The 68,576-nt window shown below is 41.8% G+C and overlaps 3 protein-coding genes across 3 annotated transcripts; all 3 read right to left on the minus strand.

Annotated features, from left to right (window-relative positions):
* Positions 1 to 2,308: 2,308 nt before the first annotated feature.
* On the minus strand, positions 2,309 to 12,516 carry LOC306790637 (mortality factor 4-like protein 1). The gene is made up of 12 exons (XM_079287067.1): positions 12,379 to 12,516; positions 11,881 to 11,927; positions 11,696 to 11,763; positions 11,483 to 11,569; positions 11,173 to 11,253; positions 10,953 to 10,978; positions 10,594 to 10,682; positions 9,605 to 9,706; positions 6,342 to 6,430; positions 5,428 to 5,600; positions 3,821 to 3,905; positions 2,309 to 2,760 (listed from the first exon to the last, which is right to left on the minus strand). The coding sequence occupies exons 1-12, from the start codon at positions 12,416 to 12,418 to the stop codon at positions 2,676 to 2,678; spliced, it is 972 nt and encodes a 323-aa protein (XP_079143193.1). The 5' UTR covers positions 12,419 to 12,516; the 3' UTR covers positions 2,309 to 2,675.
* A 4,724-nt stretch (positions 12,517 to 17,240) lies between these two features.
* rxfp3.3a1 (relaxin family peptide receptor 3.3a1) lies at positions 17,241 to 18,227 on the minus strand (the record flags this gene model as incomplete). The annotated part of the gene is made up of 1 exon (XM_079285671.1): positions 17,241 to 18,227. One exon carries the CDS (start codon positions 18,225 to 18,227, stop codon positions 17,241 to 17,243), a length of 987 nt encoding a protein of 328 aa, XP_079141797.1.
* A 4,208-nt stretch (positions 18,228 to 22,435) lies between these two features.
* On the minus strand, positions 22,436 to 45,904 carry LOC306788090 (E3 SUMO-protein ligase PIAS1-like; the record flags this gene model as incomplete). Its single annotated transcript, XM_079283431.1, has 13 exons — positions 22,436 to 23,313; positions 23,881 to 23,921; positions 24,379 to 24,518; positions 25,653 to 25,878; positions 26,927 to 26,947; positions 27,271 to 27,404; positions 28,654 to 28,814; positions 29,109 to 29,182; positions 29,726 to 29,831; positions 31,422 to 31,556; positions 31,739 to 31,877; positions 31,985 to 32,069; positions 45,412 to 45,904. The coding sequence occupies 13 exons, from the start codon at positions 45,902 to 45,904 to the stop codon at positions 22,954 to 22,956; spliced, it is 2,115 nt and encodes a 704-aa protein (XP_079139557.1). The 3' UTR covers positions 22,436 to 22,953.
* Positions 45,905 to 68,576: the final 22,672 nt, after the last annotated feature.

A 68,576-nucleotide genomic window follows, 5' to 3' on the forward strand; every position in this document is an offset into this window, starting at 1 on the left:
ACGGCACTGTGGTTGGCTGGTCCTCATGAACCTTACACTCAATAACTCTATAATGCATTTTAGGAGGAAATATTCAAGAAGTACTCAGACTTCTACTTCATTTTTAAAAATGTTATATTATTCTATTTCATTGTATATGTTGTGCATTTTTATATTTTATATTTTGTAATCAGCTATTTTTATTGTATATATTGTGCATTTTTATATTTGCATTTTTTACATTTAATATGTTTTGCTCTGTTATTTTTTTATTGCTTTACCTGTACCATAAATACTGCTGTAGCGAAAAGAATTCCCCTTGCGGGATTAATAAAGTATCTATCTGTCTATCTATCTGTCTATCCAAAGTAAATGTAGTAATACCACAGTGTATAAATACTTTGTTACAAGTAAAAAGTCCTTTATTCAAATTCTTACTGAAGTAAAAGTACAAAACATTTACAGTTTGTGTCTCAATGATCTGAATCTACAAAGTTGCTAAAGCTGTCAAATAAATGTAGTCGGCTAAAACTTACAATATTGTAGTGAAGAAGAAGGATTACCATAAAATGGAAATACTCAAGTAAAGTACAAGGACATTGAATGATGTGTTCTTACACTGAATTATTAAATCAGTGAATAATCTGAATTGATTTACTGTTGATACTTAGAATAGATAAATGGAATGTGTCAACAACCTCCGAGAATAAATTAACTTTCCACTGCTGCATTTATTACCTAATATAAACAGTCATATCTGTAACTATAAACACCAGTGATTAAACCTACGGTATTTACTTAACTACACTGCACAAACAGTATTTTATCTGTCTTGTAATAATGTGCCTCGTTTGTCTACATTTGCTGCTTTAGATAAACAAATGAAATATCTCAAACGTATCTACTTCCTCGGCCAAACATTGGACTAACTCTTATCCTCAATAAACATAGATAAAAAGTATTCATCTGTGAGAACATGTCCTAAAGTGTAGCGTGGGTAGAGTGAGACTGTAGGTTAGGTTAGAAAAGCTGATGGTATTCAGTATAATATTGATTCGGCTAAAGTTGTGTAAATGCGGAAGAAAATATTCAGTTTCTGTACATGTCCTTGTTCCTTGTTTACATTTGATTAATATTTGTTTTATGCTTTGTTGTTATAAATATATAAGCACAAACTTACCGGTACATACAAATTAACAGGGAAGTGGGCAGGTGTGGAATATAACACTGTTAATCAATGTATTGTAGGAATACTAAAGTACAAATGTGAGGTATTTGTAGCGTACCGGTACTTTACCTACTTACTATTTCCATTGTAAAACTTTGTACTTTTACTTCACTACATCTCAAATGCAAATAATGTACTTTTTACTTTATTTTGTCTGACAGCTTTACTTACTTTTCAGATTAGTTTGTTCAACCCCTTCCTGTCCAGATGTTGAATGATTGTGATAATGATTGAATGATTGTGATAAACTGAAGGATGATTTTACTGTATATTGAGTACTTTTATCATTGGTACATTTCGCTGCTAATACTTACCGGCCTGTACTTTTACTGATGGAAGGTTTTGAATGCAGGCCCTTCGCTTGTAAGACTGGTGGAGTATTTTCACAGTTAGGCCTCCTTCCTCCAACAGGTTTAAACATCAGGTAGACAGCAATTTTTTTTAAATAAATATACAAAAAGGGGGAAACTCTGCCCCCTTGTGATGTCTAATCACACAATACTAGAGCAACGAGTCAATCAATAAATGAATAGATTGATAAGAATATTTCTTTGAGTGAGAACGTCAGGTTTTCATAATTGTGTGCATAGTTCTATTTGTGTGTCTATACAATGGAGGAAACTGCAATGTAGCACTTTTGTAATACTGTAAATATATAAATATTGCAATACTTTAATCAGCGGGCCATAGATGGTGTTACCTCCTTCGGCAGTATTTGCCACTTTAACATGAGTTGGATTACAACAAACTTTAACGCTGGTGATTGAAAAAAAAAAAAACGTTGAACATTTTTGCTGAAATCACCATCAAACGTTTGGGTTCATCAATGAAATGCAGCGGAATGTTGTCTTTTATAATGTCGTGGTCTTCACTTTGAGGAAATATTTAACCGACTAGCGTAAATGCTACCTGCCGTTAAACGCGTCTCTCCGTTGTTTTTCTTCTTGACACATTGCTGCAGGCGATTCTTTCCTCCTTCATTTAACAGTGATGACAACAAATAATTCATATTTATATTATAAGAAGAACAACACAGTAAACCGTATCAATTGTGTAGAAACATTTTTTGTTTTATTTTTTTTACAAATTGATACAAATGAACAAGATACAAAAACATCAACTGCTGAGTGACGACCATGTGGTCCAGCATTAAATTGCACCTCGTGTGGCAGAACGAACGCTAATAAATACATACATGCAACAGTAACAAATATCTAAAAACACCTAAGTGCTGCTTGTGGAAACAGTAACTTGTCAACAGAAAAAAAAAAAAAGAACAAAGAGAGAAAAGTGGAGAGAGACTCAACTAAAAAATACTTTTTTTGTGAGCGACAAGCTCCTGAGACCTTTGTGGAGGGAGCGGATCAGTTCAGGGGAACAATGTCCTCCAAGTCTGCACTCACAGGGGAAGTAAAGGTTATTCTACATGTGGAGTAAAGAGGTCTCTTAACAGGAGCGCCGAGAGCGCTCACACGGCCTTGCGGTGGTACTCTGGGGGCGCGACCTCGTAATCGGTGGCAGTCAAGAGGGTGGATGAATTCTTCACCAGGTACCTGGAGGAAATGTCAAAATGGATCGTCATTGTGGAGTGGGACAGAAAAAGGGCATTGCAAAACAACATTTGTCCCTCAACAGTTGTCGTGTCCAAGACAAGTGTTTAAAATATAGAAAGTACGTTTCAGATAAGATGGTATCTACTGGGGAGTGGACAACGAGAAAACAGACAGAAAATATATAATTTTGTGTTTCTTTCACTTTTGTATGGAACAACAAACCTGTAGAAATGGAAATGACTGTACTGTGGCTATGGGATGAGTGACATTATTATATTATTATGTGTTTGCCTCAATAAATGTAGAATTCTATTGGAAATCTGTTTAATTCAGAAAAAGTCACACAGCTCAAGAGATGACAGCAGGTTTTTTAACAAGATAGCCTTCCTCAATGCTTTATAAATATGAATATATAATATATATATATATATATATATATATATATACATATATATATATATATATATACATATATATATATATATATATATATATATATATATATATATATATACATACACTGTATATATAAACTATGAATGCAGCTATGTCTGTGACTTCTAGCCTGAAGAGCAGACTGAATTAACACGGATCTGTTTGTCTGATGTGGTGCCTCTGGTTTAACAGTGTGAATGATACTGGTCTGAGTAAAGTCATGCTGCCATACATAACAGTGTAATTATTGAAAAAAATGAACGTGTTCACCATCAATCAATTGACTAGTCGGGTGTTTCAGCTTAAAATACAATACGGAGAATTGTATTTACTTCAGACTGTAAATACATGTCTGCAGTGCTGGTCAAACTTTGTTTTTTGATAAATTATGTAAAATCTAAATCAAACAAACATGAAACATCACACAGACCATCATCTGTGAAAGCATTTTAAACAAAAGGAAGCCGAACTTTAGAGCTGCACGGCATTAAATGCATCCAGGGCAAAAAAATCTATTTCATGCTTTGAGCATTTTTAACAACCTGGCTGCACTAATGAGAGCGTGGATGTAACAGGACAATTCCAAACATGACACGGAGTCTCTGTGGGGGCAGTTAAACCTTACTTGAGGAAATCTTGGAGGTAATTGAGCAGCAAAGCCAGACTCTTCTCGTCCAGTGGAGTGTAGGCCAGCATGGCTCCAATACGAACTGTTGGGGGACGCAGAAGGAGACGTGTGAGGAGCAACGCAGAAAGAAACATGAGGAGACATGTGTGAGGAGCAACGCAGAAAGAAACATGAGGAGACATGTGTGAGGAGCAACGCAGAAAGAGACGTGTGTGAGGAGCAACGCAGAAAGAAACATGAGGAGACATGTGTGAGGAGCAACGCAGAAAGAAACATGAGGAGACATGTGTGAGGAGCAACGCAGAAAGAAACATAAGGAGACATGTGTGAGGAGCAACGCAGAAAGAAACATGAGACATGTGTGAGGAGCAACGCAGAAAGAAACATGAGGAGACATGTGTGAGGAGCAACGCAGAAAGAAACGTGTGAGGAGCAACGCAGAAAGAGACTGCGGACTGAAAGAGTCTCAGGAATGTTTTCTTTAAATACTGTGTGAATGTAAAAAGGCTTCATAGAAATTGCATTAAACCAGAAAGCGATCTGCACCAAGTGTGTCTTCAATGAGCACTGTTGTAACGATGGGTTGAATGAATACAACCCATAATTGGCTGACCCACCGTTTAGACTGCAAGTGTATCAGATGTGTTTGCAACAGGTGCGCTCTCATTGTACTCTGTGCAGATGTCTCCACCGGCTCTGTGCGTCTCAGCTCCGTCTCGCGGGCGTAACTGCGGCTTGAAGCGTTTATATTTTGGCTCCAAGTCGACTTATTGACGTTCCGTGCGTAAACGTGAGGTTGATGCCCAATAACAAAAGACACAGAATTAACAGTGTCTTTGGGTGCCGAACAGGCACCCAATCTGATAAACAATCGCATGATTCTCCTGTCGGAGATCATAACTTGTCATACTCATGAGTATATCTGACACAACTGCAGCATCCTGTTAATGTAGATACAATTACAAAGGGTTATTTCGGGTTTTTTTGGCTAATCCATTAAATAGAATACGGTACAAATCAAGCTTCTTATTGACATTTGGGGTACGGATCTTGTATTGATTCCCATCGAGCAGTCATTGATTTACAACGTTACCGGATACAACCAGAGATATCAAAGGGAAAGCTACCTCAGTAGAAATCTCTGCTGGTGGACAAATCTCTCTCTTCACAGGACGTATTGTGAAAGTTGCTCAACCTCAGTCAGTCAGGGCAATTTGACGTCAGCTACTGTGACAGCATTGGTCACTTCATAGAGAGCAGTCATTAGTCATGAGGACAGCCTCTTCCTCATGACCTTCTGATTGTTTGCCAACTCGATTCTAATGTCAAAATAAGAAATACATTTTTAAACCCTGTGTGTGTGCGTGTGTGTGTGTGTGTGTGTGTGTGTGTCACTTTGCCTGTATGAAAAGACACTTCAAAGAATCCAATTCAATGGTTTGAAAGCACTTATAATACAGGTAGGTGCTTGAGTTTCTGCACGATGTTAGAAACAATCCATCACTCACTCATGTCAAAGCGATGGTTGAAATGTGTGTGAGGTGCATGTGTAAAGGTAAATGTGTGTGTGTGTGTGTGTGTGTCAGTGTGTCCACGGTCCGTACCAAATAGACGCAGCAAGTGTGGAGCTCCGTACACCTGCGACATCGGCATGTCTGGGTGTTCGGCCAGGATCTCAGCATACTGCGGCCTCTCAAACTTGTAAAGCAGCTGAGTGCCCAGCATGACGTTGAAGTACTCCCGAATCCCCGACACAACTTCGTTTACTGCGTACTCCCTGAGCGGAGGGGAGGGAAAGAAGTCACAAAAGCGTTCTTGAGATAGGAAATCAATCAACGCTAGCATCATGCTGCTGGTTGAACAGATACGAGTATAACGGCATTAGTGTGTAACACCACCCCCTCCATCAAACTGGATATGCTTTTCATCGCATGCTCTTGCGTTTGAAGCAAGTATCCATCCGTATCAAGTGCATTTTCACAACTTACTGAAATGAATCGAATCAAATTGTAGCCGTTATTTAGGAAAATGGCCAGCAGCATGTATGATTTGCTGTAAATGTGCTAAAACAACTTGAATTATGGTCATTTAAATATTTCCAAATTCAGCAGGGCGTCCAATCATGTTCATAAAGTGGTACCATGCTGGGTAAATTGCACAGGATTGAGTCTAAACTGTTATTCATTTCATAGAAGGAAGTCAAAGCTGACAGCACATGAGGCATATCATCTCAGGCTCCTCTGCCTCCTTTAAGTGCTCCTTGTGGAATTCTGTTGAGCTGTAAAAATGAAACGTTTGTGACAAAGTCGCCATGTTGATAACAGTCGAGCCACAATCTTACTAATTTTACAGCTAAACAGTACACTAAATATATACACTAAAAAGTGACTGCAGCAGTAAAAACATGGGAAAATAGGGTCCAGGTTGACAAATACCAAAGTTAAACTTTAAGTTAAGGACATTGATGGGGAGGATGACATGAAGATCTTTTGAAGAAAGTCAGGGTGTTTATTCTTACTTGTTGTCCGAGTTTCCTTTTGATTTCTTATAGTTTGCATAGTCCTCCAAAACAGTCTCTATATTCTTCTTAGCAGGCAGATGAAATAACTGGAAGCAACAGAAAACCTTGATTGAGACATTGAAAAAATATCAGTGTTCCTCACTTTCAAGCATGTTTTGACTCCACTTATCATTTTCAGTTTAATTGTGACATTTCCTGTCAGTGCTACATTGTACAGATCTGATGTGCAGCTTGCCATTCTACCACCTATTGAAGAGTTTTTAATGGCAAATTATGGTCAGTAATGTACATTGTTTGTGTCCAATGTCATCTAAACAACAGATCTGATTCTACACACCAGATGAGATTCCGAGTCAATCTGCTCTCTGAGAGGATTTAAACATTCCTTGACTAAAGAGTTGAGGATTGATTGGTTTTGACACAGTCCAAGATCGTTAAACAGGAATTTCCATCATTTAATTTGTCACAGGTGGATGTCTGTAAGAATGTGTAACACACAGACATCTAAGCTCTCAGCTAATCGTAGCTGAAGTAAATCAAACATGAACTCCTTCAACGACCTTGATGAGAGAGTGCAGTCGCTTTGCTGCTTGCTCTTGCCTCTGCTTGCATTTTCTTGCTTCAATTTGCCAGATATATCACATATATCACTCTTCAACGTTTGAGTGAAGACAAATCCAGAAAGTCGTCGAGCTATTTGGATTGTTGGCTAATGCTAACTAGCAGCTAAGTTAAAGCTAAGGAGCAGCAAGATGCCTCCCTTCTCCACGGATGACTACTACAAACTCCTACAGAAGATTGCAGTCTTGGAAACAAAAATCTACCGACTAGAAGTAAACGCGGAAGTAAATGGACTGTGTGGGAATGATACCACTCTACCATGGACTCAAAACAAGTTTATAGAAAAAGAAAGGTGAGGCTGCGATACAATAGTAAACATGCAAAGTTATCAATCTTAGCATACATTCCTCGTCAGCCTGTCCAAATAAATTGGGCAAAGAAAGCTTTAACCACATTAAACTTAGCTTTATTAAATGTCAAGTCTCTGTCAGGAAAAACATTTTTAATCAATGATTTTATTGTTAGGCACAAACTGGACATTTTGTTTTTAACTGAAACTTGGTTAAATCAAGATAACAGTGCAGCTGTTCTTATTGAATCAACACCTCACAACTTCAGTTTCATGAGCGAAACAAGAGCGCATAAGAAAGGAGGTGGAGTTGCTGTTTTATTTAATGATTCTCTTCAATGCAAGCAGATGTCCTTTGGTCATTTTAGTTCTTTTGAATATGTGGCTCTGAATTCCACTCAAGCTTTATTCCTAAACATTTACAGACCGCCTAAATACTGTGCAACCTTCTTTGATGAGTTTACTGAACTGCTGTCTGTAATCTGTATTGATTTTGACTGTGTTGTTATTGTTGGTGACTTTAATATCCATGTTGATAATCCCCAGGACAGAGAGTCTATAGAACTATGTGGTGTCCTTGATAACTATGATCTGACTCAGCATGTGACAGGACCCACCCACAACAGGGGGCACACTCTGGACTATTTCAAACTGCATGACCACTGATCTTTTACAAATTGTAAACACATCCCTTCTCTCAGGTGTCTTCCCACAAGCCCTAAAAACTGCACTTATTAAACCGCTCCTAAAGAAAGCTAATTTAGATTCCGCAACGATGAAAAATTATAGGCCAATATCAAACCTCCCATTTTTAAGTAAAATAATTGAAAAAGCGGTTTTCCAACAGCTGACCGACTTCTTGACCGTAAATAACTGCTTTGATGTTTTCCAGTCAGGCTTTCGACAGCACCACAGCACTGAAACTGCTCTTGTTAAGGTCTTCAACGACATCCACTTCAACATAGACAATGGCAGAAGTTCAGTCTCTGTGTTACTAGATCTCAGTGCTGCATTCGACACGGTCGACCATGCCATACTCCTAGAAAGACTAAACATCTGGGTGGGACTCTCTGGCACAGCACTTAACTGGTTTGAATCCTACTTGAAGGACCGAGAATACTTTGTGTCTGTAGCTGATTACACATCAGAGCTGACTAAAATGACATGTGGTGTTCCCCAAGGCTCAATACTGGGGCCTCTTCTGTTCAACATCTACATGCTTCCACTAGCTCAGATTATGGAAAACAACAAAGTGTGTTATCATAATTATGCAGACGACACACAAATATACATAACTATGTCACCAGGGGACTATAATCCCATACAAGGGCTGCGTAACTGCATTGAACAAATCAACAACTGGATGTGCCAGAATTTTCTTCAATTAAACAATGATAAAACAGAAGTTATTGTTTTTGGTACCAAGGACGAACAATTGAAAATCACCGCTCAGCTTCAGTCACTGATGTTAAAACCCACAAACCAAGCCAGAAATCTAGGTGTAGTTATGGATTCAGACCTCAACCTGAACAGCCATATCAAGACAATTACAAAATCAGCCAACTATCACCTGAAGAACATATCAAGGATTAGAGGACTTATGTCTCAACAGGATTTGGAAAAACTTGTCCACGCATTTATCTTCAGCAGACTGGACTACTGTAACGGTGTGTTTACAGGTCTCTGTAAAAAGTCCGTCAGAAAGCTGCAGCTGATTCAGAACGCTGCAGCTCGAGTCCTCACTAAGACCAGGAGGGTGGACCACATCACTCCAGTTCTGAGGTCTTTGCACTGGCTTCCTGTCCAACAAAGAATTGACTTTAAAATCCTGCTGTTGGTTTACAAAGCACTGAATGGTTTGGGACCAAAATACATCTCTGATCTGCTACTACCTTATGAACCATCCCGACCCCTCAGGTCGTCTGGGACCGGTCTACTTTCTGTTCCCAGAGTCAGAACTAAACATGGAGAAGCAGCGTTCAGTTTTTCTGCTCCACATATCTGGAACAAAGTCCCAGAAAGCTGCAGGTCTGCTGAGACCCTCAGCTCATTTAAATCAAGATTGAAGACCTTTCAGTTTGCTGCTGCCTTTAATTGAACCACGTTCAATTAATATACTAATCAATTTCCTGCATTTCTGCATTTTACTACTGCATTTTATTTCTTACACTGTTTTTTAATTGTTTTTGAAATCTCATTTTCCTTTGCCTTGTGTTTTGATGCTTTTAATGGTTTTATGTGAAGCACTTTGAATTACCTTGTTGTTGAAATGTGCTATACAAATAAACTTGCCTTGCCTTGCCTTCTGGTTTGTTGGTGTGTCGTCCCCCCCCCACCCCCCCCACCCCACCTGTTTCTGTCGGGTGATGAGGTCCCAGTCGTCCACCAGCCAGGGTTTCATCTCTTCAGGAATCTTCACTTTCACCTCCACGCGGTTGGTGAACATCTCCTCCTGGACACACATGGTTGATTGTTGATTATTATTAAAAATGGGTGTTTGGGAGCAAGAAAGCGTCTCCTCCAAGAACATTTTGCATTTCTCTCTCTCTCTCAAAAAAAAAAAAGCATTTCTTATTTCAAATGCAGGTATTCTTTTTTCACATTCATGTAAATATATTTTCTTTATTATATTTACTTCAACATAACTGAATTATATCAAGATCTTGGGACGATTAAATAATACAGGTGCAAGACATATTAGTGCAAATAAAATTTCTACAATAAGTCGCTGTGTTTTATTTCCATCTATAATATCCCAGAATGCAACACTTCTTTCCTGCTGCCGGCAGGTCTTATAGACAAGAATAACGTCCTTCTGTGAAAAATGTTCTGATCTTTAATGACGTTAAAGACACCCTGGTTGGTATGCAGGTCATGATTACATGTCTGCCAACATTTAACTCTATTTCTTGCTCTCTTTGGGAAACTGAATAATTTATCTCACCAGAAAGAAATCAGCGGTCAAAGAATCCCGACAATCACCTGCTGTGGCCCACAGGGTGCATCGTTCAAACTCACGCACAAACTTCTCAAGCAACTTTGTGAGCCAGACGAAATGAGAAAGAACGGGAACGCTTTATATTTAGAGTCCTTCGTTTGAAATATCTAATCTAAAGGGCATTTTAACCCTAACATCTCAATATTTCATCACTCGGCTCACAGTTGATGGTTTCAATCATTGACTGTTCAGAAGCCTAGTGATCAAAATGACTCCTTAAAACAAAGTTGTTACATTTTCCCAGCTTTGTACATCAACAAAACGCCATTGTTTAAGCTATATATCCGCAGGTATGTCTGTCTTCATGTGTGTCCACAGAGTTAATAACTGATGATACATACACTCTCCACAGTGGGATCAACCCGAGCCCTCTTCTTCCGTGGTCCCAGCGGCGTTTCTCCGCTGCTGGTGCCTTCACCCGGCCCCGGGGCTAAAACCAAACATCAAGTTACAGCACACACAAATTATGAAGAAAACAAAAGGTGTTCATAAAACACGTCTGGCAGGTTGTTGCAAATCCATAACAAGTTCCCAAAATAGGAGAGTGCTTTCAGGCACGACGGATGAGCAGGTCAACATCAAGTCTGTGTGTAGTCAGTCAACCATTTTGATGAGTAACACTAACTGCCCTTCGAGGCAGATTTGTGATTTTTAGATTAACATAAAGAAAGAACACGTGATGCAGAAACTTTACACTCACTCTTCTGCTTTGCCTTTTTCACTTTCCTAGGACGCAGAAAACAGTGAGTCAGTAAATAAGGACGACTTGATATGACACATGTAGAGTGACTACATTCAGTACATACATGCACGCTTTACTTCAGTCCATATATATCGTGAGGCCAACATTATGTCTGCTTACATGATGCGTTTGCAATATGTGGAATTATTGGAGATGGGAAAACCATGTGGATACTTACAGATCAACATTTTTCTGCTGCACAGCAGCAATCTTCTTGCTTGGTGCTAATCCCCTCATCTTTCCCTCAACATAATGGTCCCTGGGGAAGAAGAAAAAGTAGTGAGGATGAGATAAATCCACTTAAAATGTGTATTACTAACATTTGTCCATATGCTACAATGTCAAAATCACTGCGTTTCAACTTGTAAAGGAAATTATGCTACTATTTTGTTAATGTTGAAGCTATTTGGGGGGAAATGACAAAAGATTTAACATCAGGGAGTGTGTCTCACAAGAAAATAACTTCTTCATCGTCTCTTCATACTCACTGATTGGCCTTTTGAAGCTCTTTTTGTTTCGCAAGGTTGCTGTCCACATATTTGAGAACTCTGCTTTCAGGAACCCATTCATCCCAGCTGCAAGAAGAAACATCAGACAGTGAAACTCCATCACAGTGAACATAAAGATAAGTCCACACTGATCATATTCACAGCAGATGATCTGAGAACAAGAAAGCAAAACGAACTGCATGAGATGCTCACTTTTTGTTCCATCCGCTGTAATGAATGAAGTATTTAATCAGTTTATCCTTTATGTTGATCTTTACACACTGTTGAAAAAGAAGAAAACACACACACACACAGGTCTGCGTCAATCGTTGGCTCACATTTGTGTATTTTGCAGTTCAATAATCATCTAATAAAACACGTGTGTATCGAAAACAAACCTTTGCCTCATAGAGCAATGGCCCATGAAAGCACAGGACTCTTTCACCTGCGACGAGAGGAAGACAAAATGAGAAGAAAAACAACAAGAATACCACAATTGAAGGATACGTACTCGTCAGGCTACCATGAGAGTCCTCAGATGTATTTTAAACTGATATAAACTGGACTGACTGTATTTCAGAGACTCTTGTGTGTCAGTGACTGGATAAAGGTTTAGCTCTTAGCATAAATAACAAGCTAGCTAGCCGTTAGCTTAACGTCAACGGCTGTTTTACACCCTAAGCTTCACTTTAGGGTGCTACGCTTTGATAAGTGTCAATGTAGAGTGTGTTTTAAATTAATTCTTCACATCTACGGACGATAATAAAGGCTCTGTGGGCTCTGTCTACCTCCCTGGAGACCACTATTGTCGAGCAGGACCAGCAACATCAACAACAACAAACCCGCCCCCCTCCAGGCATCATCATCATCATCATCTCTCTGTAACGTTTACCGACCTTCTTGAAATTTAGGTTTAGGGTCCTGTTTTGGCGCCATTCACAGACTCAACTGATCGGATCTCTGAACGATCAAATCCATATAGCATTGCCAGAGTCCATTTCCTCCAGGCACAAACACCTCCGACATTGGTGCCCAAAAAAAGCGAAGGAGAAGCTGAGAATAAGCCCGCCTGCCCGCTGGGGTCACGTGACCAACATGGAGACCGGTGGTGCATTCATGGGGCTCGTGCAGAAAGTCGGAAAAAGTAAAAACAATCAGACGACAGATCTTACAGACAAGCTGGTGGTATTTACATGCAAAAATAGAAAAAGTATTTTTATCCCCAATGCAATTAGAATTGTAAGCGTTCATTTTTTTGTTTATTGTTATTTATATTTTATTGAAATTTACTCAATTGTATTTTCATTTGTGGATCACCCCATGGTTCACACAGTATTTCGATCCTTCCAGTAAAAGTACTACAACACTGTAAAATACTCTGTTCCAAGTAAATCAACAAGGCCCGAGACACCAACTGACAAGGACCCGTATCCCACCCCCCATACACACTACACATTACATTGATGTCTTAACATTATACACATTAACGTACATCTTTTTTGGAATATTATCTCTGTACATTGCATATTCTTTCTATTTTGAATACCGAGAAACCTTTGTAGCTTTGGTTTTGATTTGAAATTGTACGTGGGTGTAAGATCACCTTCTTCCAAAGGTTTCCACATTACACGATTACCTTTTAGCCTGAGAAAACTGAGCTAGGTTGTTGAGAAACAGACTGAAATAAAGATGACATTTTTGTGGAGTCACCACACCAGTGTTTCTCAGCCTTTTCTGGCCCGTGGCCTTTTTTTTTCCCAAAAAAAAAAATTCTCATGAACTCTGAATTTAGAGTTTTGTCATTGTCATGTGAATTGGATATTTGACGTACTTCTTAGTTGTATTTTTAATTGGGTTGACAAACCACCAAATGGCTCAAATGATGTTAAGTAGACACCATGTGTAGCCTTGAACTGATGTCTGTGAGTCTCTGCAATATTAAACGGATATATTTGTCACTTTTCCCATGTTTTGCCATTGTAAGACAAATTAAGATAAAACAAGCTCACTGCATCAGCTAGGAGATGTAGGTTTAATCTCATGAGATGGACTGTTGTTGTATTTGTGCAAGATCAATGAAAAACCCAATGAGTACCAGCTCTAACAGACATAATTAATTCCCCCGTCCAAGACCAATAAACATCTTTTCAACAGTTCAAATATTGTGCATTTGTTTGTGGGGAGGGAAAGTCAAGTTAATATACTTTATGAACTTATCTTGTAGAGATTAATCAAGAGGAACTTTGTGAGAAAAGGCAAATAATCATGATACAATGTCAAAAAGACTCGAGGGAGGCAGAACAAATGTCTCTAAAGCATTTTAGGAATTGGTACAACTGTCAAATAAAGTTTAGGAATAAACCCATGACTTACCCCTATTTTGCTCCATACGACCAGAAATTAAATATCCAGATTTTTGCATTGCACAAAGTGCCCCGATATTTCATTGAAAGATTGAAGAATATTCAGAATAATGTCATTAATTTCACAACCCGACTAAATAAACTGTACATCAAGTTTAAAACTAGCTCCATCTTGACCAGATACATCAGTCAGATGCTGTGCACAGACTCATGGATCAGTATTGACAATCTTACAGGCTATTTTTCTGTAGTGTGTTTTGTACATTTTGCTGACAAACCTTCTATTCATGTAGAGATTTAAACGCAGGACTATTGTCTGTAGTGCAGTCTTTTTAGATTGCTATTCAATATCAATCATGGATTTGAAGGGATTTTAAATTGTTGTTTATTATCTGCCAATTAGCTGATAGCACTTGAAAAAAAGCAATGCATTCTTATCTCAAAGATGAAAGAAACAATCAGAAAGGATTTTTCAAAGGATTTCAGCTCTGCTGGCATGACTAGAGGCTGTTTTTTGCCTCTTTCTTTGGTCACGTTTCTTGTCTTGAAATGTTTTCCTGGTTCAGGTTTATTTTATTTTATGAATTACTGCTTTGTTTTTCAGAATTATGAGATCAATTTACTTCTTTTGTGTCTCAAAATGTAACTTAAAGTTGCTAAATTCAGAGCATTTCTATGAATGAGGTAGGTCCTCAACACGGCTCCCAACATGATATTATTCAAAGGGGTCTGGCAGTATCTCAGGTAAACAACTGGTACCTCAGAACTGTACTCAAGTGCAGTACTTTAAATGTCTATACTTTCCATCACAGCCTTCTTCTTTGAGACCAGTGAAGGTAAAAGGAAACATGTTCTTGTGCCGTGTGTGTGTGTGAGAGAGAGAGCGAGATGAGGCTACCCACGATATAATTGCAAAATGACCAATAGCTATAACTATCAGTTCCTAAATACAAGAAAACTGAATAAATGTTCCTCTAAAAGCTTCTTTCAATAAACTGTTCGTAAAATTGGTCGCCTTTCAATTAATTCAGCGCAACATTTTACAGTCAGTTGAATTCAATTCACAGCTACAGCCAATGCCCATGCTGTGAGACAACTATAGAGCTTTCTATCATGAAACTCAATCGACACTCAGCAGTGTGTGCATGTACGCTGCATCTCAGTTCTGCCTTCGTGCACTCGGCTCACGTAGAGATATTGGATGCAGTCAATTTCCCTCCGATGAGGGATAGTGGAGAACTCCCGAGCAGAAAGGCAATTATAAAGTCTATTTTTACTGCACCCTTTGTATGTTGATGGTGTATCCAGGGCCCACAGACTGCTTATGCATGGGGTCCAGGATCGTGTGCGACACCCCTGCGAGGCCTTTTCAGTTATTGAGACTCATAATTTCTCATCATCTGCACATCAAAGGCTGTTACTGTTTTGACTCGTGCACAATCAGATATTATTACAGAGAAAAACTAAGCCATGTGAGTCGACTTGAGTACATTTTTATTATCACACGTTGTGGATACAGTTTTTTTTTTTGGTGTATTTACAACAATCATATTTTACACATTTTATTGTTTGGCATGTTATTTTCAAAAATAAAAAAAATGACCTGTAACTAATCTGATCTCAATCCCAACTCGTCAAAAACCGCCTGGTCAGTGGCCCTCGGTGTCTGATACCGACGCACCGCGGTGCTTTCAACTAACGCCAATGCAAACCCACCTGCCTCGGCATTAGACAGAACGTAGACAAAGCAGTCACAGGACAAACAGGACGTTTGTCCAGGAGACCGCTGTTCGTATCACGGGGCAAAACTAAAAGTAAACATTGACAAGAGTCATTGTTGACGCTAGTCACTTGAGTCTCTGTGAGTCGTTCGCCAGTCAAGTTGACGTCAACAACGCTCTTTTCCTAACCCTAACCAACCAAGAGGTCTGAAAAGTTAAGGCAACGCTGAAGTGCCTTAAACTTGCATTCTTTTAAATGGCCAGCAGGGGGCAAAACATTGTAAACATGAGTTTATGGTCTTTATCGCTATAGTTTCAAGTCTTTTTCAACACAGCATGATGTTCTTTATGGTCCCATTTAGATTAAAATCGATGATAAAGCAGGGTATGCTTTAGGGCGTGGTCATCTTGTGGTTGACAGGTTGCTACCACTTGTTGTCCGGTCTGGGAATTGTCCTAGTCTTCGTCTTACAACTTTACCCCTTTTAAAGTGTGTTTTCAGTTCATGAAAGTAAATTGTTAAATTTCCGGTTGCCTAAAAATATTGTACTCAGCATTTGGTTGGCCTCAACCCTCTCTTTTTCTTTTCTGGTTGCCAAAACCAAGATAGCGACGGCCAAAAACTAAGATGGCAATTGCCCGAGTGCCAAACTTGAGGCTTCAAAACGTCAGTCAACAAACCAATGGGTGACATAGCTGTCGTGAAGTTACCTAATTGGTTTGTGGGCTGCAGTCATGAAGCCTCGAGTTCAGCATTTTGGCCATCGCCATCTTAGATTTTGGCTGTAATTTACGAAATGAACATCACGCTGTGTTGAAGAAGACTTGAAAGTAGCAATTGAGACCATACACTCATCTTTACATTGTTAATAGTGAGATAGGATCATTTTCTGACAGACTTCTGTAAAATCTGTCTACAACTGGAGGAGTCGCCCCCTGCTGGTCAGCAGAAATAATGCAAGTTGAAGTCACTTTCGGATTGGCTTCTCTTTTCAGAACAGGAGGTTGCCGCTTGTGTAAGTGGAAACTGACACCGTCCGTGACACGTGCAAAATTCACGGGAGAGGGGTCCACGAGCTTTAGTGTAAGACTCAGTAGGCTGTATGAGGAGTTGGAAGTGAGAATCGTGAGTATGTGTGTTGGTAAATATCCTCCTTTGGTTCAGAAGAGGTGAAGTTTGCATCCACGATTGCCTTGTAAACACACGTATCGCACACTGGTTGCATTATTTTCAAAGACATTCACAGATGGATGTAGAAAGCGCTGTTTCACCCGTTCGACTTCAATGCAAGCTGTTGTTAATTATAATTTTCAATTACGCAGTCACTTCGACTGACTAGAGACACACCACTCGTAGTGGATATTTAACAAACAATGCCACAGTGGACATCCAAGTGTAATACTTAAACACGACATTTGCACTTCCTATGCGTAAAGCCGGAAACCAGCGATATTAAAAAGGAACATTACGCAGGCTTTTAAAAACGCGGATGAAAGTTACATTATTCCATAAGCAGAATGGAGTAAATACTCACATACAATGTTGCTGGTTCTCATTGTGCTTTCTGACAGCTGATCTTCTCTCGCTCCATGATTTGTTCGCCGTGCGCACTCGTTGCGTCTTGGTTACTGTTTGTCAATTCGTCAAATCATTCACAGAGGTCCAAAACAACCTCATCCTCTGTGTATCAGACTCCTCAGTTTATTCCTGAACTCCTTCCTCATGAGGCAGTAAATAATCGGGTTCAGACAGCTGTTGGTGTGAGCCATACAGACGGTCAGAGGGAACACATACGTGTGGACGATGTAATAAGCTTTGTCCCAGTTTGCGACGTTCAGTTTGACCAGTACACTCCACAAGGTGATGGCCTGGTTCGACATCCAGCACAGGAAGAAGGACAACACGACGATGGTGATAGCTTTTGTAACTTTGGATCTCCGTTTGGGGTTGTCTGTTTTCATACTCCGATTGCTAATGAAACGCAGCAGCATGATGTAGCTGATGGACACGATGGACATTGGCAAAACAAAACCTACAAGTATTTTCTGTATGTGATAAAGTGCCAACCAGTACTGCCCACCTGGAAACCTCAGCAAACAGAGCTTTTCTCCTGTTACGTTGCTGACAGTTGAGAAAATCGTCGTCGGCGCAGTCGCCAGAGTCGCCAGTGTCCAAATTATTGCGCAGGTCAATTTGGCGGAACAGGACTTTCGCGCGGTTCTGTTTTTCAGAGCCGAGACGACTGACCAGTAGCGGGTCACACTCATGGCAGTGAGAAAAAACACGCTGGCGTACATGTTCATCACGGTGACCGAGAGGATGATTTTGCACATGGCGTCTCCAAACGGCCAGCTGAAGTCCAGCACGGTGTCCACGGCCCAGAAGGGCAGAGTGAGCACGAACTGGAGGTCCGTCACCGCCAAGTTGAGCACGAAGAAGTTCACCGTGGACTTCTTCCTCTCTTGTTTGACCCTGATGAAGAAGAGGACCAGCGCGTTGCCCACCAGACCCGCAGCGCAGACAACACAATAAACAAGGCAGATGAGGAACCTCAGAATCGGGGTCCCGTCCGCCGTCACGTCGATGTCCTCCAGGTTGCTTAAGTATTCGACCTCAACCTGTGAACCGTTCAAACAAACGCTCTCATTTTCCTCATTCATGATGTCAGCAGCTCACGGACACTTCTATATTCAAGATAAATCAAATCTATCTGACAAAGTAGAGCTGGATCTTGGAGTGAAACATTAGTACATGATGCCAGCAGAACTCCTCCATCTGTATCCACCCCCACCCTCCTGTGGTGCCCCCTTCTCTCCTCTCTGCTGCCCGCTCCGACAGGAATGGCGGGGTTGAGGTGTCTATTGGCGAACATTAGGTTTTACGCGTCCATCTGTCTTGTGCGTAATAGTCTCCTCGTTGCACGAGGCTTCCCCATCACTTTTAATCAAAAGTTAAACATCTTCATTCATTATTTTACATCTTTATATTGTATATAGCGCGTGTCAGAGCCAGGAAAGCAACGGCTGGAGTCAACAAAGCGTGCGTAATTGGTTTTGTGCCATCGCAGCAAGGGACATGTTGATGAAACTGTATCTCTGCTGCCACCCAGTGTTCACTTCTAGGTGTAACAGGCAGTTTAAAATTGCATTTGACAGAAAACATTTTGCTCCAGAAAGGATCAATCCCATCGTTTCAAAATGAGGGAAAACACAAAGAAATAACAGAATGCATTTTATTACATCTAAAATGTTCTACATAAACAGATAACATTCAATAAGTAAACAATTTCTTCAATGCAGGTAATAAATAATTTTTTTTCACTTGGTATATTTGTACAAACTGACAAGGGTCTACTGTACACCGCCATCTCCTCGCCCTCCTCGAAAAGCCTTTTTATGATTTTTCTCGGATTGGAGCCGTGAAACAGAACCTGTGAATGTTTTAAGGCAGTGAGTGCAGATATCGTCTTAAGTCTGACCTTGAGATCATTTCTGCTGCGTAAGACTCTTTATTAGCCACAGTCCTCTTTCTTAACAATAGAACAGCTGTCATTTCCTAAAAAATATATAAATTAATTTATTCTCTCGCTCTGAATTGACACACAAAAAGCATACAAACGGACATCAAACACCGAACGTTTGCATCGGAACTTTCGGGCTTCCATACAGACACAACATACACACGGTTGACTTTTCCCTTTTATCTACGGCGAGACGTCATGACAACCAAAGAGTTGAGCTGCTCGGCACCGTTTTGAAAACACCTTTCCGAGTAAGCACAAATAATAGTGGCCTTATTCCCAGTGTCCTCACACCAGCAAACACATACGCTGCTGAGAAAAATGCTCCATAGATACTGCGTGAATGTGCACACCTGTGTGACTCGTGTCGGAGGGATTGACATGGCAACAGCCCTGTGCTTATCCATCATTGCCGGCAATCTGATATTTTATAACAACAAAAACAAATCCCCCTGCTCAATAATGACGGTTTCTCCCCCAGATATCCAACAACTGTGCACCACAGGAGGGAGCTGTGCCCACTTGACGTTATGAAACAATTCGGCAATCCCACAGAGACCCCCAGTGTGTGGAGCGCTTCAACAGAAACACAGGCAACACGGTCTGGACTCTCACTGCATGTGCGTATATCTGCTGCACCGCGAGGAAAGTGATCTAATGAACTGTGACCACCTTGTCAGGCGTCCAAATACTGGTGATTATTATTCAAACTACCATGATGGTAGGCTCAACATCTCCAGTGTGAGAAGTGTGCATAACTCTTCATAACAAAAGGTACAAACACACATGCTTAACGAATGCATGAGTCATGATGCATGAATCGACCCAGGGTGTGTTATGAATTATGTGATGAGTTGACGCTTAATGAATATTCCGTCAATGAACTCAAAGTTACTTCATACATTAATTCATATTCCCTGAATTAGCTGGAATCCAGTTACATACAGTGGCATCGCTGGTCTGTGAAAACCCGCGCAGCTCCAAACCTACCATATCTTTACTCATGAGCAAAGAAAAACTTGTTTTCTGCTCTGTGCTCATGCATGTTAAGCTGATCGAGAGGCGTCTTTAGCATGATAAATAGATTTCTATAAACCCATGAAGGTAACATTTGGATACACGGTTTACTTTGGACAGAGATGAAAGGATATTTTGGACCCATGTATTTCATCGGCCTCTCTGAAAGCAGAACAATCGCTGTTCTAATATAATAATCAATGCTAACGTCAGGATGCTAACATGCTGATGTTTATCAGGTATAATGTTTACCGTCTAAGTTCACCATGTTAACGTGTGCTAATCAGCACTAAACACCAAGTACAGCGTACAACTTTGACCTGATTGAAGCACTGGAGGAGTCAGAGGATCACCAGTCAGTTGGATTCATCCTCTGGGAACAATGAATGTCTGCACAAAGTTTCACGGGAATTCCTCCAATAGATGTTGAGATATTTAAGTCTGGACCAAAGTGGGTGGAGCAACCGGCCTGAACTGATCTGACAACAATACTGGAGATTATTTCTGACAAAAAGTTTGATAAACAAACAAAAAAAACAGCTTCATATTTCTATGTCAATACTGCTATTTTTGTATGTAACTGGATTCTAGCTAATTCATAATGACATCATCATGAGTCATGCATGATAAACATGTGCTTTGTGTCCTTATTATATGTTACGCATGTCAGCTCCCAAGAAAATACACAACAGGCCTTTCTACGACGAATAACTACACCGTACCGACAAACAAAAATAATAAAATACATATTAAATAAAACTCAACAGCTCCCGAGTGACTGTGACTAACATGCTCATCCATGGAAATGAATAACGATTTGTAAAAATATAATATATAGAAATAAGAATACAAAATAAATAAAATACTGCACAACATAGGAAATACACAAGACTGTCTCTGGTTCAGTGTGAGAGCCGGAGGTTGGTTCCCAGGAAAAAGAAATTAAATAAAAGATGTCAAGAGAGAGCGAGGGAGGGAGGGAGGGAGGGGGGTGTGGGGGTCATTTTGGGTGAGTCTCCCAGTTGAAGGACAGGACAGGATGTCAGGTGATGCTGTCGGAGGCGATTATCTCATGGTGGTGGAGATAATTAGACTTTAAAGTGAACTGAACTGCCTCGGACGTCTGGGAGTGGATAATTGAGGAGGAACTGGAAGGACGGGAAAGTTTCAAGGACACCCAGACAGGAGGGAGGAGGGAGGGAGGGGGGGGGGGGGGGTACCAAGTCGACTGTATGTCACTGGTAATATGACCGCTACACCCTCTATTAATAACTGAAACAAAATGTCCACTCTTAAAATTCTACGATACATTCATGAGCGATGTCTGCGTTTTCAGCAGACTCGCGGGACTCCTGTGCATCGCACACCGACGAACTCTCAGGGTTTGTTGAATTACAGACGGGTCATGTGTTGTTTTTTTAAACTAGCTGGCTTTGTGCCCAGTCCAAGTTGGCATGCAGAGATCTCCCTCTTTCACACTCCTTCCATGCTTTTCCACAAGCAGGTTCCCCAAAGATAAACTCCCGAGATAACCTCTACGCCGTCAAAGACATCGATCACAAGTCAAGTCTTCAACAGAGGGTGACCGTTTCAGACATCCCTTTGAGTTTGACCACTCAAACACCCCAAACACGCTGTAAAAACATGCACACAAACAGGCACTAGTTTAAACTTGGTCACATGCCGTGCTCTCTCCTACATCGCCATCGCGGTTTCCCTTTGTCGAGCAAGAAAATGGTGAAACTGAAGGAAATTTGAAGAGTCTGAATGACGACCAGCTGAAATGGAAGAAGTGGAAACACTGTGGCACACAGATTCAACTACACTCTGATTATTGTGTGACTTTTCAAAGGTACCGTATCTTATTTTTGGCATTGTGCAAAAAAAAAAGAAGAAGGAAACAAAAACAAACTCTTCCAGCTCAGAACTGTAAATTGGCAGCGATAAATAGTCTAAAAGTCTCCATTTCTAAATGCTGTACGCCGGCAGAGTCTCTGTGAGGAGAATGAAGAACCAGAAATGGCTCATTTCCACCGACACACTCCCCACAGCATTAACCTGAAGGTAGAAGGGAATGCATATATATATAAACTGCATATATATATATATATTTATAACTGTTTAAATATACATAACTTAAAAGCATAATAAAATTATTAGTACATGAATAAACTGTAAATTCAGTGTTCTTGTCATTGGACAGAGAAATAATACATCATGAATTTAAAAATGAACTCGAGCATGTGAGAAAGAGAAAGAATTGAAGTATATATTGTAGAGATGCAAATCAAACGGCATGTAAGCAGAATAAAAGAGAAGAGAAACAAGAGGCATATGTTTAAGCTTGTGTGAGAAACAACCTCAGTCCTCCACTTACAAACAGCGATTGAAGCAGCTCACTGAAAATGTCCCGATTCGACATACAAAAGTAAAAGAGGAAAATATATTTTGTTCTCTGTACACGGTGCCACTTCTTGTAAAAAAAAGAGCCTTCCTCCTTTGTGTTTTATGCTCACGTCTTTGCTGTTCGTGCCGGGTTGGTACCAGTATCGCAGTCACCGCGGGTTCACATGCTGGACAGGTTTCTGATCTGAAGTCAGTGTACAAACAGAATGTCCACCACTGACCCCTCGAAGTGATGGCTCTGTACTGTTCTCAGGTCAGGCCTGAACCCACTACTATTATTCGTGCTCTTCTTGGGGCGGTCTCGTCATTACGACTCCACAATCGTTCTAAGTTAGAGGACTTGGGGGCCAGTCTAGTTTCTGGATCAAGACGTTACCCTGCAGTCAAAGAGTCTGTCACTGGATCGCAGTTGGACCCAAAGTGTAGTCTTGACCCTTCTCGAGTCAGTCCAACGATATAACGTCGGGTATCCCGCCGTAAATAGCTGCCACCGCTGCTTCGGCGCTGCTCCGGCTGGCCACCACCCCGGGGTGTGTGTGTGAGGAGTGCGAGGAGTGCGAGGACGAGTGTGTGGAGTGAGTGTCGCGGAGGCTGCTGGACGACACCAGGCTGCTGCTGCTGCCCGAGTTGCTCGCCCCGTTGGTCGGCGCCGTCAGCGAAGCGGCCGAGGAGGCTCCCGAGTGGTCGAGGAACAGCTGGGAGGAGGAGGAGGAGGTGCTGTAGGGCAGGAAGCGGTTGAGAAGCAGCTCGTGGTCGTCTGAGGCTGAAGCGGCGGCCGCGGCTGCCATCACCATGTTGTAATGCTGATGCGGCAGAAACACAAGAGAGGAGGTAAAACTGATGCTGTATGGAGAATTACTTTGTCGAAGATTTGTTCAATCAGCTGGAAACAAAACTATTCCACTGCCAACACGAGGACGGTGTTGACAGGGAAAAAGCTGATGTTCTCTGTGTCTCCGCTGTAAAATCTGTTCTTTCTGCATTCAGTGACGATCGTCGGAGGCAAAGAGGAACTACAGAGTGCTACTTTAGTTCTTGTTCTCTTCGCTTGTATCGCAAACTAGTTACGTTACGGACAGCGGAAACGGCATCCCCAAATATGAGTGCAAAGCATGTTATGATGTTATTTACAATGCATGTTTTGGCTGACTCAGCCGTATTCAGACGGAGAGAGGCCGCTCGAGGCTGCAGCTGCAGAGGGGCCGATAGAGCCGGGTTGGACCCTCCAGAATGGAGGACTTTGCTCAAACAGCATTTTAACACACATGTGTGTTTAGTATTTGACTCTGCATGAGGGATTATTATTATTGTAAAATGAACCACGGTCACAGGCTTCAAGGACTTCACTGAAAACTAAACTGTTGCCGTACCTGATGATTGTCGCCTTGAAGAAAAGCGAAGAAGTTCAACTCTGGAAATCAAGCACAGGACGAGTCAATGGAGAATATCGACACAAAATCTGTATCACAGACGCAAATACACAATGTGTTTTAAAGTTAAGGGCATTAGACCTTTTATAGAAAACTAAATAATAAGAACAAAAGTCCCTTTGACATCTTAAACTTTTGGTTTTCCTGTTAAATATCTCCAGGAGATCATTAATACAGTCATTTAGATTAGAAAACACCTCTTTCACACTCTATGACTTTATTACATATTGTGTATCTGCTTGTTTCGACTCTTTATGAAGTCACTAATTCTTATGGCTATATCAGTACATTCAATAATAATGTCATCACTGTATATATAGAATTCGGGATGAGGAGAGTTGGCTTGGCTGCATACTATTATTGTAAAGATGTTAATATGGACTTATTATGTGTTTAAAGGTATTAAATCATCTCCAGGCCGCGGTCGTGTGTCTTTACCCGACAGGTTGTTGGGTGTGTGGTAGTAGGGTCTGTAGTCCTGGATGAGTGGGGGGACAGGAGGGATGTAGCTGGTGTCCACGGCTGGCATGCTGGGTGTGCGGCTCACAGGAGAGGCCTGGTGGTGCAGGTTCAACACTCTGAAGGCAGACACAAAGGAAGAGGTTCAGAGACGAGCAGTTAAAGAGGACGCTTCATCTATAATTAGGCTTTTATTTCATGTCCTATTCATTTGGTAAGTCACAGGGGCGTGCTGTCTCCTCTGACCTCGAAACACAAACCTCTGAACGACAGGATTCATTAAAGTCAAATGAAGCAGCACACGTTCTAACACAGATGCACATAATGAATTTGTCTTAAAACGTAGCTGTTAAGTGTTTCAGAGAGCCTTTCTTGCAACAATATCCCCGGTGTTGTTTGAAGGCAGCGCGAGGATTTGTCGGTTGCGGGTTGTAAACGCAACGATCGAGGTTGGCGCTAACTCCCCGCTCAGCGTCACACGGTTAGGGTGCGCGCCAAATGTGCTTACGATCCGACACCTGGCCGCTACAAGGTTGACCCCCAGCAATGTCCCAAACGAGGCAAAATGACAAGAAAAAAGAAAATACAGGCAGAGGGCAGGGTCTCCGTGCACACCGTCACACACATCCAGTGGGTCATAAGTGACCAATGAGACGGATCACTTTTAAATCTCAACATTTATTTTAGGAAAATCCTGCTCATTCTGCCTTTAACATAGAATCACAGGACTCAGCCAGATGACGTGACGATGATGGAAGTTTACGTTAGACCCGCTGATATTTATGTGCACAAGCTTGAACCTTCTACTCAAATGAACCATTTTCTAACATTTAGGCCAGATGGAAATAGCTCCCCCCGTTCCACATCTCTATCAAGTCTGTTTGTTAGCTGAGTTACCAATCCGCCCTGATCCTGAGAGAACAGTCAAACATTACACTGTCTTGAGATTGTATATACGTGTGCAAAAAAACAAACAATTTTCAAACCCATTTTCTAGATCTATACATCCAATTTAAAGGAGTTCAGTCTTTCTCAGTCAGCACTCTCTGCTTTCTTCGGTGAGCGCTGTAGATGTGAAATGGTAAAAGAAACGTGCGTGTCGAGTGCAAAACTCATGAATCATTTAACATCGAGACACATAACTAACTAGCCGTCTGAGCAGCTAAAAGGAGCCCCGTGCCCACATTTAATGAAAGACAAGACAGAATGTGGAGATGAAATCAGACGGTCTCGGGTGGGTTTGTGTGTCTGACCCTTTGTTGACGATGGGCGGCGAGGTCGGTGACATAGAGGGACACGCTCTTTGGGGCAGAGGAGGCAGAGGAGGCAGCGGCGGCGGCTGCAGAGGCGGCGGAGGCGAATCCTGTCCTTCGTCGTCTGAGGAGCTGTCCAGCGTCAAGTCGATCACCTCCACCTTCTTGCTATTGCTGCTGTCGCTGCCACCGTGGCTGGACGACGAGCAGCTCAGCTGATCTGAGCCTGTGTAACAGAGTTAATGATTCCACTTGCCATCCTGGCCATTGGTTGCTAGTATTACTATATTATTTAAGTTATTGCTAATCCTTATCATTTTCATATTATTTCCTTGTTTAAATATCATTTACAACGTATCATTAGTTCCCCATGGAGACAAGTGGGTTGTGTGTAACAGCGCCCTCTGCTGGCTGCTTGCAGACTCTAGTGGTGCGCCCAGCTTTCATGAACTAGTCTGAAGCTGTTTTCATGGTAGGTTGACCTGTGACAAGCTCCGTTGTGAAACATCTCATTCGATGTCTGATGTACATATATATATATTTATATATATATATATACATATATATATATATATATACATATATATATATATATATATACATATATATATATATATACATATATATATATATATATATATATACATATATATATATATATATACATATATATATATATATATATACATATATATATATATATATACATATATATATATATATATATATATATATATATATATATATATACATATATATATATATATATATATATATATATATACATATATATATATATATACATATATATATATATATATATATATATATATATACATATATATATATATATACATATATATATATACATATATATATATATATATATATATATATATATATATATATATATATACATATACATATATATATATATATATATCGAGAGATATATATAGAGATATCTAGAAGTCCCTTTTTGTTGGTATAATTGTTTTAATTTATAATTTTGAGAGCAAATGGTTTTAACTGATTTAGCATTTAGCATTTAGCATGAGTAACATGCTAACCACAGTTAGCTTAAGTATTTGTCCCTTTTAATTTCACAGTGTTCCGGAGCTTGTGACCACAACGTTGTCTATGAGAGTCACTAAAGCTGTTCTGTCTTTTACCAGCTATATTCTGTCCGATGAATAAACGTCTGGTTGGAGCCATCAAAATATATCGTGTCCTGAATTAAACACAACGCAACGGAGAGTACGCAACTGCTACACCTGCAGACGTCCGGCACGAACCTGCAGAGCAGCGACAACATATCAGTTGGTGTTTCTGAGGCTGCAGAGTAAAAATCAAAGCGATGCTGAATACCGTGCGTGTGCTAAAATGCACACATACAAATTTGCCCTTTCTCTCATATGAGATACAGCATGTTTGTTACCAAGGAGACAAGCACTTTGCTCAGTAGCATCAATGTGGATACCTCAACAAATTAAAACGGACAACGCATGAACAAAGTCTCTGTAGTCCTATTTTAATTACTTCTAAGCTTCTCTCGCTGCCTTCATATAGACGCAGCCTTTCTGCTTCCTACCCTCCCACCCCTCATAACATGTCTCACCATCCAGTCCGTTATAGGAAGCAGAGGAGACCTCTTGCACTTCCCTCTTGGACCTCATGGGGGCCCAGCTGCCATCCTCCTTAAACTGGATCTCATCACAGTCCATGCAGCTGTTGAGGATCTCCACGAAAAGCCTGAGAAGAAACAAACACGTCACAGACGAATCCATCCCAAGAAAATGGACACACACACACACACACACACACACACACACACACACACACACACACACACACACACACACACACACACACACACACACACACACACACACACACACACACACACACACACACACACACACACACACACAGCTTTTGATAAAAAAAATGTGTGAGTGTAGTGGAAAAGGCCGTAGACTTCTAAAGACTAGAAATCTACTCTCAACAGGCTTACGTGAACACTGTGATTCAGTGAATACCTCAATCTTCTTATATTATCGTCAGTGAGTGAGTGTTTTGAACATACTGAACATCAACTACAGAAAAATGGATTCTGCTGTAAGGGTGCTTTGAAAAGCTATAACGAATAAGTTTCCAAACTGACTGTACGTGTAGCTGCTGTCCTCCATAAAGAGGAAAGCTACACACGTTTCAGAGCCGCCTTCAAGCCTACAGGATGCTCATGAGAGGGATCTTCAGCCCTTTGAAAGGCCTCACATTATGATGTCAATGAATCATACAAACAAGTTGATCAGCCGATCCTGTGAAACTCAAAAAACACAAAATTTGAACTCTGTGGAGACTTTAGTCATGAGTAAACGCAGTAGTAAAAGTATGAGTCAATATGAGTAAAAGTTGATCTGCATTAAAAGTAAAAGACAGGTGTTAGTTTAGAGTTGGGAGTCGAACATCATTACTGTTTCCAAAGTCAAGAATAAACTTTTACGCTCAACAGCTAATTTCAGAATCTGAATCCTGTTTATTGCGACTGTTCCTTGATGTTTTGGTGCATAACAATAAACAAAGGAAGAGCAAAGAAAAATAATTTGAGTTACCGCCTTGCGGTGGTATGCCTCCGCTAAGTGTTAAAGTTCACATCCAAAATGTCACTTCATCATTTGATCATTCGACATTTGGGTGAAATTGTCTTATTGGCCAAAAACTTGTTTTTGAAATAAAGAAACAAAGAGGGTGGGATGTGCAAAAACATTTGACTGATTTGTTCCTTCTTTTCTGGTTCGAAGACATGACAACAAAGTCAAAGGAAGAGTTCTAATATTTTGGGACGCAAGCTTCTAAGTTTTATGCTGAAGGTTAACCGAGAAGATTGACTCCATTCTCACGTGAATATCGAGCCTGGCACTGTCTTACCAGCACCTCTAAAGCTTACAATTGAACCCATCATACACCCTGTGCAGCATTTCCTGACAGGTCGTCTTACCCGTCGATGATGAGGTGCTCATAGGGGGCCTTCTTGTCACAGACAGGACACACCCAGGTGGGCTTCTTCTCGTTCATCTGGATGTACAGTGTGGCGTCAAAGCACTGCAGGTGGGAGCACGTCAGCGCCCGGCATGGGATCATCAGCCGCATCTTCCCCAGCTGTACACACACACACACACACACACATGTATTCAGGGCATGAAGAGGGGACACACACACACAGTGAGGATGAAGGGCGTACGGGATGCGTAAATGTTACAAACATGCCAAACCCACATGGAAAAGGTGCACGACAGGGGTTGAGAAGACAATTTGATAGATCGTGTACACAACCCGAAGTAAAGGGCATGTGGGCACGTTGAGGCACATGCAAAGGAAAGAATGGCCGGACACGTCTTGGCATGACTGAATCTCTAAACACTGGCTCGAATTCATAAAGAGCAGGCTGTTTACCGGGCACAGCAGCGACACTCGAAGGCTGGTCGTGGCTATTTCACTGTCTGGGTCTGCTGTTAGCTTCTCTTTGACTGCAGAAGAGAAGTAAAAAACACACACACACGAGTGAGAAACAAACAGGAGACATGCTCAGTTTCTCAATTCAGACTGCAACTTCTTTAAGTGTTTCACGTAAGTGTGTAAGAGCTCCTCATGCTGTGTGAGGCTGACGGAATCTTCTTATATCACTTCCCGTACAGTGGAAAACACATGCACATAAGACAAGTGATGCATTCAATATACACTTAATGAAAAAAAAAAAAAGAATGCATATTTGCACCACACTGTCCTTAACCGTACATACATAGGCCAGCTAATATGCGAGTAGGATTCATAAAGCCGTAAACACAGACACAGTAACATCAGTGCTCTCTTTCTCCCCACATTTTAAATGTGTATACATCACTGTGTGAAACTCATCGGGGCCAGAAATGGGCTTGAAAAATAAGTTACAGTAGAAACACTGAATTTTGTACTGAAACTGTATTTAATGTGCTTATACATAATGTCAATATCGGCCCTGATATTGATCCGGCATACTGGATCAGTGGTTCTCAGAGGTGGCCCGTGCTTACTGAGAGCTCTGGAGTGGTCCGGGTTTCTGATGCCTTTTGCTCGTAGTCTCTGTAACAACACTGTGGACGACTGCTGCTTCACCAAGTACACTGCCATGGAGTAGCTCTGTGGACACACGTGAATACGTACAACAATCAGTAATGTGCAAACAGATACTTTGAATCTCACCTGGTGACTGTTTTTGTGAAGTTCTGGGCCAGTTGCAGAGAATGTCCTTGAACAGTGTTATTCAAGGAAACTTCAGCAGGCAATATGTTGAAATATAATGTAATTATCATGTTCAGTCAATCTTACCACTCTGAGGCAAATGTGTGTTCAGCCATGTGTGAAGACGCAGCGAGGGAAGGAAGAATCTGAGGCCAGTATGTACTTCTGTTGTGAGATGTTTTCTTTACTGCCCTCTACGGTCACTCAACTAAATATAACTCGGCATATGAGATCATGTACACTACACTGTATAAAATATACTTTTTAAAAGTCAAATGAACAGATTGATTTGGTCTAAATAAGGTGATTTTGTTATTTACTGTAATCCGCCTTCACTCAGCCTGTATTTTGACCATACAGGGTGATATGTTTGGACTTTCCCTGACGTTTTGGTTACCATCCAGTATTTGTTCTAAAAAAACACAAAAAACGTCATACAAAAAGAATCCCTCTCGATCTTCACTTATGACCCACTACAAGTGCGTGGCGGTGTCTGTATCTGCCCTCTGCCTGTATTTACTTCTTATGTTGCCGTGTTTGGGACGTTTTGGGCACTGGGTGTGTAGCCCCCATGCATGCACAAGCACGCATCCAAGAGGAAACTACAAAAATAGTGGAAACGATCCCCAAAACACAAAGATATAGGAAAGTGTAACGCCAAGCGGAAAAAAGCTCGCTGCAAAACAAGAGTGAATCTGGGGTTGGCTTTCAGCTGCTGTGTGTGATGCTGCAGGTGGTGCACCGGTCTGTGTTCTGGTAGCAGCAGTCAGGGGACGTCTGCTTCCAGTGTCCTGCATCGTATGCATTTAATGTTTTCCTTTAATGCCGTTTGGGCTGTAAGAACCCCACTTCAAACTGCTTCTCACACACACTCGTATTGTAGGCAGTGATGTTGTAAAAAATGTAAGTCGGCTTTAAGTCTACATTCATTTCAAACTAAACAGTTTTCTGTTCCGTCACGTTTGTAAAACGTTCTTGTTGTGGTGGTGGCGTCGGTGTGTCGGTCTCATCCATTTAAACACAACAACTCAAGATGGGATCAAAACATTTGCAGCCACTTGTTGTATAAATTGGCATATTAATTTTAACAATGATTTTCAAAAATATTATATAAACATGAGTAAGTGCAGACAGAAATGTGCATGAAAGTCAGTCATATATTAATTATTGTCTCCCATAATTGGATAGGTTTGATTAAAGATGATAAACTGGGCTGCAAATAAATATTTGTGCAATTAATAATTCGTTAAACATTAAATCTTATATGACAAACAATATATCAGAGCCATCATAACTCACCAAAGCCTGATGTGATATTTACAAATCTATTCTGTCTCCGTAAACATAATCAGTTTAGAAGGACACGAAAGCATTTGAGAGGCTTTCATCAGCAAATGTTTGGTAACATCACTTGATGACTTTATTACTGATCAAAACATTGATGACCAAAGAGCCCCTTGTTAGAAACTGTGACACTTTGGTTCTTACCCTTCCGATCTCAGAGGTCCACGACACCACAATGGTATTGGGGACTGTGGTGGACAATCTGACCAGTGAGGTAATGTTGATGGGCCGGCTGGGCCGCTTGGGCTCTACGCCGTTTTTGGTTGGAGGAAGATAACCCTAGATGTCCGACATGAATATCAGAGGGGGAAAGGAACGGAAATTAGCCTTTTCGTTGTGAATATTACAAAGTTAAATTCAAATTCAAATGACACGAGGGACGAGGCAGAAAAGGTTGAACTCTTCAGATCCAGTTTCACAAAAAGACGCGACGTGCATCTGATTAATGTGGAGCCCTTTACCGGCAGGTTACATGGCTTCCCGTTGACTTTCACACACAGATTGGGTGGGAAATGGTCTTCCTGAGGACAGCTGGTCTCCGACAGGCAAAACCGCAACTGGACTTGAACTGAGAAATCACATTTGGTCCCCGAGATGTCCCTTTGAGCACAGAAACAAATTTATCACCCCATAGCTGTGGAAAGGATGCACATCTATGAATTATTCATGAGCAGCATCCTGCGCTGAGAGGGCGGTGTTCCTCTTACATCGAGCTGCTGATCTGCTGGACTTGTTGTGGCGTTAACGCAAAGGCGAAACACGTCTCCTGAAATCGCTGGCTGTTGTCTGAGGCTGCAGAGGCAGGGAGAGAGAGAGGAAGGGGAGACATTTATAGTAACCAGCAAAGTCGCGTGCATGCACCAAGTTTCAAACAGCGAACAAACGCCAGTGACACCAAGACAGTGAGATAAATAAGACCTAGCGTTACAGTAAAGTACAGCAAACGACTGTTTTGATCTACAGACGAGCATAAAACAAAGAGAGAAGAAGTGTGTGTCAAGTGTATCCTGTATAATTAACATTATTGGTTAGATCTTGTTGGCATGAAATGAGCAAAAGAACACCTGGACGTCAAAACCAGACTGCCTCACACGAAGGTGAAGAAGAGGAAGAAAATGTGTGTGTGTGTGTGTGCACTCTATTTATAGGCCCACGGAGAGGTGCTGGAAATAACTGGTGCTACTAACCCAGCCTCCATTAAAGAGAGAAAGTTGGCAAAGAAAAGTGTGTGTGTAGGTGCTAGAAAGAGGTTAGCATGAAACACGGAGCTATGAGTGTGTTTTGTGTTGGACTGTAAAGGAAGAATTCAACATTTTTGGAAATATGCTAGTTCTGTCCGAGAGTTGGATGAAAAGATCGAAACCACTCCCGTGTCTGTGCTCAGGATGAGCTAAAGGTGGGAGGCGATTAGCTTAGCTTAGCATAAAAGACTGGAATCAGGGGGAAACAGCTAGCTTGGCTCTGTCCAAAGGTAATGAAATACACACACTGCTGGAGCTCAATCATTAACACGTTGTTCACCGTTTGTGTAATCTGTACACAAATAGAAGAACGAGTTATGAGCCGCAACTATTTCTGGAAGTACTGTTTTTTTTTGATAGAACAAATCCTGATGAACCTTGAAACAACAGTTTAACAGGACATTATCGGTTCACACAGTAACGGTAGACAGAACAGACAGTTCTGCAGATTTACGTAAGAACTCAACCCAACCCAATTTCATGGGCTTAACTTTCCCTCATAATGATCAATAAAATCCTTTTTTTTATTCCAACAGAGACAGATGTCTAAACTCAGTCCCTGCAGGAAACGGCTTCGTTGTTTGCAAAAGGGAAACCAACTGCAAAAGCTTGTAGCATTCACCACAAGAGTGCTGCGTACAGCGGTGAGTTAGCATTACAGACCAGTGGAACCTTTTCTTTATTTTTATGTTTTAGAAATGAACTCCTTTTGTGTGTGTGCCTGTCGTATCTTGAGTGACAGGCTGAATCTCAGCGGGAACCTTTTGGCCTGAAGGCTGCGTAGAGTGAGGGGGAAGATAAGTTACCGAATTGAATCATGATTGCTGCTTTAATTACTTAAAATGTCGGTGAGTGGCAGTTAAAAACGCATGCAGAGTATCGGTGTGCACGCATGACAATAACACACACCCAGCAGGACAATCACAGGTCGGTCATTTCTCTCCATGGAGGGAACAACGAAGTGGACGATGACTGGACCAATCATGCTCCTTCTTTCAAACAGCCTTTCATTTTCACAGTGATTATGACACATTCTTACCACCAACATGGTATATCATTTCTATGGCATGTTTTATTTTTAATGATACACCTTCTTTCTGTTCCTGCATCTTAGGAGCAGCAGCCTGTGTACTGCAGAACAAAATCATACGCACCAAGTGTGCTTTCGAACTACAGTGTTCCTCCTCTCCGGGCACACGGGCTATAAATAGAAAGTGCTCTCTCACTCTGTCCTCTCTCCCTTTCTCTCACTCTCCCCCATCATCTCTCCATCGCTCTATAACTCACTCTCTCTCTGGCAGCGGGGTTTTTTTCCTGGTGTTTCAATGTGTGTGGTTGGGAGAGATATGAGAAGGGTTGAAATGAGCTTTGATGGATGTCTTCCTCTCTCGCTCTCTCTCTAACACACAAACTTACTTTTACCCCGACGCACACACACAAACTCCCACAGTGGCTTCTCTACCGCCGGTGATTTAAGATGCATACACAGTGTTTCTATTTTTCGGACACATTGTGATATTAAAACTGAGGCTTGATGTCAGACTGTAACACTTGTCTGGTACTGATCTATTGAAGTGTGAATTGCTGAGAAACGCTCAGATTATACATATCCATGATCAGGCATTGTCTGAGTTAAATCAACCTTTTGCCAAATGTATCTTCTATCGTTTTCAAGCAAAGCTCTCGTATGGCTGATGATGCTTGACAACATTTAAAGGAACAGACATTTTGGTAAATGTGCTTTTTTTGTTGCTTTCTTGCAGTTAAATATGAAGCCATAGCCGGCAGCCGGTTAGCTTAGCTTAGCATAAAGACTGGAAACAGCTCGTCTGGCTCTGTCCAAACGGTAACAAAATCAGCTTACCAGCTTCTCTAAAGCTGATTAATGAGCACATTAGATCTTGTTTGTTTAATCCGCACGACAACCAAAGTGACGACAAGTTGCAATTTCACCGGGGACCATTTCTTGAGGAATTGTTTCCCCTTTTGAAGTCATTATGCTAAGCTAACAGACTGCTTGCTACAGCTTCATATTTGGCGCAGAGAACTTGCAGCAAGAAAGTAAACAAGAATATTTCCTAAAATGTCAAACTATGATTTTAAATTTGAGGAGTTTGGCTTCTTATGTTAAGTCAAAAATACATTCCTCAGCGTAAGGTTTGTTAAAAACTATAATTATGGTATAGGAACTGCATCAGTATCAAAGAATATGAAACCATAACCAGCCTTAGTAAAAACTGAAAATACTGTCATATGGAGGAACACATTTGGTGTGTTGTGTCTGTGTGAGGTAGATTAACTGAGAAATGATGGAGAGTTTCAGAACTAACATTTAAAAATGACTCCACTGACACGTGAAACCGAAATCTATCATCACATCTGTCTCCTGCTGGTGCAAACCAAAGGTTACGTGAATAAAAACAGGCTTCAACATGAATGATCTTATTCTGATGTGCTTTGTCTCAGTCTTTCTTCTCTGAGGAAAGAAACCCTGACAGAAGCTGCAGTCTTATCAAATATGAAAACATGGATATCGGTGAAAATATAAACCAAGCGATGAACGCATGTTTGACTTTGGATCATTTGATAAGTAGAACACAAGACGGACATGCAGGATGCTACATTTGATTTTTATCACGTTTAGTCGAGGCAGAAACTCTGTAGTTGAGGAAAGAAGCGTCATTATAAAGAGTTAGTTGACATCAAATACAGAATACGCTTTCAATGAATAAAGTCTCTGCTTAACTTTGCTGAAAGAAGAAGACACAAATAGGATGATGCTATAAACAGAATTGTAATTACTGTTATTGAGCCCGTTTCTGTCCCTGCATGTAATCGTAGTTCTGTTAGTGCTGCTTATTAGAACGTGAACGTTTCACTGGGACATTCATTATGAGACACGAGCGTCATTACAACAAACAAATCTGAGCTTCTGTCGGTGGAAATCTCACACAAGAGTTTGTTCCCGCTCAACACCACAGCTGGATATTACCGAGCTCATAAAAGTCTTCTTTAGTCGTCTTGAAGAGAATAGACTTGACGTGTAAATAACGAACATGAATGAATTCGTGATGGACCGTGTGCTTGACATCGACTTTTGAAATCAATCCAAGCGTTGAGATGTTTGTGCTTTAACCATCTGGAGTAATGTCAAACGTGACGTAAGAGAGCATACTGTATGACATGGGAACCTGCAGACTCTCCGTCCTTCATGGGACACAGTCTGTGTCCCCCGCTGTCTGCTGTACCAGCCATCAAGCTGCATAAGACTTCGGTTAACAATGTAAAATGTATGTGATGGAGAGACAGATGGTGGTGGGCAGAGTGACAGATGGGAAAATTATCTCCAATGGGTTGATGTTTACAGTGAAGAGGGAAATTAACCAGGGAGGACACAAAACATAGTCAGCTGCCATGTTATTAGGTTTGCTGTATGAAACTATCGTCTGAGAGGTCTCTTATAGTTTCTCAATTACAGAAAATAACGGCTAGTTGAAGCTGTAGTCTGTAGTGTTGGTGAAGTGTATTCGGGTTCGTGTTTCTAATATCTAATCTACCCTCACTGATATAAATAGGGTGGACAAAATAATAGAAACACCCGTCAGTACAGCCTCGCGAACTACAGCATCTAAAAGTACCATATGGTAGAATAAACAACTTTCTAAAGCTGTTTGACAAAGACTGAACATTACAACCTTCATGGAGTTATTGCAGGGCTGCTACATTAGTGTTTAGCTCACATGTCATCAGAGTGAACGTTTGACAAAGTGAAATTGAGGCACATTTGCAAACCTTCAAAGATTTGCTGAAAGTCCATTTAATCACGTAGAAATTTGAGGTACTAGTACTTTACACGAGTACTGTGTTTCTATTTTATTTCACTTGTACTTGAGAAAATGATCCGACTTTTAAAGATGGATAAACTATTTGAAGTTGAGCTGGAAAATGCATCGTCACCAAGCTGACAACTGTTTCTATGAGCTCGTGAAAAGTGGACTTTTTAGAGATTTGTGGTTCTCAGCACGATGATCTTATAGAACATGATGAATTGCTGTAGATTAAACTACCCAACTGCATATAAAGAAGTTAAAATTAGCACAACCATAAACATCTACAGCAGTAAAGTGCAACATACTGTAATATTTATCCAAATTTAAAACATCAATTGTACTTTTACTATTCATACTTTAAGTAAATATGCAAACATTGCTTATACATTTAAACTTAAGTAATGTTTGTACTTTTACTTGCAATTGACTGTTTTCACAGTGTGGTATTAGTACTTTTACTGCAGTAAAAGATCGCAGTACTTCCCCATGCAGAAGACTACCATTACTAGTCACACTGGGAGGAAGGGAACGAAACGCTTGTCATTTACAAACCAGAGAAATATAACAAGACTTTGCACCCGGCACATTTATGTCCAAACTAGATTTATGTTCCAGCTCGGATTAATGATGAACATGAATATTCTGTCAATGCTGACTGTGACCCGACAGTCAGTGGAAACCTCGAAAGCCCTCGGTGCTGGTTTAGTCCTGGTTTGAAGAGAAGATGTGTGAGCTAAGCTACAGAGAATGTGCTCAGCCCTGAAGCCCGTCTTCAGCACAACAAAGCCCAGCTGGAGTTTATTAACTTGTTAGTGGCTCTGCTACTTTTTCTCTGTTTAGTGCACCACAGGCGCACACACATACACACACACACACACACACACACACACACACACACACACACACACACACACACACGTAAAAACCCAACATACAGCAACATTCACGGTCAGAACAACGACACAAATCCTTTCAGTGTCACTCAAACTCAAAACTACAATCTCAAAAGGATCTGAAAACAAAAAGGCCAGATCTGCATATTACACCCACACACACAATGTCAAAAGAACATTTTCCAGAAGTGTTACGTCCCCTCCCCCCTAACAGCAGCAATTATCTTATTATATGCATAAGGGCGTGCAGTTATATAGTGACAGCGCTCATTAAGGCATTCCAGTGTGCTTGCAGGACTGCTGAGGCTGGAATTACATTTTCTCGGCCTGGCAGTTGAACCCTGCTATCCCTATCAATGTATATACACTATAGCAGGCATTTCACAATGTCTTTAGAGCTCGGCTTCATGCGGTAAACGCCATGCCCCTGTCATTACTTCATGGAGCACAGTAACAGTGAGGTTAAATGGAAGGAAACGACGTTGCTTATGTTGGAGATCAGATAAAATGAGCGAGAACTGTTTAGAGTTACAATCAGGGCTCGGGTCCGTCTAATCAGACGGACGATGATGCGCCGACTTAGAGGAAAACAATGCCGGTCGTACACGCTCTGAGAGAGGGAGGCCATTTTGTGCAGCGTGTTTATAGTTCAGAGCAGCCAGAGCTCCTTTGTTGATGTTCATTTGTTGTGAGAAGGCAGAGTTGTTTACAGAGAGATAAAGATTTTTTGCACGGGATCACGCGGCGGTCAGCGCGAGAGCGGGTAAATCCCAGCTCGTGCTTCGATGTCGAGGTGCTTAAGCTGATCATGTATGCGATATTATATTTTTACTGATTCACGCAGGAGACGTACGTGAATGCACTTTATGTGTGACACGTATTCGCTTGCAGATCCAAGGGAAAAACAAGAGGTACAGAGCAACCTGGCTCAGTGTGCTTGCTCAAGGACACTCCAGCAGAGAGGATAACTGCCGTCATGAAGAGAGCAGCGTCTGGATGAGTCTAATCTGGTGTCCCACAATGATAAAAACTAAAGTCTTTGTTAATGATTGGGATGTTGCCTAGTTACTCTTGGATGGGGTTGATTAGATCTATGAATTAATCTAATAACACACTCTGAAGGATTCACTGCGTCTGAACCACTGAAAGGGTTTCTATGTGAAACAGCAGAACGAGCCAATTAGCACAGCGAAGGAGAGCAGATCAGAAAACAGAGAGGGTCCTTCGACAAATACAACTACATATATTTAATTAGAGGTAAAGGCTCGTCTCTACTGGCAGCTCTTACATAAAGGCCCAGTTCTCTTCCTCTCATTTTCTTTTTTTACTTCAGATAGAATACGACGCATCGTGCTTTGTCTGGGATAGAAAGATTTTAGAGCGCGTTCACGTCAGCCTCGTTGAGTTGGTTCGGTCGGTTACATGAACGCTGGATTGGGTTTGTTTGGGTTGGTGTGAACGACGGACTCAAACTCTGGTGCGGATCAAACAACCGCTGTCTGGGCCGCCTTGAGGGGGTCGTCTCGTTCCGCTGTCGAGTGACGTCCAGAGCGGTTCATTTCTGGTGCGAACACCACTCGAACCAATCACAGGAAGTGTACCAATTCATGTGTTCATTTCAAAAACGTTTATATTTACCCTGTTTGATGACTGGTACCTGAACAAGTAGCCGTTTTGCGTGTCTGCTAGCAAATGTCGGGTGGCAGGTGAGAAAACTGGATCCACAACAGAGTGAGATGGCTCCTTAATATATGAGCTCAGGAGACCTTTTCTCAATCACTCAAGAACTGTTGAGCATTGTCGTGTGAATGTTCAAAAACTGCGTCAACAGTACATCAAAGGATGCAAAGCTGTGCCCAGAAGTGGTAACATGTTTAGGACAAATTAGGCAATCTGTTTTGTCAGTGTGACGCTCGTATCAGGTATGATGAGTTAATATGTCACTGTGTTCACAGCGGAACCGACAGATGGCACCAAACTGTATATAGAGCTGAAGATAGCTTCCTTTAGTGACCTACTACTTTGCCTAAACGGGCGGGACATTTCTTTATTAACAATTAAACCCAGACGTGAAGATTATTTCAAAGATAAAATCATGGAGCGACGACTCATCTTTGTTCCAAACACTTGATGAGACATTTTCCTTTTTTTTTTCAAACCACACGATTTTTCCTCCATTGTATGAATATCACAGCGATCTTCTCATGTAACAAGCTATTATGCACGAAACGCTCATCAAATGCAAAAAGGGGCCTGCATCCGATTCCTGAAGATATGGTGATTAAATCATGTATAATGCATGTGCACCACAATGATCTCCATAATGAGCACAGAGGCCTCGTTCTCCGCCGAGGACGAGGTAATGATGGAGAGTTCAACCAGTGGGGTCGCCATGGTGATAAAGGAATAGCTGGTGCTGGACCAGGGATGAACAGAGGCCCGACTCACCTGCATCCCCCAAACTGAGAAGACTCAGCGGAGAGGGAGGGGAGAGATGAGGGAGGGGGGGTGTGCGAGGGATAATAAGTACGATCACATGCACTAAAGAAACGAGGCTTCTATGAGGACTCGGGTTATGTTTTTAAGGTCATTAATGATACGTGCTGCTGCAGCTTGAAGAGGTATCACAGTGAGAGAGTTCAAATGGGCAATACTGTACAAGGCTTTTCTTAAATCAAGCTACATTACACCTTACATTGTTGTCCTATATAGTAGACGTCCATACACTACTTACTGCGTGAAGTGTTGGGAAATGCACAGAAACCAACAAACCCACAGCTTCTTCTACTAAAAAGCTCTAGAATGTAGGGGCTTGGGAAGTCCTAAAATAGTACAGATTGTCCAAAAAGTCAAAAACAAATTACTGCCTGCAAGCCGACAAGAGAGGAATATGCATGTTGGAGAAACAAAAGGTCAGAACTAACGCGCAGAAATCCTTATATCTCAGCGGAAGGGATGAATTTGCCTCTCACCCTGGACAAGAACTGTTCGTGCTCCTTCCATCTGGCTGCGGTCCATCAGGACCAAGACCTCACGACACACGAACAGCTTCTTTCCATCCGCAGTCGGGCTCATTAACAGAGCCCCACTGACTCTGTCATCCCCAGGACAGTTCCCTACCGGTCACTCCCCTGCACATCCCTTCTCGGTTCTTATTTAAATACACTCAACACTTTTACACTACACTTACATCTCACTTGTTTATATAACTCTCTTATGTAATTCTTAAAATAATGAAGTCTATCACTTTTGCTGTGGACAGACGAGAGCAACAACATGCATGTCTTCCAGGAGAGATGCTCTGAAACTATCCCCATCTATAAACAATTAAATACGGGGATGATATGCGTCTGGCATGAACTAACCGTTGTGCTGTGCTGCACTGTATATTTGCCGTTTCCTTAGTTATTTGTGTCTTTTTTTACTCGTATGCCAAATTGGTTGTGTATCGACAACGAAAACTATTTTCTGAATTTTACAAATAACCTGCAGTTGAGCTGTGGAAAAAGACTTACTCCGATTTATTCATTCCAATTTTAGATGCAAGGATGCACCAAACAAGTCATAATCTTTCCTTTCACTGCACTTGTAAAAAGCCTGTCGGAATCCTGGTTGAGCACATTCATGGCCAACAAAATCAGCTGTCACCAGCAAAAAAAAAGAAGAAATCTAGCAAACCAAGAGAACAAGTGGGGGAAGGGAGAGAGCGTGCATGTGTGTGTGTGTGTGTGTGTGTGTGTGTGTGTGTGTGTGTGTGCGTGTGTGTGAGAGAGAGAATGATGTGAATGTGCGATTCAGATTCAAATGAAGGGAGGGTGTGTTCTGCGGGCACAAGTGCACGTCTATATGAATTCATCACTTTGCATGCAAATTTTAACCGATGATGGCCACAGAGACAGAGTGAGAATGGAAGACAGAGTGGGGGGGGGGCGGGGGGAGAGAGGAGAGAGGAGGCCGAGAGGGATGGGACATGTTCAGGAAATGGATGGAGTGAGAGAGGCCGAGGGAAGAGGAGAAAGATGGTGTGATGACAGAGCTGCAGGCGCTGTGTTTGCACATGCATCTGCAGGCAAATTAATCATGAGATGGTCTCTTACTCCATTAAAATGCTAATCTTGGAAAATCTAGACATTTCCATATATTTGCAATACATCCCTTAGCCCAAAGATTGTTATTATGCTAAATGCAGTCTGGGTGCTGGATGCACACTTAATATAATATGAAATCTGACCGAGACAAAGATCAGAAGTCTCTTAATAAGTAGTGAACTAAAGGGCAGACTGGATATAAGATTCTTGATATTTGTACTCATTAAAGTAATGAAGTCTTGAATGAACAAACTGTTTTTTGCAAAAGTTGGAACAGTTTTAGTTATTTTATCTGAGATTAAATCCAATTTAAAATATTTATTTTTAACTTATTAAGGATCCTCTCAATTTGTGGACTCACTACAGCTGTGTATCCACAAAAAAATGAAAACTAAATATATGATTAATTGTTTCATGTTGGTTTCAAGCTTTTGACTAATCTAGGGACAACGACCCGTCTTTTTCAGTCCTGATACCGACACTGATATCGACACCGAGTCCCGATACCTGGGCTTTGTGTGTCGGTCGATACAGAGTACCGATCCGATGCCAGTGTTTAATTTATAGGCTGTAAGCCTCACTGTGTGGAAGAGACTGGGATCAAATGTATGAGTCACATATCAATCCAATAAACTAAACTCAGACTCTCTTGCTCATGAGTAGAAATATACAGCTGAGCAAGTACAACCACTATCAGATAAGTACCGGTCGTAGAAGAGGTCGTAGAGGTAGAATCTGAGAAGGAAACTCTTCATCCTTTATTGATACATATTTTCACTGACACCTCTTATGAACCAACAGTGGCCTCTGTCTACTCTGAACTCTCGTGGGGAATCTGCAAATGATATTTTTTGCAGGAACATTTTTGGTGCCGTGTCAACGCATTAGCAGGCAGCACAACAGCAGCACTGGCAGGGAGCCTCTCCGCCACAGCGGAAACACAAATGTCAATGTTTTCTGTGACTGCTGCCATGATTATTATGGGAATGTCACACTGACATAAATATCCACAACCTTGCAGATTATTTGTTCGGCATTTTCAGTCCGACGGCGAAGATACAGACAGGAAACATGGAGAGAGAGGGATGACGTGCAGTAAAATGTTACGTCTCAGTTACCGTAAATATATCGGTGTCTGCAACCTTCCGTTTTATAGTGTTTCTTGCATTTCTACACAGAGTTTGTCATTTGTCATTTCACAGGTTTCCAAGGAGCATGGTTTCATCTGGACCCTGGTCCTTCCTCCTACCAAGGCCCTGCTGACTCCAACTGCCAATATCACTTTTATTATTACTCACATTACTATTTCATATTACCGATACCATTAATGCACATTATTGACCTGCTTCTTCACCAGAGTCTCTGTGCTTTCTCGCCTCACTTTCTGTGCATTCAGTACACTAGCCCTTGTATTTAAAGAAAAAGAAAAGAAACGAAGTTCATTATTAGGCTCCAGACTGAAACAGGGTGAGCAGGTTTGGGAAAAGGAGTTGATATTTTAACTTTAGTGTTACTGCTCCTTTGGTCTTTGACAGGTGCCGTGGTGTGCTTGAGCGCGCGTGTGTGTGTGTGTGTGCGTGTGAGAACGTGTGTGTATTTGGAAGCTAGCATTTCTGTCTTTGTTTTGAGGCTTTTCTTCAACACACACCAGAACATCATGTTGTGGTTGAATTAAAAGGGATCACTGATTGAACACTGATCTTTGGCTGTTCGTAGCCGCATATGGACCAGAGAATGATACATGATTGTAATTATGAACAGTTTAAACTGACCCACGTTTTTATATAAATATATAAAAATATATGACTGCAGGGTATTGATAACGTATAGATACTTCTGTTTGCTGCTGCCTTTAATTGAACCACATTCAATTAATATATTAATCAATTTCCTGCATTTCTGCATTTTACTACTGAATTTTATTTCTTACACCGTTTCTTTAATTGTTTTTAAATCTCCTTTTCTTTTGCCTTATGTTTTGATGCTTTTAATGGTTTTATGTGAAGCACTTTGAATTACCTTGTTGTTGAAATGTGCCATACAAATAAACTTGCCTTGCCTCACAGGTTCCTGTGTATCCGGGTTATGTACAAAGAGTCAAAATACACGTTCAGCAAGGCGGTGAGGAATGCTAAAGTCTGTACTCTGAGAAACTACAACACCAGCTCTCAGCAAGTGACTCTGCTTCTGTCTGGAGAGGTCTCAGACAGATCACCAATTACAAGCCTAAGACCCCCCACTCCATGAACGACCTCCTCCTGGCAGACGAGCTGAATGAGTTCTACTGTCGCTTTGAAAGACAATGGGTCGGTCCTGACTCCATCCCCCACGGCCCCATCAACCAGCCCCAGACCATCAGTCCCCCCTCCCCCAGCCCAGCAGGGGCTCATGCCTCTGTACCACCCATCCCAGTGTCCCCCCCACCCCCCTCCCCAGTGACGACTCTCTCTATTCTGGAGAGTGACGTCAACAGGCTTTTTAAAAAACAGAACCCCCTCCACCCTGAAGCATTGTGCTGATCAGCTGTCTCCGGTGTTCACAGACATCTTTAACACCTCCTTGGAGACATGCCATGTACCAGCCTGCTTCAAGGCCTCCACCATCACCATCCTGTCCCCAAAAAACCAAGGATCACAGGACTTAACGACTACAGGCCCGTTGCCCTGACCTCTGCGGTCATGAAGTCCTTTGAACGCCTTGTCCTGTCCCACCTAAAAACCCTCACCGACCCACTCCTGGACCCCCTGCAGTTTGCCTACAGAGCCAACAGATCTGTAGATGACGCAGTCAACATGGCCCTCCACTTCATCCTCCAGCATCTGGACTCCCGAGGAACCTACGCCAGGATCCTGTTTGTGGACTTCAGCTCTGCCTTCAACACCATCATCCCGTCTCTGCTGCATGATAAGCTCTCCCAGCTGTACGTGTCCATCCTCTGCTCCTCCATCACGGTCTGGTTCGCTGCAGCCACCGCCAAGGACAAGGGCAGACTGCAGCGCATCATTCGCTCTGCTGAGAGGGTGATCGGCTGCAATCTGCCGTCCCTCCAGGACTTGTTCGCTTCAAGGACCCTGAAGCGAGCAAGAAAGATTGTAGCCGACCCCTCTCACCCTGGACACAAACTGTTCGCGCCCCTTCCATCTGGCAGGAGGCTGAGGTCCATCAGGACCATGACCTCACGACACATGAACAGTTTCTTCCCGTCGGCAGTCGGGCTCATTAACAGAGCCCGGGTCCCCCACTGACTGTCATCCCCAGGACAATTTCCTTCCCTCCCTACTGCTCCCCCATCACTTCATATTTAAACACACTTTTGTATTACACTTGTTTACAGTCCTGTTATCTGTTTGTTGTGCACTTTATTTTATATTCTTTTATATTCTACTGTACATTTTTATATGTTTCTATTTCTTGCACTGTTGATTGTTGTTTATTGTTCATTGTATTTTCTAATGTTATGCACCACCTGCCGTGACAAATTCCTTGTATGCTAGATACATTGGCAATAAACAGTTCTGATTGTGATTGTCATTATACCTGGACCAGGTCTTGCCTCCTGCCGTGGTTCTGTCATACATTAAATGTGCTGTAATTACATTGAATGTGTTGTAATTCACTTGTCCTGTTCTACACATGACATCTATTGCACTTCTGTCCATCCTGGGAGAGGGATCCCTCCTCTGTTGCTCTCCCACAGGTCTCTTCCTCTTTTCTCCTCCGATGTGAGCGTTACGGGACAAGAGGATTTCAAATGTGTACATATTGTAAAGCCCTCTGGAGGAAAATTTGTAATTTGTGATTTTGGGCAATACAAAAATAAATTGAATTGAAGCAGCCATGTGAATTCTGGCTTAGTGAAGCTACACAAAACAAACATATCTCAGTCATACACATTTTTCTGAAACCAGGTTTGACGCAATACCAAACGCTAATCTGTCTCTCCATTCAACGTGTACACTCATTCATTCTACCCTGCAGTGTTATGATATATAGTGCAAATATAACGTGCATACATAGTGATGAAATGCATCATTCCCTTTATATCCACCTCTCACTCAACACCCACTCACGCGTGCCCTCACCTAGACTGGTTGGCCTGATGAGCTCGTCCAGCATGTCGTAGAAGGGCAGCCTCTGCAGCTTGACGTCCGGGTGGACCGGGTGCAGCGTGGCCGAGCCGGACAGGTGGTGCGTCAGCCCGGTTAACTCGTGCTTCCCGGGGCCGAGCAGCGAGAGGGGCAGTAAGGCGGCGGGCGACGGGGCTCCACCGTGACCGGCGTGGCCCTCGTACGCCAGCTGCGTCAGGCCGGTGGGCAGTGCGGCGCCCCCTCCCCCGACCATGCCAGCCGTGGCCGGGTGGTGTGGCCCGGCCATGGCCAGCTCTGAGTGGGAAACCATTTTGGCGGGGAAGCGTCGTCGGTAGAGCTCTTTGACCTTCATGTGCACGGCGGGGCTGCAGCCGGCCTTCAGCAGATGCAGCGCCTTGGTCAGCAGCTCGTGCTTTCGTCCGTGCTTGTTGCGCCCGGCGTATCCCAGCAGCACCTGCAGCTCCGACACCCGCAGGCTCATCACCATTTGCTGTGATGATGATGAGAAGGAGGAAGAGGAATCAAGTTCTGAGATGCCACTCATGACGGACGCAATCACGTTTACAATCGAGTTAGTTGACAATTTATTTTAATCAATTAGTCGATTCATTACGTTGCAGCTCTACTGTTTTTAATGTGAAATGAGCAAAGATTAAAATGCATACAGTAATCTCCACCCTGTGCACACACGAGTAAATAAAAAAAGCATACTGTTGTGTGTAGGGTTGGGTATCGTTTGGGTTTTTTCCGATACCGGTGCTAAAACGATACTTTTAAAATGATACCGGTGCCTAAACGGTGCCTGAACCGATACTTTTTTCTTCAAATTGAACAATATATTAACTGTTTAAAGTATACTACAAATATAAATAAATACAAAACACTTGGCTTCAAACTACAGCTTCAAACTTTTTAACTATGAACAATATATTAACTGTTAACAGTTTACAGCATACTTAAATAAATATAAATAAATACAAAACACACACACTCTGTACACACACTACAGCTTCAAACTTCAGCAATTATTTTGCAGAAATATGAGCATATTTTCCTTCTCTGGCAAAATACGACACGTCTCATGACTTATTTTATTTTACCAGTTGGTGGCGGTAATGCGCCAATTCGTCGCTTGCCATCCGCCACTACACCTCAAAGGAGGAGAAGAAGAAACTTTCTCGTGCCTGTGTTGTTGGGCTTTTGAGCGACAGCGTTAAGTACCCCGTTGTAATAATACTATGAGTGAAGAGCGGAGGGCCGAGTCCTGCTGCCAGGACGGAGTCATCAGAGTAGTGTAAAAAAGTATTTCAATCGGCTCAGGCACCGAAAGGAAGCACCGAAATCTGCGTTGCGTTTCGGTCCGGTAGGTACCGGACGTATAGGAACCGGTGCCATATTGGCGCCGAGTTTCGGTACCCAACCATAGTTGTGTGTGCACATCTGGATATGTGAGTCTAGAAATCCAACAATGTATGATAGTTAAAAGTAAAAATACAGGATAACAAACATTCTAAGTAGATCATATAATACAAGTAGTTCATTTTTGCCACTCAATAACAGTATTAGGCGCATCCTGAGATTTCTTGGGGCATTTTTGTCCTTTGATTCCCACAGAAACTGAGTTTTTTACTCCTCCGCTCCACAACCGGAGTGAGGGATTGTCTCCAGCCCAGATACAGGACCGCTATACCGGCATCACTGTTTAACAACTCTTTCAAAAACGCATAATGTGTTAAAACAGACAGAAAACAAAGCTATTCTGCACTCTGGAAACGAACGGTGCAACAGGAAATGAAAAGTGTCCTGCATAGTAAGCTGTGTCAGAAAACAGTTCAATCCAGAGTCCTGTCTGTAAATTAGTGTGAATTATGTTCAACGCAACACACCCACAGAGCTGCAGATTTATGAGAAGCCAGAGACGGACTACTACTTTGTGTGAAGGCAGCGTTACTCTTCCTACGCCTCCGAGCACTCACAGGGAACAGCTTAAGAAGAAGCCCTCCTGCCACTGTTAGCCTGACCACGTACCAAAATAAATGGAAGGATTGAATGTGAAACGCATAATTGGATGATTTGCAACAATATTCTGGTGTCTTTATCTGGCTCACTGCTGGTATGTTGCCTCTAATGCAATGCCAAAGTCTGCGCTGAATCGCTCCCTACATTGAGATGCCTTAGCACGGCACAGCTGGCCGTTTGCCTCACAAATGTTTAACAACTACACACACTGTAGAGTTTTCCTTCTGGCAAAAAAAGCATTTCATTGCACTACAATGCATACCATGAGAACAGCTTAATTTCCTTATACGTGTAAGTCGTCAGCTGGATCATGTCCTGTTTGGATAACACAGACACAACAGACACTGGGAAGCAGTGCACTCGATGCAGCGGCCTTCTGTCCGTGTTGGGAGTGATAAAAAAACCCACTAGAAAGGCTTTTTCCATGCTGAACGCGAGGCTGAACCTCGCAGGGGGTCGTGGGATGGAGTAGCTGCAGCGTGAACATGGTGATAAAAGTGTTGCCTGCACTGACTTCAGGTTGGACCAAAACTACAGTGAGCAAGCAGCTCTTCATCTCACCAGACCAGTTGTCCAAATGTGTATGTGGACTAACCCGTTGTTGTTTTGGTCTTAGTCGACTAAGGTTTCATGCTGAACATTAATATTAAACTTATGACCACATCTCTGCTAAGCACAAGATTCAAAGTGGTGCTTATGAGTGATTCTGTGGATTAAATCGAACGATTGATTTGTTGACAAAGACGTACGTGTGGATTGCTTTGGTCGAGGACAGTCCTACTAACTTCAGGTGAAAGTTAACAAAGAAAGTAAGTTGTACCCTCAGTGAATGTTACTACTCAGCACTTCCTGCACCAGTTTAAAGGCCGTGATTAATTATCATATGACGCCGCTGCACCAAATGCTGGAATCCCATTACTCAGCTCAGGAAATTAAAATAACAAAAAACACAGGCAAGCGTAGATTTATATAGAGAAACACAACTGCATGCATTGTACATGCACGGTTATTACCATTGAAGGGTGCCCTTGAGCAAGGCTCGAATTGTTTGCTCCAGGTGACTGAGGAGAGGTTCAAAAACCTCACCTCTAAAACACAAAAAAACAAGCTATTGGCCTGAAAGGGGAAACTGTTTCGACCTCAAATTTCACCAGAATTGAATCGTCAATCGTCGTTTAACGGTGAAGTCAAAGGAAGCACAACTGCCTTGAACTTAAATAGTCGGGATTGAGAGGTTTTGCTGTTTGAAATAATCAGCTACAGACAGTCTTAGCGTGTTTGATGATTCAGATATTAAGCAAACTAAGAAAAATAAACCAATCCTTTCTTTAATTGTAGTGGTTTTCCTTGATCAGAACAAAGATACAGAGCAAATGGAAACAGGAGAAATTAGAAATAGCAACGCATAAGCTCTTCGTCTTAAGGTGGAGGTGGGTCAAAAACAAGAAACCTCAGCTCATTAACTAGCAGCCGGCGTAAACATTCATTTACCACGTGGACAAATTATAGCTCTGAGACAGACCTCAACGTAAGCAAATCTGAACTGCATCAGACAAATAGAGACACGGACACATATGCATGTTGGAATCTGCGCAGTCTTTGTTGTAACTCTCTCAGACAGACACACACACACACACACACACACACACACACACACACGCGGTAGCCTGAGAGAATGTCTTGGACAAACATCCTCCCCTCATCTCCTTTAATGACAGAGCAGGGATGAAATAAAAAAGCGCAGACGCACACAAACACACGCCCATTAAATGAGAAAGCACACAGGGCTGATAGTGTTTCCGGCTAATCAATTATATGTACACAGTTGTAATTGTTATGTACAGAATATGTGTGCTGTGGTGTCCATATAAAGGATTAAACCTTTAAGCCTGAGATTTTCTTGTTGTTTTTTTATAATGAGGCCGATTCCTCTTGGGCGACACTGGAGTCTTGCATTTAATTGACATTTTAAAATGACATATATAAGGCCTGTAGGCTATTTTCTGGGGCCTAAACATAGCAGCTACTTTTTAGACTTGAACAACACAAAGATGCACCAGCACTAGAGATGTTCCGATGCTACTGGCGTAGGAATAGAGCCAAGTCAATATGTTGCTTGCAATGTTGACGAGGATAGAACTGAACCTTATTCCACTGCAGTCCTACTTTACTACCTATGAGCATCATCTAAATGCTCAAATATAACCAAAAACATCTTAGTGGTCCAAAACTACTTTCATTTTCAAAACCAGTGGCTCAGGTGTGAATAAAACCTCTCCCTCTAGTCCCACCACAGACCTGCACTGTTTCACGAAAACATGAATGGTACTTTTGAAAGGAACTGAAACCTCACAAGTGTTGCATGTTACTGTAACTTGCACATCTAGCTTTCAGTGTCTGCAAGTGCAGCAAACCAATGCGTCAAGTTACACTTGAAACATAACATAAGTCATCCATGACATACTTCTTCTTCTTCTTCTTCATTAATCTCCCACTGAAATCAGAGACATGTAAATACCTTTCCAGAAGACATGAGAGATGAATTACCAACAGTTATGATTAGATTGCTGGTGACAAAATGTACAGCATCTCTCATTAATTGTCACTGATGTTTTAAGCTTCAGATAATGACGTGAACGTCAGCCAGAGGAGGCTGTTCTGTGGTGATCAAAGAGAAAGAAGTCTTTCAGCCCTTTTTCACTGCAGGGACTCAGCTTTCATGTCCGCTGTTCTCCTTCCACTTTGGGTTTGAGTCGTTGGAGGACGAACTAAATGCAAGTTCCACCTACTTTCAGACAGATTACACGAAGAAAATGAGGGATCATAATACGTGCAGTGGAACAGACCGCACAACTACGAGGTGCTGGATGCCGACTGACCAGCTTCTAGTCGCCAAGATTGCCCTTTATAAGCCGTTCTCATTTTCACATTATTGTCAATAAGCACCACTTTGTCCAGTGGTGTCTATACTGTCACCACTTCACTAGCACATTAAAATAATGAGGTCAGTCCCGCTGTAGCCCCTTTTAAAACAAACAGTGGAAACACGAGACAGAACCGAGTACCAAAGCCTCACAAGTAATGATTGTGTCTGTTATTGATCAGCAGTCCACCAAATATTCACATTCATGCTGCAGCTTGTTTTAAAAATGTCTTCAGTATTGTTGCAGATTAATGTTCTGTCAATCGACTGATCGTTAAGTATTGTTAGGTTCCCGCATTGAGAGGAAACCTGAGCAAACCAAACCAGCTCCACTCAGCTCAAAGTGAGAGAGCAGAGGCTTCTGTTTACAGTCCAAACACTGCATCTTGTGTACAGCTGTCACATATGCATAGTCTCTCACACACACACACACACACACACACACACACACACACACACACACACACACACACACACACACACACACACACACACACACACACACACACACACACACACACACACACACACACACACACACACACACACACACACACACACACAGCTTCTAACAAAGTGGCCGATATATTCAACATACAGACATATTTACCAGACAGGACAGAGACCTGTCCTCGTCCTTTGTCACTACAAACCTACATTAAAGGCACATTCAGCGAGGGAAAAAGAATAAAAGAAAGTAATTGTGACGCCTCGGGGCCGAAGCACCCTGCAGTAATAAAAACACATCAGTCAAACACAGACGGCTCAAGTACAGCAGGACGCTCAATCACAGGTGCAGCTGTCTGTCTGTGGATTCCCAACATTTACAGATACTTTTTAACAGAACAGTTATTCAAATAATTCAATAGTATTCAGTTTTAGTATCCACACACTTGGACAGCACACACACACACACAGTGTATTGGTTGGGCCAAGAAACTCTCCTGCTGGTGACATAAATGAACAGTTCCATGAAATATGCATGCTGTAGGGAAGAGGGTGTAAAAAAATGATGACACTGGCTGCCCACCATTTCACATACGTACGTACACACACACACACACACACACACACTCCCCCCCCCCACACACACACACACACACTCTCTCTTTACAAAGCAAACACGCACTAAAGAGAGACAAATACACACAAACACTGGCTCAAATAAACAGGACACACACAAAATGCACACACACGCTCTTTCAGCAAACTGTGGATGTGTAACATTCCTCTGGCTTCAAAAAAAAAAAAGGAAAATGGGAAAAGAGTGGAGCGGCTGGAGGAGAGACAGATGAAGAGCTCTCACTATCTCCTCTCCAACAGCCAATCATTCTCCTCCCCAGGACAGGTGGCCCCTAAACACCTCCATCAGGAGGAGGAGGAGGAGGAGGAGGAGGAGGAGGAGGAGGTTTCTGAAGCTTTTCAATCAGAACATTCTGCAGGAGTATAGTCACAGCTTAACAGCTCAAACACATGAGATATTCAGTTTACTGTCATATCAGGCAAATAAAAGCTGCAACTCCTCACACTTTAGCTTGTAAATTTGACTCAAATGATGAATCAATTATTAAAAACTGTTGCAGAGAAAGGCCTTATTTGCGTCACGTGATTTGGGTGAAATACGGAGCTGTGCTTCTCCAGCAAACCCTCCTGCTCTTCATGAAGCGTTAAACGAAGTGAAACAACATGCTGACGGATCTCCAGACGACATAAAAGGAAACATCATCTCAACTGAATGGCTTAAAATGTACCCGTCGGCTCAATTCACACAAAAATCACAGCGTTGCTGATTTGACCGCATTTGAAAAAGTGGGGATTGAGCAAAGCATGTTTGTGTGTGAGTGTGCTCCATTGTGTTGTTTTACTCAAGCAACTTGACATGTAGGTGCAAAGGGAAGCTGCAACAAAGGAAGTCGGGTGAAAGAGGGAGAGAGAGGACGCAACACAAAGAGAATAGCTGGTGGTAACAGGGGAGTTTCTACACACACACACACACACTGCACATGTAAACCACTGCACCAAAACTCCTTTGGAAAGAGCAACACGCTACGACAGCTGTGCAGAGAAAGGTCACTGCAGAGCCCCAGACGTGAAGAAAACTCCAAAATATAAGAGGTGGAGGACACTAACTACCATAACTACTCTATAATATACCGTATACACGAAATTCAACTTTAACTTGAACATGAAGCCTTTTCAGCTTCATGTTCATGTTTCTAATACGGGAACTTTTCCTGTAACCTTTTGGGAAATTCAGGAATTTTATCTGCTTTTCTAATCAAGTTTCAGTTTTGCTTCCTGGGCGTTGTTACTCGTCTCGTCCCCCCCCCCCCAAAAAAAGTCCCTCCTGAGGTTGTACGTTTTGATGACTCATGCCACATCCAGGTGGGAGTTTGCGGTGCCTGACCAGCTGCTGAATGGTGTAATACAAGCCTCATGAGTCATTCAGGCTGCAAGCGAGCACCTACTGCATGTCATCACTGAAATAATAAAGATTAGAACTTGGTATGCAAATTTCTTGTCGTGAAATTGAATCAAAGAAGCCTTTATTAGACATTGTTTGAAATGAGGAAGACCACATGCAACAAATGGTCGTGAACTTAAACCCCGTAATTTAACTTTGCTAATCGTCAATTACAATGCACGCCACTCACACAGATTTAATAAGTAATTGAAAAGGATTTGATACAATGCTATCGAACCCCAACACCAGGGCATGACGATATACATCAGCATATATACCGTCATGGCGGATACGTTGGCCGGTATAAACGTATTGCAAATATATCTGTAACAGTGTGCATATGAAATCTAAAGGAATCTGTATATTTAATTGAACTTATCAAAACATATCTAGGCGTGTGTATGCATCGCAAATTACCGTAAACCTTACATCTCTGTGTCTCTGGTTCACATATCCGCTCGGACTTTTGGACTAAGTTTAGATGTTATTTCTGCCTCATGCTGGTTCTTTTTTATGCTTGCTTGCTGCTTCCCTTTTCTCTGCGTCCACATTGGCCCCACACTGAGAAAACATTGTTGGGCCATTTACAAACTAACAAACCCTGATATCAAGGAGCTCTCACAGTTAGATTTCCATCTCTGTTGAATCCTTCACAGAAAGTTCTACATTGCAACCACAACACGTGATAAGAAGCAGCTAGTCGGGATGCAGGACCACTTTGAGAGATAGACAAAACAATAACAGGGTAGCAGTAGAACTGAACGTCCCTAGTTCAAGACTACATCCTCCCAAAGACGGATAAATCTAAAGACGCATCTTCTTCCACACAGTTGTGTCCGTCTGTCCCGTACTTAGCCAGTGATCTTTGACACCTTTTGACTCCGCTTTTCCGGAGTGAATAAAACCGATCAGGCCTTTTGGTGTGAGCAAGGAAACGGAGCTTTTCCAGAAACCTAAACTCCTCGTATTGCTCAGATGTGTCCAGGTCTATATGGCCGTCAAATCCTTTAAACTCATTTTGTATCGTCGATCACAGGTTGCACGATCAGATGATCGTCATCTGATCGTGCAACCTGTGATCGACGATATAAAACCACACTGGTGCAAAGAGAAACAGGAAGAAGATATTTCACCATATCCTGTCATTTTGGTGTTTAAAACCTCTTCACAAAATACGATTTCATGTTTTATTATTAGCCGGTTAACATCGTCTTGGTGTTCACTTTGAGCTTAAACGATGGTGACCACAGCGTCATCTCTCTCCGTATGTTTGGTAGATTCTGGTCAGATGGAGGGAGGTGCAGTGTGGGGCGATCATTCACTTTGTCCAGAGCTGTTGAGGATGATTGATGGAGGGATAAAGGGAAGAGGGGGATGGGGGACCGAGAGAAAGCAGCTGAGCCTCTGGACCAAATGAAATTTTCCTCGGCTCCAGGTTTTTGACCATTAGTGTGGTTTGGCTGGTGGCTTCACTGTACGTAAGACACCGCATGAGCCTCATCCGCCGCTGGTCTGGAGAAGAAACCAGGCAGATGCACCAATCAGACCTGAACCAACTAGATGTACCGACGCTGACATCGGTCCGATAATGACTCAAACAGCTGGATGGATCATTTATATCTGTTTTCATTTGTTATATTCTGTTTACAACGTTAGGAAAGCAATGCTTAAGTCAAGCTCGATGTTGCCGGATGCATAAAACAATGACCTCAGTCACTTCAACTCAGTGAAGTTCAAGCCGTTTATTAATTAATTAAACACAGGTATCGGATCGGTACTCAGTATCTGCAGTACCCAAAGCTAAGGTAAAGCTTCGTGATTGCAACTGGGACCAAAACACCTCACTTTAGATGCCAAAATCATCCAAAACGGATTCATAATCTCAAAGTGGTTCTCTAGATTAATAATTAGACCGATATAATGCTTGAAAATAGTGACATCTTGTTTTGTCTGACCAACTGAACACTTAAAGATATCCGGTTATTAGTTATACAAAACAAAAGCCTCATATTTGAGAAGCTGAAACCAGAGAATGCTTTTTTTCTGTCAATCCTGATCGAACCGGCATAATCTTGAGCTTCTACTTTCTTTTGGAAGGCAACATTTTTCTGCTTGGTAATTGAATGTGTCTTAACAAAATGCACCTTGGGAGTCGTAGTTCACTTCTCTCCTCAGACTTTTATCACAGATTGCCCGTCCAAGCTTTGAACATGCTCCAAAACGTCCGTCATCTAACGTTGTCTAAGCATAAAATAAAGAGGACTTTCACTTCCAGGATGCCTAAAATAACGCCTCCCACTTCTCAACTCTGTGACAGTAATATTTTAAAAACAGAGCACTAAACTGAAGGTAGCTTGTTCCCATGTCTAATGTGAGAGAGATTCAGTGACAGTACTGCATCCTTCAGAGGCTTTGATGTTATTAAAACACTCGTACACACACACACACACACACACACACACACACACACACACACACGGCTGAGCTTACTGCAACATGCAAAAACCAACCCTCGCATGCCGATAGACAATATGATTATTTCCCCTCCTGCTGATATCAAAGAAGTAAGTTGTTAGGTAAAAATAAAACCTGGAATCAGCACCCTACTGCGTGTTTACACCTCCGACTGTGAAATGTCAAAATGTGTGCAGTGAAAAGGGTCTGTAATTGTTTTATCAGTGTGTTTATCTTAATTCATCTAATCAGGGGGAAGCAGCTCATTCACAAATGTGCACAAACACACAGCAAATACTTCATGGTTACCAAGCGAGCGCACACGCAGCACCGTCAAAGAGTTGGCATGCGAGGGAGAACACGTTCACAAACACGCAAAGAACAATAACCCTCGCAATGATCACGTGTGCTGTCCAAATACCTCAAATGCATCGTTCAGTTCCATGATTATCACATGTGACACGATGACACCGGCTGCATGTGTATGTGAAACATTTCGGCTCAAGTAGCTTCCTTTTCAGAGGGCTGAGGAAGATAAAGAAATTATGTTTGACAATGATCAACTTCACCTGTGCTCAGGAATAAAACGCGTCGATTCAAGACTGAAAAGTTCTAGAACAAATTGTGCCGCATAGGAATTTTTTTTTGCCTGAGGCGACACAGTCCATCATGAATATTTTCCTCCCCTCATGACGACGCTGAGAAGTAATGCGGTGAAACAGGAGTCTCGAGACCACACCTCGATTCTGACTCCAACTCGCAGCCCTTAGCAGTATCCTGGTTTTACATTTGAAAGGCATCTTCAGGAGCACCTGAAACCTCCACGTTTTGCTTCACCTGTAGACTGATCGAGGGTGCTGCTGATGGTTTTTCAGGTTTCAAGTTGCAATCGATCACCAACAACAACCAGCTGTGGCCGTAGTTACACTACAAGTGGTTTTAATTTCCTGTGAGATGTAAAAATTCATCACGCAAAGCACAATAGCCGTGGAGAGAGGAGACCCTCTTAACTGTGTAACCTCCTCACTCATTGTTATAACTTTATAACACAACAATTAATGACCCACAACTAACTCTCTTTGACAAGGTCCGATGCAGCGCAAATGACAGGAAGAGCAAGCGGTGGAGGAACTTTACTAAACAATCCAGCTATGCGAGGATATGGACCCGCTAGAGACAGTCGGGAAAGACTAACTAGCAGGACCACAGCAGAGCAGCGTGTGGCCCGAGTGGACCGACCCATGCTCGTGGAAAAACCCCGATAGAAACAGGTAACTTGGCCGCAAACGAGACCATAGAAACAGAAGCGCTCACATCTGTTTCCTCTTGCTCTCCCTCTCTTCAGTGTGCATTTGGTTCAAAGACGCTTAAAAGTCAATATGATTAAAGACAATTTTGATCAACAACAAAGAAACCCTGTCGACCGAATGCTGCCACTGTCCGACCAGAGTTCAACGCAGGATGGAGAGTCACAAACAAACATCAGCTGACGAGAGCGGACACGTTCAGATCAACCGTGACGCAGCGTCCGACTGAACAGGTTACAGTAAAAGTCTAAACACCTCCGCTAGCTGGCCGACGCACCTGAACAGACCAAAGTAGCGGCTTTAAGCGACCGATATTGTTCCCCTTTTTGCAAGCGGAGCTAAAATAAAATGCCCGCTGCACTTTACATGGTTACGAGGAAGGTGAAGAGCAATGCAGTTATTTTGGGTCCCAGGAGACTGGGAGATGGTGAGGCGAATAATGTTGTGCCAAGCAGTTTCTGCAGGATGTGTGTGTTTGTGTGTGGGTGTGCGGAGGATGTGTAGGCAGATTTGGGGGGTGTTTCACACTACCTGGCCATTATATAAAGCTCCCACTCTCGGTGAGAGGGCTCTGTACTGAGTGCCAACTCCCTCCCCATCCTCCTCCCCTCTCTGTCCTCCCATCCCCCCACCTCTTAGCCTTCCAGCTACTCTGACTCAGGCTAAACTCCGAAATACCTCCGCCTGTTGTTTTCTCTCCCTCCTGCCTCTGTGGTATCGGTGCGCACTGTGGATCAAAACACAAGACGGAGAGTCCGGGACTTAAATACGGATCGAGCTGTTCCTTTCCCCCCCTCAAAGCAGGATCAGTCACTGCAGCCCAGCTGCACCGGGTTCACAATGATTTCTCTTTGAGTCATTAGCACGTTAAATGCTGTGCCATCGCACACCCGAGGCTACAGAGGTCTAGTCCCAGCCTGCCACGCGCAGATGGTGGATCTGAAACCCGTCCCCCTTCGATGCTGAACGCCACGAATATGGGATGATAGGGGAGGTTTGTAATCTGTTGCCAAACCAGCGCAGGTACATGCTGCTGGTAGAGACCAAACAACACAGACCTGCTGAAAGAAACTCTGACTAACAAGTGCGATGGAAAAGTGGCACAAACTGTTAGACACCTGTTAGATTATCACTGACCTGAGGACAAAGACATTGGACACTAAAGCCTCACTGCACTGTTCTGGTGAGAAAGTAGGAAGACACCCATTCACTCGTCCTCTGCACGCTTTTAATCCTGCAGGGTTGGCGGAGGTCTGCAGGCCGTGCAGCAAACATGTTGCGGGTATAAAGAGTAAAGAGATCCCCTGTTATCAGTAGCGTGGCCTCTCTGATGTTGAGCAACATGTCAGGACCGAATGGGAACTGCAATTGCTTTTGCAGGAGTCCAGTCCTGAGCTTCGTTAAGCGAAACAAGGACACCTAGACGGGCGGACCGGGCCGGTCTGTGCTGAATAAAAACTCTCCCAATTCAATTTCTACTCTGCCTCACATCTCACGACAGCTGCATGATGAGAAGAAAAACATGCCGTAATTAGTTTTTGCAGCAATCACAACTGTGATGCAGAGAAAACTATTAAACATGACAAACGGGAACAAAAGATACATTACACCGCAATGCTTTCATCAGCTTCTGGTCGCCGGAACTGAAAACACATATTCCACTGTGAGTCACCTTATATTTTGAGTAATTAAGACACTATAGGGTCGTATGTCAGCTAAAACACACCGACACATATGCAGCGTTGTCTGGGTCCGACTGTGCCGTCAATATTTGAATGCAACAAATATTACATATTGCATTACATTGCAGTCATTTAGCAGACGCAAAGTGTATTCAACATCGGTTTTCGAGCGAACTAGTCACCAGAAGTAATAAGTGCATGTCCAACAAACGAATGCAAGAAGTGCCACAAACTAATATGAAAACAAGAAGTGCAATAAGCTAGTATGAATACAATAGATGCTAGGTAAGTGCTAAGCCGAAGGCTACGGGTAGGCCTTCTTGAAGAGGTGAGTTTTCAGCCTGATGAAAGATGGGCAGCGACTCTGCCGTCCTGAGGTCAGTGGGGAGTTCATTCCACCACTGAGGGGCCAGGACAGAAAACAGCCGCGACCGGGTCGATCGGCCGCAGGGACCTCTGAGCGATGGGGCAACCAGTCTCCCCGAGGTAGCAGAGCGAAGAGGTCGGGAGGGGGTGTAGGGCTTGACCATGGCCTGGAGATAGGAAGGAGCTGTTCCTTTCCCTGCCCTGTAGGCTAGCACCAGAGTCTTCAACTGGATGCAGGCTCTTACAGGTAGCCAGTTTAGAGAACGGAGAAGGCAAGACCAATAATTGGTTGCCAATTTCTCAAAATGGTTTCATCACTTATGAAATGATCAAAAAAAACATTTCCCTGTATTTGTAGGTAAATCATCAGCTTTATTGTGATGAGTATTAGTGTTGTGACTGTCAGCTTAACAGGCATGCGTTTTAAACAAACATTAACTCTAAATTAAAGATATTCATTGATACTTGCAAGTGTTAATAGTAACGAGCTGTACGGCAGACGACAGGCTGCTGCACAGCCTGAAATAGTTCTGCAGCTCTTTGAAAACTGGAAAAGTCACTTCTGAAAATACTTTGCCTCTGAGGCAAAACTATTGATTGACAGTAATGATATTTTACTACAATGGTAAATTGTTTGATAATGACTTACAACTGTATAAAAAATTGACACTTCTAGTGACAGTAAGAGGTATCGTAATGCACACCAGTGCTTCATACACGCTTATTTTAGACACGACTATTCTTTTGTAATTCAGCAAAATAGACCAAACTAGTAACATTTATCAGTTTTAAATATTATCTTGACCTAAATGTGACTTCTATGGCTCTCCGAGCATTATCTCGCCTTCCTTTACTCCACTGTCACTGCACACACTGAACTAATGGACGAGTCAAAGAAAACAAAGCCACAATCGTAGGAAATCAATTCATTATGATCACGGACGCTGTTGTGGTTTGGTTCCCTACAATCATCTGCTGGTATCACACAGAGCTCATAACCTATTGTGTATAAAAAACACCTTTATTTACCGAGCACCACAACGTTTTCTTTTACTCTATCCTTCAAGGTCAGAACATACAAAGCTGAGGCATGTTCCGCTGGGGGCAGGCTACTTCCTGGAGAATAAAGAGCGTTTGGTGAATCAGTGTCTTAAGCTGCCTTCCCTCAGGTCACAGGTCGCTAGCAAGGCCACGGTGTGCGCTCACTTCTATTATTAACCATTAACCCTTTCAGGACTCTTTTCCAGTCTGCGTCATTTTCCCAGAGATTCACAAACACTCTGTCGACCGGAGACGAAGCACTGTGGGGCTGCAGGTGTCGTGACGTTAAATGAGGGAACCTCTCGCCAAGAAAGACTAAAACCTGATGGAGGCACAAGTGTCTTTCTATTCTTTCGATGTATTTTTCATTTATCTTCAAACGTAAGACAAAATACTTCTATATCTCAAAGTGACAGATACATTTGATGTGTTAAGACAGCATCTCCCTTTAGTCCTTGTTGTTTCCTTGAGACCTTTACCTGCATTTAGGCGGTTACATCTGGACAAACACCCCAGAACACACACATAACCAGTGATGCCAGCCAGACCGTCCATTAAGTGACTGTAAATTAAGAAATCTGATGACAATATGTCTATTTTTATCCCTCTTGATTCACACTAAAAACCTCTCCGATAGTCCCACATTCAAACAACGAACAGTGAAAGGCCCGTCTCTCTTCCTCCGGTTGGAAACATGGTCGAGCTTCAGACTGCTGCCTGCCCATGTCTGTCTCAAATGTGACATGTTTCCACGACAACGGGAACAAAATCGCCACAGGAGTGAAGAAACGGCTCCATCGCGCCGAAAGACGAACAGAAGTCAGTGGCTGCAGACGAGACGTGCTCTCACGAGGGCAAAAATATCCAACAATAAGAGCTCAAATGCGGCTGAACAAACCCGGCTGAGCATATAGAATACATATATGTACATATATATATGTACATACATGTATATATATATAATGCAGCGTGGTGTGAAGTGTGAAAGCACGTTTCATATCTTTCTCCGGCAGCCTGTCTGATAAACTTCACTAACTGCAGAGAACGAGGAAAAAGGCAATAAACTCTCTACAAACAAGTCCGTTCAACGCTGGAGACCTCAGACGAGACATCTGCAACATCTGCATCACGGTTCACATTGTGAGCTTTTTACATTCTGCTATTCAGTGTCATACATCCACCGATCATCATCTGTCTGATTTCTACATTTCCAGTACTTCCTTTTTTGTCTGAGATGACACAAAATCGAACTCTTAATCGCCAAGAATGAGCTTTAAATACACCGACGGTTATCGCTCACTCCGGCGACGTCTAATTCTCCTTAAACTGGAAATGAACTGCACTGATAATGACAATGACAAACAGAGCAATAGGCAGGTATTTGAAAGGATGTAGGGGAGCAGAGACGAGGGCCTGTATCATTAGGGATTAACCTCGCCACAGGCTCTACAAATAGACTGTCTCCACCTATAAGCCGCCAGCGCACAGACGCTTATTTGTAATGCCAGGTTGCTGCTGCAGCAGCTCCACAGAAGAGAGAAGACAGTTCAAAGGAGAGAGAAGACTCCTTTGAAACGAAATGCGATGCAACACGGACACATTTTTTTTTTGGGGGGGGGGGGGGGGGGGTGGGGGGCTGGCAACATCAGAGGCTTTCATAAATAAACTGGCAAAAAAAAAGAGTCAGACAACCAAATACACAAACTCCCATCGTCAATGATGATGACGTCAAGGTGTGAAGCAACGATTGAATAACAAAAATCACATATTTCTCAAATAAAACGAGTCAGTAATCTCATGTAACTCTGTGTGTGTATTTTTGACGATAAAATGACAGATTGTTTGGTAAAATTGTCGGCATAATATTCTTTAAAAAACCCGCCGAATGTTGACCAACTAGCCCAACTCTGTTGTTTCCAGCGCAACTTCATCAAAAGTTGCCCAATTAGGCGAAACCAGCTCAATCTGGCAACAGTGAGTGCAAACCAGTAGATATTGAGAATTAAAACCATTTATAATCAATAGTTTTTACCAAACATTCCCTAGTTTTAGCCTCTCAGCTGTGAATATGTGCTGCTTTAGTAAACTGAATGTATTTGGGTTTAATAGGCCAAATGATTAATGGTGTTTTCGGGAAAGAAACCACCTCTATCCTCAGTCACACTGGAGCCGCAACAACTACGTTAACTATTGATTATCATCTTTTATGATGACAAATGTCCATCACAACTTTGGGATTTAGTACATTTCTATTGTCTGACTTATTATAGAAATAGAAAATAATTTACTGAATAACCGGCATTTAAAATAATTGTTGGTTGCAGCCCCCCCCCCCCCCCCCCCCCAATATGTAGCTGACATTATGAAAATGAGAAGTTCAAGGCGCTGTAACCATCTCTCCATAAAGAAGTGCACTTTCATTAAGAGGGGAAAGTCTTCAATAAACTATAGTAGGACCACATCTGGCTCTTCAAAGGAGGCTGTATAGCAGCAGAGCAGCAGCTGGCACAGAGGAGCATGTATAGATCCACAGAGCCCGAGCGGACTGAGGAAACACAGCGGGGAAACGTCTAAAAATAGCCAAAGACTGATCAATAACTGCTAGATATTTTCCAACTCTGCTTAATAACGATTCATTAAAATAATCAGTGTTTCAGTGCAGCTACACAGCAAACACAGTGATGTAGAAGGCAAGGTGCACCTGGGATCAACGCAAAGTAGCAAAAGTACATTTACTCAAGTACAACTTTGAGCTACTTGTACTGAGTATTTCCATTGTCTGCCGCTTTACACTCACACCTCAGCGGTAAATACATCACCTTTGAGTCCACTGCACTTGTCTGACAGCTTTAGTTTCCTTTCAGATCACAGTTTTGCAAACCATGCATCTCCAGACGTGTTGATCTTTAATGATTGTGATGAACTGGAGGATGACGTGTTCTTTTATGTGTTGAGAACATTCTCATATTTCTTAATCTGAATAAAACATTTGAAAAACTGTCTTTAAAAGCTGAAATCAGGGCTGTTTTCCTGAGCTCATGATAAGTTGACAGAGAAGCTACTAACATATGATGATGTTATTGAATGTGATGGATCGTTGTGGATTAAACTCTCCAACATAAAGTAGGCCTAGTTAAAATGACCACAACTTTAAACACTAAAGTATAATCTTCTAAAAGTACTTTTACGTTTTTTAATGCAGGACTTTTACTTGTGGTGGAGTGCTTTCTCTGCGCGGTATTACTACTTTTATTTAAGTAAATGATGTGTCCGTTGCTGATTATAACGGTGAATCAACCAGTGCACCGTTATACGTTTATTATGCACGTGTTCAACAGGTAGAGTGCGTCACGCAGGTAGTAACGAACAGGCCAGGTAACGTTACTTCAGCTGCAGACAGACTCGAGCCTCTGTCAGGTGGCACGGACTGTATGATCATTCATTGTAGGAGGAGTAATAATAAAATCATCTGTCCATGTGGGCTTGTTTTCAAGCTGCTGTCACATTCAAAGACGTCGCGCGCGACTAAGTGTTATTTCTAGCGCTATTTTCTCATTAAAGTATAAAACAAAACACACCGGCATGAGGCGGTTATGATGCCCACAGGTGAGCCGCTGTCTTCTGCGTTAAAACAACACACAGAAGGTGGGTGGTAAAGTAAAAAAAGCCGCCCTGCCAGCTGCTGCTGCTGCTGCTGTAGAAACGGTCCCGTTCAGCCAAACCAGCGCGTCTCAATATCAACATAAACATGCTCGTGCAAGCTTTGGCGCTCGCGGATTCAATTAAGTTGTTTGAAGGACAAACATTAAATTCTGACAACGTCTCATCCTCCCGAGGATTTAAAATCCCTGACGCGCTGAGTGACTTGAAAATCAGACGCTCGGTAACCGAGTTAAATTTGTAATGATTTCAGGCTGCGCCTCTTACCTTCAATTCCGCACTCTCCGCCATCTTGTATTTTTTTTTCTTTTGCGCATGCGTGCTGAGGTGCTGTCACATGACTGGGACGCGCAGGAGTTGCTGCGTGAACGTGCACAGAGCCACAGGGAGGCGTTCAGGAACACAAATGAAGGAAGGAAAAAAGGGTTTCGGTTTTTGTTTTTTAGAATGTTACAACAAGTAATATTATAATGATAATAACAAAATATAATATAACAACACAACAAGTATTCTGTCTGTATATATAATATTCTTTACTGTTTTATTACTTATTTATAAGTGATCTTGTATTTTTTACCATGTCTCTTGTTTGCACTATCCACTGTCCTGCTGTAATCCTGTAAATTTCACCACTGCGGGACAAATAAAGGATTATTTTATCTTATCTAATAACAACAATAACATCAACAATAATAATCATCGTCATCATCGTCATCATCATCATAATCATGCAATGTACTCACATTTGGTTTCTTGAGTCCTAACTTGTTGAAAGTAGCCTAAATGTCAGCTAGAATTTCTTTTCATAACTTATCTCTAAAACTCAGTTTCCTTTCACCTGTTTCTCTGTCTGCACTTATTACAAAAGCGGCCATTACATGATTTTGAAACTCTCCCGTAAGAAATGATTCCATCAAATATTCCACTGGGTTTTGTTTCAAAAAGGTAGTGTTATTGAAAAAAAAAGCATCTCTTGCATATAACAATGTGGGCCAAACAGTCTGTGTCTCAAATATCAACAAAAGACCTTTATCTTCTTTGCCATCTTATAAAACTGTGCTACCAGCGCCACACCTCAAAATCCTCGGCTCATATTCCATATTCCAGTGCGGACTAAAGGCCTGCAGTGCCAGGTTGGATATCTGGCACAGATGAGTCCGCAGGTGGGTTGAATCATTCTTCACCAACAACGATTTAAATCTATTCTTCCATCCAGCCTTTGTAACAACTGGTAATCAATTTCTATACCGTCTGGATGATTAGAATAAGTCTGACAAATTGCAATAGATCCACTCTTCTTCCCTTTGTTCGAATGGGAAAAAAGCCTTTATAAATAATGCACATAAATAATGCATTTGTCTTAGGCTTGTATTAAAAATGGAACTCATTAGTTCGCTCTCTGTCTTGCTCCTCATAGATGGGAATCCTTCATTCCCACAATCAAAGCTTGATAATGGATTCTTACAGTGCAGAGACCTGCGTATATAATTGGTGGCTTTTACCGGAATGAAACCTTATTTAAACCGTATTTTTGATTTGAAGAAAGTCATTATTTTCAAGATACAACTATTACACTTAATCTCTTGTGTTTTGAATAACTGGCCCTTGGAACCTTAAACATTTTTGGAAACACAATATTTCAAAAGAGAGATGCTAGAGGCTATATTTAGATTCTGAGCACATTTCAACAAACTTTTGTTCTGTCATTTATTGGTATCACATCAAATACTGCATGTTAGATTCATGTGAATCTCTACAATGCACAACCTTCCCCTCTGTTCATCTGGTCTTGTCAGAGGTGTGCAGGGTATAATTAAAACGCCTGTCATCGAAGCTAACTTGTCTGAAAAATGCAATATGAGTTAAAGAGAAGAATGGCGTGTAGAGTCATTAGTCTGGTATTTATGAAAAGAACAAGCTTCAAACTCCAAGTCAGGCTCTGATCTTTCACCCTCCTAAAGATCAGAGGAGAATTTCCCAGAAACGGCACAGAGTATATCACACATATAAACACAATTTCTTATCTTGAGAGGATCATATTTCTGTGTAACAACTGAGTCCGCTGTATTCTTAACTTGGATTGTGTATAGTTTAGCATTAAAATCTTACAAAAAGAAAAACTATGTTCAAACTGGGGGAGTAGATCAGCTAATTGCTGTAATGATGACTCCGATTTCGAGTCCCAACTTTCAAATACAACCTTTCCGAATTTATTTTTTTTACATTAACTTCCAAGATGAGTTGGCAGAAAAGCAGAGACAGCTGTACATGAAAGCTCCAAGATAATCACGATGATTATATCCAAAGGAATGATTTCGTAAATATTTGTGGGGAGCTGAACTGTCTGTGCTGCCCATTGGAAAAGTTCATGGCCCCTAAAAGTATTGTGCTTCTTGAAAGGAGATCAAAAGCATCATATCAGCACACACAGCGGTTCTGTTCTCTCAGTGGCACTGAGTGCATTTTGATTGGCTCCACAGAGCTTTTTCTTTGTTTTTCTATAACTTATATTGTACTCATCGATATCAGTTTACTAATGATGGGGAGTATGACTCAGCCTGAGCAAACAGCTGTGATGTCATTTCTAAAAAAAAAGATAACCTTCAGTTTGAGATCACATTTATTTTTAACAGAAAGCATATGTTGTAAACTTGGGGGCTTAAAGCGCCTGGCAGGGTGGAACAGAAAGATGTTGCATCATGGGAAGTGTAGCATCCAGTGTTTCTGATGTTTGAGAGACTACAACGGGTGATTTTAACTCGTCTTTTTTAAACCTTTATTTTAGGATTTTCAACATAACACGAACACTCCGTTCATCATTTAAGCAACTCAGCCACGACTGTCCTCACAAATAGAAAGAGAAACACTTCAGCTCATTATAATCATATACGTCAACCAGTAAAATAAAAATACACATCGATGGAGGGTACACATTCACACCTCAGTCCACTACAGTCCTTTGGAAGTTCCAGAGTCTTGTTCTTATCAGAAACACTAAATTGCTGGACTGCACCTTAAACTGAACATATGGATACAAGCCATATTGAAGCAAACGGTGCGGTAATAAAATCAAGTATTCATGTTCTTTGGTGATGTGCCCTTTTGGTCATTTATACTTTTCATTTTGACTTCATCTTCACTTTTTTGAGATCCCACAAAAGTGCAGAAAACGAAACAAAACCAGGACACTCAGGCTGTCTTTGGTTTAATGTGCTTTGCATTACATTTCACAATTTGCAACTAACATGGTGGGTGATATAAGTAACAATTCAAACATTTTTAGACTCAATTTATCATAAATTGACTGCTTTTTGGCAAACCAAATAATTAAGATCAAATATTTCTCCACCTGACAAAAGAGAATGCTTTGAAACAGCATTTAGACATTCATGCCCGAGAGTTGAATTGTAGAAATTATAACTGAACCTTTAACTGAATACATACAAATCTGAAATTGTTCAGGCTTTTCTGAGATAATGTTGGCAAAACTTGGATTCGTATTTCTAAAAATTCGAGCAATAAAACGCTGAAAGAAATTGAAGACATGCGTCTCTTGGGGATTTAATTAGATGCCACTGCCTTCTCTATGTAATAAGCAGTCAGACAAATCACCATATGAAGATGTACAAAGTAGAGATTATGACAGGAGAAAGTCAAAGCCAGAGAAACAATGATGCGCTGATAAAGCCAGTAGGTGGCGCCCTATCATTTCAAATGAAGATGAATTTAACCAACGTGAAGTGAACTCTCAGGCCCAGTTCCTCCTCACTGTTGTGTCCTGAATTACAGTCTGTATAGCATATTGATTCCTAAGCAATGACATCTTTGCTTAGTGGTTTTACATTGAACAAAAATTCACTGTCACTCCAAACACTTGAGGCTTCATCTCCAAATCCATTGTGAGCGAATGCTCTTTCCCTTCGTGGTTCATACAAAGAATCGATTGACAAAGTTCTGCTGCTTGTTTCATACAAGAGAGAATCACAGAGGTTTTATTATATCATCATGTATCGCTGCCATCTGTTGTATTGTTGATGGCCAGTGAGGAGTCAGGTGTCCGCTAACCACACATGTTTAAGCAGACATCGGTTATACACACACAGCAAATACTGTGAGAGACAATGTGCCAAACAGGACGACAACACATTATTGTTCTTCAGAAACGTTTGACATTACATTGTGTGGAATTAATGTGTAGATGCACTTAATGTGGAGCAGCAGGAGAACTAACAGCTGATTACTTTAAGAACATTTAAAACAACACCATCAGCAATATGGATAACATCCTCTATTATAGTCCTGTATATGTAATTCTATATTGTGATATCAATATACACAGTCTACATCAATATAAATATGCCATGACATAGAAAATCATCTGAGAAACTGTTTATGGACATAATTTATGGATAAAAAAGTGAATCCCAGTGAAGAAATGAAGATGACTGTTCTTAAGTACGGTACAAATCTCAGGCACTTTACCTGCGTATTTCTATGTTCTTCTACTTTACGTCGCACTCCTTATTTCACAGCTAAAGTTGCTGCTAACGTGATTTATTCCTCAACAATCATTCTACATGAAAAATATTTTTACTTTTGATACTTTAAGTACATGTTGTTGTACTTCTCTCCTTTTCGTACAATTTTGAATGCTTGAATTTTATTTCTACTTTCGAGTACTTGAAAGTGAAATGTACAACAACAATTAAAGGTTTTTCTGTCGTTGTTCATTTTTAAATTACTTTCAATGTTTTTTCTTATATGTATGGAAGAAACCCTCGAAGTCAACAAGTAAACCAATAACAATCCATCATTAAGTTGTGATGAAGTGTAAACTGTGTGTTTTAATTGGTTTAGTTTATTGCCAATGCCTCCTATGCATGCACCATGGAACAATGTGGGAACACGGGGCACACTTTGAATGAGCGCCTTAAGTTCTACTTAAAATTAAAAAATTGCATAATTATGAAATTATCATGAAATAATGTATCATGCCAGTAGTCAGTATAGCTTTCAGGCCTTCTGTCTTCAGTTACGGTTCAACTTTTAAAAAGCCTAAAACCACCTTGCTAGGAGATTACTGAACAGGCCTACCGGGTCTCTTTGTGATCCCAAAGAGATGCAAAAGGACCACAAAGTAATGCAAAAGGCCTAAAAAGAGGTGCAATGACTCAAAGAGACACAAAAGAGCCACAAAGAGAAATACAATAATTATAAAGATGCACAAAATTACCCGAAAGAAA

The sequence above is a fragment of the Melanostigma gelatinosum genome (assembly GCF_949748355.1).
Source record: "Melanostigma gelatinosum genome assembly, chromosome: 2".
Classification (NCBI taxonomy): Eukaryota; Metazoa; Chordata; class Actinopteri; order Perciformes; family Zoarcidae; genus Melanostigma; species Melanostigma gelatinosum.

Bases quoted from the DNA above. Each gene is read 5' to 3' on its own strand.
- LOC306790637 (XM_079287067.1), bottom strand. From the start codon at position 12,418: ATGGCGCCAAAACAGGACCCTAAACCTAAATTTCAAGAAG. The intron at 11,928-12,378 runs GTCGGTAAACGT...CTCTCGTCGCAG, and splicing joins TAAACCTAAATTTCAAGAAG to GTGAAAGAGTCCTGTGCTTT. The intron at 10,683-10,952 runs GTGAGTGTAAAG...GTTTGGTTTTAG, and splicing joins GAAAAAGGCAAAGCAGAAGA to CCCCGGGGCCGGGTGAAGGC.